The 63,550-nt window shown below is 59.6% G+C and overlaps 1 protein-coding gene across 1 annotated transcript; it reads left to right on the top strand.

Annotated features, from left to right (window-relative positions):
• Nucleotides 1-16,395: 16,395 nt before the first annotated feature.
• UCK2 (uridine-cytidine kinase 2) lies at nucleotides 16,396-41,500 on the top strand. Its single transcript, XM_048497801.1, has 7 exons — nucleotides 16,396-16,555; nucleotides 18,500-18,685; nucleotides 19,517-19,613; nucleotides 25,864-26,006; nucleotides 35,471-35,568; nucleotides 37,296-37,344; nucleotides 39,631-41,500. Exons 1-7 carry the CDS (start codon nucleotides 16,396-16,398, stop codon nucleotides 39,768-39,770), a joined length of 873 nt encoding a protein of 290 aa, XP_048353758.1. The 3' UTR covers nucleotides 39,771-41,500.
• Nucleotides 41,501-63,550: the final 22,050 nt, after the last annotated feature.

The raw sequence follows: 63,550 nt of genomic DNA, 5'->3' as shown, positions 1-63,550 counted from the left end.
GGGGGGGGGGGGTGGGGGGGGGGGGGGGTGGGGGGGGGGGGGGGTGGGGGGGGGGGGGGGTGGGGGGGGGGGGGGGTGGGGGGGGGGGGGGGTGGGGGGGGGGGGGGGTGGGGGGGGGGGGGGGTGGGGGGGGGGGGGGGTGGGGGGGGGGGGGGGTGGGGGGGGGGGGGGGTGGGGGGGGGGGGGGGTGGGGGGGGGGGGGGGTGGGGGGGGGGGGGGGTGGGGGGGGGGGGGGGTGGGGGGGGGGGGGGGTGGGGGGGGGGGGGGGTGGGGGGGGGGGGGGGTGGGGGGGGGGGGGGGTGGGGGGGGGGGGGGGTGGGGGGGGGGGGGGGTGGGGGGGGGGGGGGGTGGGGGGGGGGGGGGGTGGGGGGGGGGGGGGGTGGGGGGGGGGGGGGGTGGGGGGGGGGGGGGGTGGGGGGGGGGGGGGGTGGGGGGGGGGGGGGGTGGGGGGGGGGGGGGGTGGGGGGGGGGGGGGGTGGGGGGGGGGGGGGGTGGGGGGGGGGGGGGGTGGGGGGGGGGGGGGGTGGGGGGGGGGGGGGGTGGGGGGGGGGGGGGGTGGGGGGGGGGGGGGGTGGGGGGGGGGGGGGGTGGGGGGGGGGGGGGGTGGGGGGGGGGGGGGGTGGGGGGGGGGGGGGGTGGGGGGGGGGGGGGGTGGGGGGGGGGGGGGGTGGGGGGGGGGGGGGGTGGGGGGGGGGGGGGGTGGGGGGGGGGGGGGGTGGGGGGGGGGGGGGGTGGGGGGGGGGGGGGGTGGGGGGGGGGGGGGGTGGGGGGGGGGGGGGGTGGGGGGGGGGGGGGGTGGGGGGGGGGGGGGGTGGGGGGGGGGGGGGGTGGGGGGGGGGGGGGGTGGGGGGGGGGGGGGGTGGGGGGGGGGGGGGGTGGGGGGGGGGGGGGGTGGGGGGGGGGGGGGGTGGGGGGGGGGGGGGGTGGGGGGGGGGGGGGGTGGGGGGGGGGGGGGGTGGGGGGGGGGGGGGGTGGGGGGGGGGGGGGGTGGGGGGGGGGGGGGGTGGGGGGGGGGGGGGGTGGGGGGGGGGGGGGGTGGGGGGGGGGGGGGGTGGGGGGGGGGGGGGGTGGGGGGGGGGGGGGGTGGGGGGGGGGGGGGGTGGGGGGGGGGGGGGGTGGGGGGGGGGGGGGGTGGGGGGGGGGGGGGGTGGGGGGGGGGGGGGGTGGGGGGGGGGGGGGGTGGGGGGGGGGGGGGGTGGGGGGGGGGGGGGGTGGGGGGGGGGGGGGGTGGGGGGGGGGGGGGGTGGGGGGGGGGGGGGGTGGGGGGGGGGGGGGGTGGGGGGGGGGGGGGGTGGGGGGGGGGGGGGGTGGGGGGGGGGGGGGGTGGGGGGGGGGGGGGGTGGGGGGGGGGGGGGGTGGGGGGGGGGGGGGGTGGGGGGGGGGGGGGGTGGGGGGGGGGGGGGGTGGGGGGGGGGGGGGGTGGGGGGGGGGGGGGGTGGGGGGGGGGGGGGGTGGGGGGGGGGGGGGGTGGGGGGGGGGGGGGGTGGGGGGGGGGGGGGGTGGGGGGGGGGGGGGGTGGGGGGGGGGGGGGGTGGGGGGGGGGGGGGGTGGGGGGGGGGGGGGGTGGGGGGGGGGGGGGGTGGGGGGGGGGGGGGGTGGGGGGGGGGGGGGGTGGGGGGGGGGGGGGGTGGGGGGGGGGGGGGGTGGGGGGGGGGGGGGGTGGGGGGGGGGGGGGGTGGGGGGGGGGGGGGGTGGGGGGGGGGGGGGGTGGGGGGGGGGGGGGGTGGGGGGGGGGGGGGGTGGGGGGGGGGGGGGGTGGGGGGGGGGGGGGGTGGGGGGGGGGGGGGGTGGGGGGGGGGGGGGGTGGGGGGGGGGGGGGGTGGGGGGGGGGGGGGGTGGGGGGGGGGGGGGGTGGGGGGGGGGGGGGGTGGGGGGGGGGGGGGGTGGGGGGGGGGGGGGGTGGGGGGGGGGGGGGGTGGGGGGGGGGGGGGGTGGGGGGGGGGGGGGGTGGGGGGGGGGGGGGGTGGGGGGGGGGGGGGGTGGGGGGGGGGGGGGGTGGGGGGGGGGGGGGGTGGGGGGGGGGGGGGGTGGGGGGGGGGGGGGGTGGGGGGGGGGGGGGGTGGGGGGGGGGGGGGGTGGGGGGGGGGGGGGGTGGGGGGGGGGGGGGGTGGGGGGGGGGGGGGGTGGGGGGGGGGGGGGGTGGGGGGGGGGGGGGGTGGGGGGGGGGGGGGGTGGGGGGGGGGGGGGGTGGGGGGGGGGGGGGGTGGGGGGGGGGGGGGGTGGGGGGGGGGGGGGGTGGGGGGGGGGGGGGGTGGGGGGGGGGGGGGGTGGGGGGGGGGGGGGGTGGGGGGGGGGGGGGGTGGGGGGGGGGGGGGGTGGGGGGGGGGGGGGGTGGGGGGGGGGGGGGGTGGGGGGGGGGGGGGGTGGGGGGGGGGGGGGGTGGGGGGGGGGGGGGGTGGGGGGGGGGGGGGGTGGGGGGGGGGGGGGGTGGGGGGGGGGGGGGGTGGGGGGGGGGGGGGGTGGGGGGGGGGGGGGGTGGGGGGGGGGGGGGGTGGGGGGGGGGGGGGGTGGGGGGGGGGGGGGGTGGGGGGGGGGGGGGGTGGGGGGGGGGGGGGGTGGGGGGGGGGGGGGGTGGGGGGGGGGGGGGGTGGGGGGGGGGGGGGGTGGGGGGGGGGGGGGGTGGGGGGGGGGGGGGGTGGGGGGGGGGGGGGGTGGGGGGGGGGGGGGGTGGGGGGGGGGGGGGGTGGGGGGGGGGGGGGGTGGGGGGGGGGGGGGGTGGGGGGGGGGGGGGGTGGGGGGGGGGGGGGGTGGGGGGGGGGGGGGGTGGGGGGGGGGGGGGGTGGGGGGGGGGGGGGGTGGGGGGGGGGGGGGGTGGGGGGGGGGGGGGGTGGGGGGGGGGGGGGGTGGGGGGGGGGGGGGGTGGGGGGGGGGGGGGGTGGGGGGGGGGGGGGGTGGGGGGGGGGGGGGGTGGGGGGGGGGGGGGGTGGGGGGGGGGGGGGGTGGGGGGGGGGGGGGGTGGGGGGGGGGGGGGGTGGGGGGGGGGGGGGGTGGGGGGGGGGGGGGGTGGGGGGGGGGGGGGGTGGGGGGGGGGGGGGGTGGGGGGGGGGGGGGGTGGGGGGGGGGGGGGGTGGGGGGGGGGGGGGGTGGGGGGGGGGGGGGGTGGGGGGGGGGGGGGGTGGGGGGGGGGGGGGGTGGGGGGGGGGGGGGGTGGGGGGGGGGGGGGGTGGGGGGGGGGGGGGGTGGGGGGGGGGGGGGGTGGGGGGGGGGGGGGGTGGGGGGGGGGGGGGGTGGGGGGGGGGGGGGGTGGGGGGGGGGGGGGGTGGGGGGGGGGGGGGGTGGGGGGGGGGGGGGGTGGGGGGGGGGGGGGGTGGGGGGGGGGGGGGGTGGGGGGGGGGGGGGGTGGGGGGGGGGGGGGGTGGGGGGGGGGGGGGGTGGGGGGGGGGGGGGGTGGGGGGGGGGGGGGGTGGGGGGGGGGGGGGGTGGGGGGGGGGGGGGGTGGGGGGGGGGGGGGGTGGGGGGGGGGGGGGGTGGGGGGGGGGGGGGGTGGGGGGGGGGGGGGGTGGGGGGGGGGGGGGGTGGGGGGGGGGGGGGGTGGGGGGGGGGGGGGGTGGGGGGGGGGGGGGGTGGGGGGGGGGGGGGGTGGGGGGGGGGGGGGGTGGGGGGGGGGGGGGGTGGGGGGGGGGGGGGGTGGGGGGGGGGGGGGGTGGGGGGGGGGGGGGGTGGGGGGGGGGGGGGGTGGGGGGGGGGGGGGGTGGGGGGGGGGGGGGGTGGGGGGGGGGGGGGGTGGGGGGGGGGGGGGGTGGGGGGGGGGGGGGGTGGGGGGGGGGGGGGGTGGGGGGGGGGGGGGGTGGGGGGGGGGGGGGGTGGGGGGGGGGGGGGGTGGGGGGGGGGGGGGGTGGGGGGGGGGGGGGGTGGGGGGGGGGGGGGGTGGGGGGGGGGGGGGGTGGGGGGGGGGGGGGGTGGGGGGGGGGGGGGGTGGGGGGGGGGGGGGGTGGGGGGGGGGGGGGGTGGGGGGGGGGGGGGGTGGGGGGGGGGGGGGGTGGGGGGGGGGGGGGGTGGGGGGGGGGGGGGGTGGGGGGGGGGGGGGGTGGGGGGGGGGGGGGGTGGGGGGGGGGGGGGGTGGGGGGGGGGGGGGGTGGGGGGGGGGGGGGGTGGGGGGGGGGGGGGGTGGGGGGGGGGGGGGGTGGGGGGGGGGGGGGGTGGGGGGGGGGGGGGGTGGGGGGGGGGGGGGGTGGGGGGGGGGGGGGGTGGGGGGGGGGGGGGGTGGGGGGGGGGGGGGGTGGGGGGGGGGGGGGGTGGGGGGGGGGGGGGGTGGGGGGGGGGGGGGGTGGGGGGGGGGGGGGGTGGGGGGGGGGGGGGGTGGGGGGGGGGGGGGGTGGGGGGGGGGGGGGGTGGGGGGGGGGGGGGGTGGGGGGGGGGGGGGGTGGGGGGGGGGGGGGGTGGGGGGGGGGGGGGGTGGGGGGGGGGGGGGGTGGGGGGGGGGGGGGGTGGGGGGGGGGGGGGGTGGGGGGGGGGGGGGGTGGGGGGGGGGGGGGGTGGGGGGGGGGGGGGGTGGGGGGGGGGGGGGGTGGGGGGGGGGGGGGGTGGGGGGGGGGGGGGGTGGGGGGGGGGGGGGGTGGGGGGGGGGGGGGGTGGGGGGGGGGGGGGGTGGGGGGGGGGGGGGGTGGGGGGGGGGGGGGGTGGGGGGGGGGGGGGGTGGGGGGGGGGGGGGGTGGGGGGGGGGGGGGGTGGGGGGGGGGGGGGGTGGGGGGGGGGGGGGGTGGGGGGGGGGGGGGGTGGGGGGGGGGGGGGGTGGGGGGGGGGGGGGGTGGGGGGGGGGGGGGGTGGGGGGGGGGGGGGGTGGGGGGGGGGGGGGGTGGGGGGGGGGGGGGGTGGGGGGGGGGGGGGGTGGGGGGGGGGGGGGGTGGGGGGGGGGGGGGGTGGGGGGGGGGGGGGGTGGGGGGGGGGGGGGGTGGGGGGGGGGGGGGGTGGGGGGGGGGGGGGGTGGGGGGGGGGGGGGGTGGGGGGGGGGGGGGGTGGGGGGGGGGGGGGGTGGGGGGGGGGGGGGGTGGGGGGGGGGGGGGGTGGGGGGGGGGGGGGGTGGGGGGGGGGGGGGGTGGGGGGGGGGGGGGGTGGGGGGGGGGGGGGGTGGGGGGGGGGGGGGGTGGGGGGGGGGGGGGGTGGGGGGGGGGGGGGGTGGGGGGGGGGGGGGGTGGGGGGGGGGGGGGGTGGGGGGGGGGGGGGGTGGGGGGGGGGGGGGGTGGGGGGGGGGGGGGGTGGGGGGGGGGGGGGGTGGGGGGGGGGGGGGGTGGGGGGGGGGGGGGGTGGGGGGGGGGGGGGGTGGGGGGGGGGGGGGGTGGGGGGGGGGGGGGGTGGGGGGGGGGGGGGGTGGGGGGGGGGGGGGGTGGGGGGGGGGGGGGGTGGGGGGGGGGGGGGGTGGGGGGGGGGGGGGGTGGGGGGGGGGGGGGGTGGGGGGGGGGGGGGGTGGGGGGGGGGGGGGGTGGGGGGGGGGGGGGGTGGGGGGGGGGGGGGGTGGGGGGGGGGGGGGGTGGGGGGGGGGGGGGGTGGGGGGGGGGGGGGGTGGGGGGGGGGGGGGGTGGGGGGGGGGGGGGGTGGGGGGGGGGGGGGGTGGGGGGGGGGGGGGGTGGGGGGGGGGGGGGGTGGGGGGGGGGGGGGGTGGGGGGGGGGGGGGGTGGGGGGGGGGGGGGGTGGGGGGGGGGGGGGGTGGGGGGGGGGGGGGGTGGGGGGGGGGGGGGGTGGGGGGGGGGGGGGGTGGGGGGGGGGGGGGGTGGGGGGGGGGGGGGGTGGGGGGGGGGGGGGGTGGGGGGGGGGGGGGGTGGGGGGGGGGGGGGGTGGGGGGGGGGGGGGGTGGGGGGGGGGGGGGGTGGGGGGGGGGGGGGGTGGGGGGGGGGGGGGGTGGGGGGGGGGGGGGGTGGGGGGGGGGGGGGGTGGGGGGGGGGGGGGGTGGGGGGGGGGGGGGGTGGGGGGGGGGGGGGGTGGGGGGGGGGGGGGGTGGGGGGGGGGGGGGGTGGGGGGGGGGGGGGGTGGGGGGGGGGGGGGGTGGGGGGGGGGGGGGGTGGGGGGGGGGGGGGGTGGGGGGGGGGGGGGGTGGGGGGGGGGGGGGGTGGGGGGGGGGGGGGGTGGGGGGGGGGGGGGGTGGGGGGGGGGGGGGGTGGGGGGGGGGGGGGGTGGGGGGGGGGGGGGGTGGGGGGGGGGGGGGGTGGGGGGGGGGGGGGGTGGGGGGGGGGGGGGGTGGGGGGGGGGGGGGGTGGGGGGGGGGGGGGGTGGGGGGGGGGGGGGGTGGGGGGGGGGGGGGGTGGGGGGGGGGGGGGGTGGGGGGGGGGGGGGGTGGGGGGGGGGGGGGGTGGGGGGGGGGGGGGGTGGGGGGGGGGGGGGGTGGGGGGGGGGGGGGGTGGGGGGGGGGGGGGGTGGGGGGGGGGGGGGGTGGGGGGGGGGGGGGGTGGGGGGGGGGGGGGGTGGGGGGGGGGGGGGGTGGGGGGGGGGGGGGGTGGGGGGGGGGGGGGGTGGGGGGGGGGGGGGGTGGGGGGGGGGGGGGGTGGGGGGGGGGGGGGGTGGGGGGGGGGGGGGGTGGGGGGGGGGGGGGGTGGGGGGGGGGGGGGGTGGGGGGGGGGGGGGGTGGGGGGGGGGGGGGGTGGGGGGGGGGGGGGGTGGGGGGGGGGGGGGGTGGGGGGGGGGGGGGGTGGGGGGGGGGGGGGGTGGGGGGGGGGGGGGGTGGGGGGGGGGGGGGGTGGGGGGGGGGGGGGGTGGGGGGGGGGGGGGGTGGGGGGGGGGGGGGGTGGGGGGGGGGGGGGGTGGGGGGGGGGGGGGGTGGGGGGGGGGGGGGGTGGGGGGGGGGGGGGGTGGGGGGGGGGGGGGGTGGGGGGGGGGGGGGGTGGGGGGGGGGGGGGGTGGGGGGGGGGGGGGGTGGGGGGGGGGGGGGGTGGGGGGGGGGGGGGGTGGGGGGGGGGGGGGGTGGGGGGGGGGGGGGGTGGGGGGGGGGGGGGGTGGGGGGGGGGGGGGGTGGGGGGGGGGGGGGGTGGGGGGGGGGGGGGGTGGGGGGGGGGGGGGGTGGGGGGGGGGGGGGGTGGGGGGGGGGGGGGGTGGGGGGGGGGGGGGGTGGGGGGGGGGGGGGGTGGGGGGGGGGGGGGGTGGGGGGGGGGGGGGGTGGGGGGGGGGGGGGGTGGGGGGGGGGGGGGGTGGGGGGGGGGGGGGGTGGGGGGGGGGGGGGGTGGGGGGGGGGGGGGGTGGGGGGGGGGGGGGGTGGGGGGGGGGGGGGGTGGGGGGGGGGGGGGGTGGGGGGGGGGGGGGGTGGGGGGGGGGGGGGGTGGGGGGGGGGGGGGGTGGGGGGGGGGGGGGGTGGGGGGGGGGGGGGGTGGGGGGGGGGGGGGGTGGGGGGGGGGGGGGGTGGGGGGGGGGGGGGGTGGGGGGGGGGGGGGGTGGGGGGGGGGGGGGGTGGGGGGGGGGGGGGGTGGGGGGGGGGGGGGGTGGGGGGGGGGGGGGGTGGGGGGGGGGGGGGGTGGGGGGGGGGGGGGGTGGGGGGGGGGGGGGGTGGGGGGGGGGGGGGGTGGGGGGGGGGGGGGGTGGGGGGGGGGGGGGGTGGGGGGGGGGGGGGGTGGGGGGGGGGGGGGGTGGGGGGGGGGGGGGGTGGGGGGGGGGGGGGGTGGGGGGGGGGGGGGGTGGGGGGGGGGGGGGGTGGGGGGGGGGGGGGGTGGGGGGGGGGGGGGGTGGGGGGGGGGGGGGGTGGGGGGGGGGGGGGGTGGGGGGGGGGGGGGGTGGGGGGGGGGGGGGGTGGGGGGGGGGGGGGGTGGGGGGGGGGGGGGGTGGGGGGGGGGGGGGGTGGGGGGGGGGGGGGGTGGGGGGGGGGGGGGGTGGGGGGGGGGGGGGGTGGGGGGGGGGGGGGGTGGGGGGGGGGGGGGGTGGGGGGGGGGGGGGGTGGGGGGGGGGGGGGGTGGGGGGGGGGGGGGGTGGGGGGGGGGGGGGGTGGGGGGGGGGGGGGGTGGGGGGGGGGGGGGGTGGGGGGGGGGGGGGGTGGGGGGGGGGGGGGGTGGGGGGGGGGGGGGGTGGGGGGGGGGGGGGGTGGGGGGGGGGGGGGGTGGGGGGGGGGGGGGGTGGGGGGGGGGGGGGGTGGGGGGGGGGGGGGGTGGGGGGGGGGGGGGGTGGGGGGGGGGGGGGGTGGGGGGGGGGGGGGGTGGGGGGGGGGGGGGGTGGGGGGGGGGGGGGGTGGGGGGGGGGGGGGGTGGGGGGGGGGGGGGGTGGGGGGGGGGGGGGGTGGGGGGGGGGGGGGGTGGGGGGGGGGGGGGGTGGGGGGGGGGGGGGGTGGGGGGGGGGGGGGGTGGGGGGGGGGGGGGGTGGGGGGGGGGGGGGGTGGGGGGGGGGGGGGGTGGGGGGGGGGGGGGGTGGGGGGGGGGGGGGGTGGGGGGGGGGGGGGGTGGGGGGGGGGGGGGGTGGGGGGGGGGGGGGGTGGGGGGGGGGGGGGGTGGGGGGGGGGGGGGGTGGGGGGGGGGGGGGGTGGGGGGGGGGGGGGGTGGGGGGGGGGGGGGGTGGGGGGGGGGGGGGGTGGGGGGGGGGGGGGGTGGGGGGGGGGGGGGGTGGGGGGGGGGGGGGGTGGGGGGGGGGGGGGGTGGGGGGGGGGGGGGGTGGGGGGGGGGGGGGGTGGGGGGGGGGGGGGGTGGGGGGGGGGGGGGGTGGGGGGGGGGGGGGGTGGGGGGGGGGGGGGGTGGGGGGGGGGGGGGGTGGGGGGGGGGGGGGGTGGGGGGGGGGGGGGGTGGGGGGGGGGGGGGGTGGGGGGGGGGGGGGGTGGGGGGGGGGGGGGGTGGGGGGGGGGGGGGGTGGGGGGGGGGGGGGGTGGGGGGGGGGGGGGGTGGGGGGGGGGGGGGGTGGGGGGGGGGGGGGGTGGGGGGGGGGGGGGGTGGGGGGGGGGGGGGGTGGGGGGGGGGGGGGGTGGGGGGGGGGGGGGGTGGGGGGGGGGGGGGGTGGGGGGGGGGGGGGGTGGGGGGGGGGGGGGGTGGGGGGGGGGGGGGGTGGGGGGGGGGGGGGGTGGGGGGGGGGGGGGGTGGGGGGGGGGGGGGGTGGGGGGGGGGGGGGGTGGGGGGGGGGGGGGGTGGGGGGGGGGGGGGGTGGGGGGGGGGGGGGGTGGGGGGGGGGGGGGGTGGGGGGGGGGGGGGGTGGGGGGGGGGGGGGGTGGGGGGGGGGGGGGGTGGGGGGGGGGGGGGGTGGGGGGGGGGGGGGGTGGGGGGGGGGGGGGGTGGGGGGGGGGGGGGGTGGGGGGGGGGGGGGGTGGGGGGGGGGGGGGGTGGGGGGGGGGGGGGGTGGGGGGGGGGGGGGGTGGGGGGGGGGGGGGGTGGGGGGGGGGGGGGGTGGGGGGGGGGGGGGGTGGGGGGGGGGGGGGGTGGGGGGGGGGGGGGGTGGGGGGGGGGGGGGGTGGGGGGGGGGGGGGGTGGGGGGGGGGGGGGGTGGGGGGGGGGGGGGGTGGGGGGGGGGGGGGGTGGGGGGGGGGGGGGGTGGGGGGGGGGGGGGGTGGGGGGGGGGGGGGGTGGGGGGGGGGGGGGGTGGGGGGGGGGGGGGGTGGGGGGGGGGGGGGGTGGGGGGGGGGGGGGGTGGGGGGGGGGGGGGGTGGGGGGGGGGGGGGGTGGGGGGGGGGGGGGGTGGGGGGGGGGGGGGGTGGGGGGGGGGGGGGGTGGGGGGGGGGGGGGGTGGGGGGGGGGGGGGGTGGGGGGGGGGGGGGGTGGGGGGGGGGGGGGGTGGGGGGGGGGGGGGGTGGGGGGGGGGGGGGGTGGGGGGGGGGGGGGGTGGGGGGGGGGGGGGGTGGGGGGGGGGGGGGGTGGGGGGGGGGGGGGGTGGGGGGGGGGGGGGGTGGGGGGGGGGGGGGGTGGGGGGGGGGGGGGGTGGGGGGGGGGGGGGGTGGGGGGGGGGGGGGGTGGGGGGGGGGGGGGGTGGGGGGGGGGGGGGGTGGGGGGGGGGGGGGGTGGGGGGGGGGGGGGGTGGGGGGGGGGGGGGGTGGGGGGGGGGGGGGGTGGGGGGGGGGGGGGGTGGGGGGGGGGGGGGGTGGGGGGGGGGGGGGGTGGGGGGGGGGGGGGGTGGGGGGGGGGGGGGGTGGGGGGGGGGGGGGGTGGGGGGGGGGGGGGGTGGGGGGGGGGGGGGGTGGGGGGGGGGGGGGGTGGGGGGGGGGGGGGGTGGGGGGGGGGGGGGGTGGGGGGGGGGGGGGGTGGGGGGGGGGGGGGGTGGGGGGGGGGGGGGGTGGGGGGGGGGGGGGGTGGGGGGGGGGGGGGGTGGGGGGGGGGGGGGGTGGGGGGGGGGGGGGGTGGGGGGGGGGGGGGGTGGGGGGGGGGGGGGGTGGGGGGGGGGGGGGGTGGGGGGGGGGGGGGGTGGGGGGGGGGGGGGGTGGGGGGGGGGGGGGGTGGGGGGGGGGGGGGGTGGGGGGGGGGGGGGGTGGGGGGGGGGGGGGGTGGGGGGGGGGGGGGGTGGGGGGGGGGGGGGGTGGGGGGGGGGGGGGGTGGGGGGGGGGGGGGGTGGGGGGGGGGGGGGGTGGGGGGGGGGGGGGGTGGGGGGGGGGGGGGGTGGGGGGGGGGGGGGGTGGGGGGGGGGGGGGGTGGGGGGGGGGGGGGGTGGGGGGGGGGGGGGGTGGGGGGGGGGGGGGGTGGGGGGGGGGGGGGGTGGGGGGGGGGGGGGGTGGGGGGGGGGGGGGGTGGGGGGGGGGGGGGGTGGGGGGGGGGGGGGGTGGGGGGGGGGGGGGGTGGGGGGGGGGGGGGGTGGGGGGGGGGGGGGGTGGGGGGGGGGGGGGGTGGGGGGGGGGGGGGGTGGGGGGGGGGGGGGGTGGGGGGGGGGGGGGGTGGGGGGGGGGGGGGGTGGGGGGGGGGGGGGGTGGGGGGGGGGGGGGGTGGGGGGGGGGGGGGGTGGGGGGGGGGGGGGGTGGGGGGGGGGGGGGGTGGGGGGGGGGGGGGGTGGGGGGGGGGGGGGGTGGGGGGGGGGGGGGGTGGGGGGGGGGGGGGGTGGGGGGGGGGGGGGGTGGGGGGGGGGGGGGGTGGGGGGGGGGGGGGGTGGGGGGGGGGGGGGGTGGGGGGGGGGGGGGGTGGGGGGGGGGGGGGGTGGGGGGGGGGGGGGGTGGGGGGGGGGGGGGGTGGGGGGGGGGGGGGGTGGGGGGGGGGGGGGGTGGGGGGGGGGGGGGGTGGGGGGGGGGGGGGGTGGGGGGGGGGGGGGGTGGGGGGGGGGGGGGGTGGGGGGGGGGGGGGGTGGGGGGGGGGGGGGGTGGGGGGGGGGGGGGGTGGGGGGGGGGGGGGGTGGGGGGGGGGGGGGGTGGGGGGGGGGGGGGGTGGGGGGGGGGGGGGGTGGGGGGGGGGGGGGGTGGGGGGGGGGGGGGGTGGGGGGGGGGGGGGGTGGGGGGGGGGGGGGGTGGGGGGGGGGGGGGGTGGGGGGGGGGGGGGGTGGGGGGGGGGGGGGGTGGGGGGGGGGGGGGGTGGGGGGGGGGGGGGGTGGGGGGGGGGGGGGGTGGGGGGGGGGGGGGGTGGGGGGGGGGGGGGGTGGGGGGGGGGGGGGGTGGGGGGGGGGGGGGGTGGGGGGGGGGGGGGGTGGGGGGGGGGGGGGGTGGGGGGGGGGGGGGGTGGGGGGGGGGGGGGGTGGGGGGGGGGGGGGGTGGGGGGGGGGGGGGGTGGGGGGGGGGGGGGGTGGGGGGGGGGGGGGGTGGGGGGGGGGGGGGGTGGGGGGGGGGGGGGGTGGGGGGGGGGGGGGGTGGGGGGGGGGGGGGGTGGGGGGGGGGGGGGGTGGGGGGGGGGGGGGGTGGGGGGGGGGGGGGGTGGGGGGGGGGGGGGGTGGGGGGGGGGGGGGGTGGGGGGGGGGGGGGGTGGGGGGGGGGGGGGGTGGGGGGGGGGGGGGGTGGGGGGGGGGGGGGGTGGGGGGGGGGGGGGGTGGGGGGGGGGGGGGGTGGGGGGGGGGGGGGGTGGGGGGGGGGGGGGGTGGGGGGGGGGGGGGGTGGGGGGGGGGGGGGGTGGGGGGGGGGGGGGGTGGGGGGGGGGGGGGGTGGGGGGGGGGGGGGGTGGGGGGGGGGGGGGGTGGGGGGGGGGGGGGGTGGGGGGGGGGGGGGGTGGGGGGGGGGGGGGGTGGGGGGGGGGGGGGGTGGGGGGGGGGGGGGGTGGGGGGGGGGGGGGGTGGGGGGGGGGGGGGGTGGGGGGGGGGGGGGGTGGGGGGGGGGGGGGGTGGGGGGGGGGGGGGGTGGGGGGGGGGGGGGGTGGGGGGGGGGGGGGGTGGGGGGGGGGGGGGGTGGGGGGGGGGGGGGGTGGGGGGGGGGGGGGGTGGGGGGGGGGGGGGGTGGGGGGGGGGGGGGGTGGGGGGGGGGGGGGGTGGGGGGGGGGGGGGGTGGGGGGGGGGGGGGGTGGGGGGGGGGGGGGGTGGGGGGGGGGGGGGGTGGGGGGGGGGGGGGGTGGGGGGGGGGGGGGGTGGGGGGGGGGGGGGGTGGGGGGGGGGGGGGGTGGGGGGGGGGGGGGGTGGGGGGGGGGGGGGGTGGGGGGGGGGGGGGGTGGGGGGGGGGGGGGGTGGGGGGGGGGGGGGGTGGGGGGGGGGGGGGGTGGGGGGGGGGGGGGGTGGGGGGGGGGGGGGGTGGGGGGGGGGGGGGGTGGGGGGGGGGGGGGGTGGGGGGGGGGGGGGGTGGGGGGGGGGGGGGGTGGGGGGGGGGGGGGGTGGGGGGGGGGGGGGGTGGGGGGGGGGGGGGGTGGGGGGGGGGGGGGGTGGGGGGGGGGGGGGGTGGGGGGGGGGGGGGGTGGGGGGGGGGGGGGGTGGGGGGGGGGGGGGGTGGGGGGGGGGGGGGGTGGGGGGGGGGGGGGGTGGGGGGGGGGGGGGGTGGGGGGGGGGGGGGGTGGGGGGGGGGGGGGGTGGGGGGGGGGGGGGGTGGGGGGGGGGGGGGGTGGGGGGGGGGGGGGGTGGGGGGGGGGGGGGGTGGGGGGGGGGGGGGGTGGGGGGGGGGGGGGGTGGGGGGGGGGGGGGGTGGGGGGGGGGGGGGGTGGGGGGGGGGGGGGGTGGGGGGGGGGGGGGGTGGGGGGGGGGGGGGGTGGGGGGGGGGGGGGGTGGGGGGGGGGGGGGGTGGGGGGGGGGGGGGGTGGGGGGGGGGGGGGGTGGGGGGGGGGGGGGGTGGGGGGGGGGGGGGGTGGGGGGGGGGGGGGGTGGGGGGGGGGGGGGGTGGGGGGGGGGGGGGGTGGGGGGGGGGGGGGGTGGGGGGGGGGGGGGGTGGGGGGGGGGGGGGGTGGGGGGGGGGGGGGGTGGGGGGGGGGGGGGGTGGGGGGGGGGGGGGGTGGGGGGGGGGGGGGGTGGGGGGGGGGGGGGGTGGGGGGGGGGGGGGGTGGGGGGGGGGGGGGGTGGGGGGGGGGGGGGGTGGGGGGGGGGGGGGGTGGGGGGGGGGGGGGGTGGGGGGGGGGGGGGGTGGGGGGGGGGGGGGGTGGGGGGGGGGGGGGGTGGGGGGGGGGGGGGGTGGGGGGGGGGGGGGGTGGGGGGGGGGGGGGGTGGGGGGGGGGGGGGGTGGGGGGGGGGGGGGGTGGGGGGGGGGGGGGGTGGGGGGGGGGGGGGGTGGGGGGGGGGGGGGGTGGGGGGGGGGGGGGGTGGGGGGGGGGGGGGGTGGGGGGGGGGGGGGGTGGGGGGGGGGGGGGGTGGGGGGGGGGGGGGGTGGGGGGGGGGGGGGGTGGGGGGGGGGGGGGGTGGGGGGGGGGGGGGGTGGGGGGGGGGGGGGGTGGGGGGGGGGGGGGGTGGGGGGGGGGGGGGGTGGGGGGGGGGGGGGGTGGGGGGGGGGGGGGGTGGGGGGGGGGGGGGGTGGGGGGGGGGGGGGGTGGGGGGGGGGGGGGGTGGGGGGGGGGGGGGGTGGGGGGGGGGGGGGGTGGGGGGGGGGGGGGGTGGGGGGGGGGGGGGGTGGGGGGGGGGGGGGGTGGGGGGGGGGGGGGGTGGGGGGGGGGGGGGGTGGGGGGGGGGGGGGGTGGGGGGGGGGGGGGGTGGGGGGGGGGGGGGGTGGGGGGGGGGGGGGGTGGGGGGGGGGGGGGGTGGGGGGGGGGGGGGGTGGGGGGGGGGGGGGGTGGGGGGGGGGGGGGGTGGGGGGGGGGGGGGGTGGGGGGGGGGGGGGGTGGGGGGGGGGGGGGGTGGGGGGGGGGGGGGGTGGGGGGGGGGGGGGGTGGGGGGGGGGGGGGGTGGGGGGGGGGGGGGGTGGGGGGGGGGGGGGGTGGGGGGGGGGGGGGGTGGGGGGGGGGGGGGGTGGGGGGGGGGGGGGGTGGGGGGGGGGGGGGGTGGGGGGGGGGGGGGGTGGGGGGGGGGGGGGGTGGGGGGGGGGGGGGGTGGGGGGGGGGGGGGGTGGGGGGGGGGGGGGGTGGGGGGGGGGGGGGGTGGGGGGGGGGGGGGGTGGGGGGGGGGGGGGGTGGGGGGGGGGGGGGGTGGGGGGGGGGGGGGGTGGGGGGGGGGGGGGGTGGGGGGGGGGGGGGGTGGGGGGGGGGGGGGGTGGGGGGGGGGGGGGGTGGGGGGGGGGGGGGGTGGGGGGGGGGGGGGGTGGGGGGGGGGGGGGGTGGGGGGGGGGGGGGGTGGGGGGGGGGGGGGGTGGGGGGGGGGGGGGGTGGGGGGGGGGGGGGGTGGGGGGGGGGGGGGGTGGGGGGGGGGGGGGGTGGGGGGGGGGGGGGGTGGGGGGGGGGGGGGGTGGGGGGGGGGGGGGGTGGGGGGGGGGGGGGGTGGGGGGGGGGGGGGGTGGGGGGGGGGGGGGGTGGGGGGGGGGGGGGGTGGGGGGGGGGGGGGGTGGGGGGGGGGGGGGGTGGGGGGGGGGGGGGGTGGGGGGGGGGGGGGGTGGGGGGGGGGGGGGGTGGGGGGGGGGGGGGGTGGGGGGGGGGGGGGGTGGGGGGGGGGGGGGGTGGGGGGGGGGGGGGGTGGGGGGGGGGGGGGGTGGGGGGGGGGGGGGGTGGGGGGGGGGGGGGGTGGGGGGGGGGGGGGGTGGGGGGGGGGGGGGGTGGGGGGGGGGGGGGGTGGGGGGGGGGGGGGGTGGGGGGGGGGGGGGGTGGGGGGGGGGGGGGGTGGGGGGGGGGGGGGGTGGGGGGGGGGGGGGGTGGGGGGGGGGGGGGGTGGGGGGGGGGGGGGGTGGGGGGGGGGGGGGGTGGGGGGGGGGGGGGGTGGGGGGGGGGGGGGGTGGGGGGGGGGGGGGGTGGGGGGGGGGGGGGGTGGGGGGGGGGGGGGGTGGGGGGGGGGGGGGGTGGGGGGGGGGGGGGGTGGGGGGGGGGGGGGGTGGGGGGGGGGGGGGGTGGGGGGGGGGGGGGGTGGGGGGGGGGGGGGGTGGGGGGGGGGGGGGGTGGGGGGGGGGGGGGGGGGGGGGGGGGGGGGGTGGGGGGGGGGGGGGTCAGGGTGGGGGGGGGGGGAAGGGTGGGGGGGGGGGGGGGTGGGGGGGGGGGGGGGGGGGGGGGGGGGTGGGTGGGGGGGGGGGGGGAAGGGTGGGGGGGGGGGGGGTGGGGGGGGGGGGGGGTGGGGGGGGGGGGGGGTGGGGGGGGGGGGGTTTCACTACCAGCCAGCCGGTGTGCTGCGCAATTTCCTGGGTTAATAAATAATTCTGCATACAGTATGTTTGTATCATAGACAACAATTCAACGAGGAATCCAATACACTAAGTTAAAATGAATTATACACAAACTTTCTGGAGACCTATTGTGATATCCGTATGTTAATTGAAACCAATTTGAATGACTTGTCATGTTTATTACAATGACTTGAGCCTCAGACATTAAATCAATGTAATTTAGATGATTTGATACATCGAGGGACACATTTCAGTACCGTCTTTGAGATATTACTTCTGCTAGATATGCAGCGACCTTAAAGGTTATCTCAGAAGATGCATCACTAAGTGAATACTTCACTACATAAGCTGAGGTAGTTTGCCATTGCCTGCCTCTGCATCCCGACCCTGGTCTTCCACCCAAATACTAGCCTAAGGCTCCTTTCGCACATGCAGAATAACGCACTTTCTATCCACTTTCAATGCACTTTACAGCTGGATTTTACTGTGCGAAATAGCAAATTCCACTTTCAAACAATTGTGAAAGTGAATTGAAAGTGCATTATTCTGCATGTGCGGAAGAGGTCATAGTCAGGGCTGAGAGTATGTGACTGGCCCCGGATCACCCAACAAGCTTCCGTGATGCAAGTAGGCATTCAATCCGGGTCCTAGTGACCCAGTGGTGGCGAACCTATGGCACTCCAGATGTTCATGAACTACAATTCCCATCAGCCCCTGTCAGCATGGCCAATTGGCCATGTTGCCAGGGGCTGATGGGAATTGTAGTCCATGAACATCTGGAGTGCCATGGGTTCGCCACCACGGTCCTAGTCTGACACCTTAACCACTGCACTATTCAACCAGTGCTGCGTGAGCTGCGTTGGCTCCAGAAGAAGTACTAAATCAGGTTCAGAGTTTTGGCACTTACCTTTAAAGCCCTCAGTGGTCCGGGGCATCATATCTGTGGGACCGCCTCTCCCGACATGTCCCCCAAAGGGCACTACATTCAGCAAACGATAATCTGTGGGGCATCCCTGGCCCACACAATGTCCGGCTTGTCGACCATGGCCAGGGCATTTTTCGCCCTTGCGCCAATGTGGTGGAATACTGTCGGGCTGGATCTGATACAGTTCGTCAGGACCTGTAAGACAAAGCTGTTCCACCAGGTGTATATCTGATGGTTCTACTACACTGTGGCCCCCACTGTCCCTACTTTCTCCCCTTCTCTTTTACACTTCTGATGGCTATCAAGGATAAGCATTTTAATGTCTTAGGGTTAACGTTTTAGTCACCATCTGTTGTCTTTTTGTTTATTTAAGTGTACAGTTTTATTGTACTGTCAACTGTGGGAAGCCACCCTGAGCCCGTAAGGGGAAGGGCGGCATATACATTAAATAAATAAAATACACCACCCCACCCCTCTTAAAATCACTTAAATGCAACTTAAGTTTATTTGATTTGGGCCCACGCTAGTGGCTTTTCCAGATTTGGCTGGCAGTGACTGACACGTCCCTGTGGAAATTTCAACCAAAATATGTATCTTGCTTGAACTATATGTGGCCACGATGAGTCCCATTTTGTGTAAGCTACTCTTGTGCTCCCCCCACACCACTCGCCCAAGACCAGAACAACCGGAGAGCACTTGTTGCCCGACATGATACTTAGCATGGGAGGAACTAACTAAGGCCCCTTCCGCACATGCAGAATAATGCACTTTCAATCCACTTGCACAATTGTTTGCAAGTGGATTTTGCTGTTCCACACAGCTTCAAAGTGGATTGAAAGTGCATTATTGTGCATGTGCGGAAGGGGCCTCACTCTTGACCTTTCTGCTTTTTGTCAGGGACAAACAATTGAAAGTTGAGCAAGGCTGGAGAAATGCCCACAAAAAGCCAGGAAAGGACACCAGACAGACAGACAGCTGTTGTGTCCAGAAGCTGAGCTTTTTTGGGACTACTTTCCATAGCAGGAATGTTAATACTGATAGGTGGCCAGGCTGATAAGAAGCAAAAGAATAACAAGAGGAGACAAGCAGAAACATTTTGTTTTGGGATGTGTGAGAGGCTCGTGGGGTCACACAGTTTTGACTTGTCTGAGGGGTGTGAGACGTTTCCAACATGCAGGTTTGAAAGGCCGAGAGGTAGCTGGGCCAGTGGATAAGAATGTGTGTGTTCTGTTGTGCCATCTTCCAGAAACACCAGACCAACTCTTTCCAAAGACTGAAAGCAGCGGAAGGGGATTGGAGGCAATTGAGCCGAGATTAGCTGCTCTAGATCAGAGATGGCCAACTAACCGCCTGTCAGCGAGGTGCTTTTATGTAGCTCCCCATGAAGTCCTGCTAGGAATCTTTTTAAATGTCCATGAGTACAGAAAAAGGCAAATGTTTCTAGCCAAGAAACTGAGGCTCCTTCCACACATGCAGAGTAAAGTACTTTCAATCCACTTTCACAATTACTTACAAGTGGATTTTGCTATTCCGCACAGCTGCGAAGTGCATTGAAAGTGCATGAGAGACACTGTAATTAGGTTATCTGTGTTCTGATGTGCACTAAGAAGTTAATAGATAAGGGCAAGAACACGTGTAGGTGTGGTTGGGTTGGTTGCTAGACTAGCATGGGGCTGGAAGAAGGCTTCTGAAACACAAAGTTGTGAAGCTCTGCAAAATGACGTTGCTGCAACTCCGCTGATCAGGGGCACAAAAACCCTGACCCTTTTCCGCCTCGTTAAGCCTCTTTCACAGTTCAGATTCCTTCCTTCCTTCCTTCCTTCCTTCCTTCCTTCCTTCCTTCCTTCCTTCCTTCCTTCCTTCCTTCCTTCCTTCCTTCCTTCCTTCCTTCCTCCTTCCTTCCTCCCTCCCTCCTCCCTCCCTCCCTCCCTCCCTCCCTCCCTCCCTCCCTCCTCTTTCTTTCTTTCTTTCTTTCTTTCTTTCTTTCTTTCTTTCCTTCCTTCCTTCCTCCCTCCCTCCCTCCCTCCCTCCCTCCCTCCCTCCCTCTCTTTCTTTCTTTCTTTCTTTCTTTCTTTCTTTCTTTCTTTCTTTCTTTCTTTCTTTCTTTCTTTCTTTCTTGTGCCAGTGTGACTGCTCATAAGCCTTCCTTTCTTTGCATCTCCTGCAGTCGTCCGTCTGCGCCAAAATCGTGGAGCTGCTTGGGCAGAACAAAGTGGACCATCGCCAGAAACAGGTCGTGATTCTGAGCCAGGACAGCTTCTACCGGGTCCTCACCACAGAGCAGAAAGCCAAAGCCCTCAAGGGCCAGTTCAACTTCGATCATCCAGGTGACGTGCCGCCACAGGTGGGGAAGGAGGGGAGAAGCAGAAGACGACAGAGACCCAATCCTTTAGCTTCCACCAAAGGGGACCCTGCCATAGCTCGGCTCCCTGACAACTTTCCCTAATCGAGATGGAAAGTGTGGTGGTGGTTGGTGGTGACCCTAGCATGAAACAGCCAGCATGGTGTGGTGGTTAAGAGCAGATGGATTCTAATCTGGAGAACTGGGTTTGATTCCTCACTCCTCCACCTGAGTGGCAGAGGCTTATCTGGTGAGCCAGATGTGTTTCCGCACTCCTGCATTCCTGCTGGGTGACCTTGGGCTAGTCACAGTTCTGTGGAACTCTCTCAGCCCCATCTACCTCACCAGGTGTCTGTTGTGGGGAGAGGAAAGGAGCTTGTAAGCCACCTTGAGTCTCCTTAGAGGAGAGAAAGGTGGGATATAAATCCAAACTCCTCCTCCTACTCCTCCTCCTCCTCCTCCTCCTCTTCTTCTTCTTCTTCTGCTGCTGCTGCTGCTGCTGCTGTTGTTGTTGTAATGGTAGAACATTCATTCTAAACTGAGTTAACTATCCAAATTGATTTATCAGTTCCATTGAGGACAACAGAAAGGGAGACATGCAGATCTGATCCCGGGAGAACAGTCCCAGGGTAAGCTTTGTTGAAACAGACTGGGTCTGTTGAAGAATTCAGTGTTACAGGATCCTTTGGGTCATCTCAAGAATTGTGCCAAGACGCATCAGAGACAGGCCTGTCACTTCCTCCAGGATATGTTCCTAGGGAAGCCTGCCCCGCGTTCTGAGAGCCATTTTAACCCTTTTGCTTCTTCTCCCTTGTAGATGCCTTTGACAACGAGTTGATCGTCCAGACACTCAGCCAGATCATGGAGGGGAAAACGGTCCAGATACCTGTCTATGACTTTGTCTCCCACTCCCGGTAAATCTGCCTCCCCTCTCCTCTGTGCTTGGACTGTTGTGTTCTCTCTGTCTGCTCCTCCTTAGTGGAAGCTGTGGATAGGGCTCCACATTCCTGCAAATGATGCATTTTAGCCCAAATGTGTTTAGAAACAGGCTGCGCTCAAAAAAAATTAGAAGAGAAGAGCCGGGAACCATACTGCCAAGTCTGAAATAAAACCCCAAAGCGGAACTGGTTGGTATATTGTTGAAAGCTTTCATGGCTGGAATCAACTAGCTGTTGTGAGTTTTCCAGGCGGCGTGGCCGTAGTCTGCTGGCTTTAGCTCCTAATGTTTCTCCTGCAGCTGTGGCTGGCATCTTCAGAGGCATGTCACAATAAGACATGACATGCCTCTAAAGGTGCCAGCCATAGATGCGGGTGAAACAGTAGGAGCGAAAACTACCGGACCCTGGCCACGTTGTCTGGAAGTAGGTTTTGGAATTGGTTGGCTTCCATGGAATTGGTTGGCTTCCATTGGTTGGCGGCCAGGAATTGGTTGGCTTCCATAAAAGTGTAAATATTTTAGCTCTCTTATACTGGTGATTCCTTGCTTTTGTTGTAGGGGGCAGTAGAGAAAAGATCAAGAGCTCATAAGAACATAAGAACTAGCCTGCTGGATCAGACCAGAGTCCATCTAGTCCAGCACTCTGCTACTCGCAGTGGACCACCAGGTGCCTTTAGGAGCTCACGTGCAGGATGTGAAAGCAATGGCCTTCTGCTTCTGCTGCTGCTGCTCCCGAGCACCTGGTCTGCTAAGGCATTTGCAATCTGAGATCAAGGAGGATCAAGATTGGTAGCCATAGATCGACTTCATAAATCTGTCCAAGCCCTTTTTAAAGCTATCCAGGTTAGTGGCCATCACCACCTCCTGTGGCAGTATATTCCAAACACCAATCACACGTTGTGTGAAGAAGTGTTTCCTTTTATTAGTCCTAATTCTTCCCCCCAGCATTTTCAATGGATGCCCCCCTGGTTCTAGTATTGTGAGAAAGAGAGAAAAATTTCTCTCTGTCAACATTTTCTACCCCATGCATAATTTTATAGACTTCCAATCATTATCCCCTCAGCCCGTCTCCTCTCCAAACTAAAGAGTCCCAAACGCGCCAGCCTCTCCTCATAAGGAAGGTGCTCCAATCCTTCAATCATCCTCGTTGCCCTTCTCTGCACTTTTTCTATCTCTTCGATATCCGTTTTGAGATGTGGTGACCAGAACTGGACACAATTACTCCAAAGTGCGGATTCGCACCAATGGCTTTATAGAAGGGCATGACAATCCTTGCAGTTTTTTTATCAACTCCTTTCCTAATTATCCCCAGCACAGAGTTTGCCTTTTTCACAGCTGCCATGCATTGAGTTGACATTCCCATTTTATTCTGAGGACCATTGCTATCCCTTCCACTCCATAATTTCAGTGGTTCTTAAAGAATGTCCTTCCCTTGCGTAACTGTCCCTCATTCCTGTGGTCTCCTGTCTCCCATCAGTCCTTCTACATCCGTTTCTCCTTTTCCAGCATTGTTCAGCCTGATTTACGCATGTTTGAATATAAAACTTTCAGAATCTTCAGCAATGCCCATCCCTTCGCATCCTACTGTCCTAAGCACAGTCTGATTGTAAGCTTCTTGGGAGCACAGACTTTTTAACATGAAAGCTATAGAACAGGGGTCCCCAAACTTTTTAAACAGGGGGCCAGTTCACTGTCCCTCAGACTGTTGGAGGGCCGGACTAAAAAAAACTATGAACAAATTCCTATGCACAAATGATTGTAAAATGTTTGATTTCACCTTTCAGCCTTTCTGTCATGGTCTATTTTTAGAACAGTGACCAAAGTATGTCAAGTACAGGGTGGGCTCCAAATATTGTTGGGGAGGCTGTGGAATACCTTCCCCTGTAAAAAAAAAAGCAGAACTTTCCCAATGGAAGCATTCCCATCTAACCCAGGATCAGGTATCTTCCTGGGTTCTAACTTTCCTCCTAGCAGCCATTGGCGATTATCTACTCAACCCTGGCTGGATGCCAATGGGAGTGAGGCGGAACAGAAAGCCTGAGAGCAGCACATGGAGTAGCCGAGAGGGAAGGGCGGAGCAGGAGTTGCCACGATGTAAGGTTTCCAACTCTGGGTCAGAAAATGCATGTGGAGATTTAGGATTGCCATCATAGCTAACTTTGCAATCAACAGCCGTTGGGGCCGGTTCCTCCTCTCCCTCGAGCCCCCACTGCACATGAATGGAGCCATTGCCGCCATGCCTGGTGGGCCGGATAAATGCCTTCAGGGGGCCACATTTGGCCCCCGGGCCGTAGTTTGGGGACCCCTGCTATAGAACAATAAGGGGTGGCGCTGAGAGACAGACAGTGCGAACAGCCCACACTCAGAATAAAATGGTCCTCAGAATAAAATGGGAATGTCAACTCAATGCATTACTTCAGGTGAGCATTAGAAAGTAAATACTGTTGTCCCAGAGTGTGGGCTGTTTTTTAATACACAGTCCTAGATGCACTACCCCACATGACGTTGTGGGAAAGGGTTGTGGCTCAGTGGGAGAATCTCCGTTTTGCATGCAAGAGGTCCCAGGTTCAATCCTGAGCATTTCTAGTTGAAAGGACCTGACAGTAAAAGAAGCAGCAGCGTTTGGATTTATATCCCCCCTTTCTCTCCTGTAAGGAGACTCAAAAGGGCTTACAATCTCCCCCGCCCACCCACACACAACAAATACCTTGTGAGGTGGGTGGACCTGAGAGAGCTCCGAAGAACTGTGACTAGCCCAAGGTCACTCAGCTGGCATGTGTTGGAGTGCACAGGCTAATCTGGTTTACCAGATAAGTCTCCACAGCTCAACTGGCAGAGCGGGGAATCAAACCTTTCCATCCTTCCTTCAAGTAGCTCAGGGCAGCGTAAGTCACTCTCCACGCCTCCGTTTTGTCTGCACAATAACCCTGTGAGATAGGTGAGGCTGAGAGTGAGTGACTGGCTCAGGTCACCCAGTAAACTCCAAGGCAGAGGGGAGGATTCGAACTTGGCTTTCCCCAGTCCTAGTCACTGTGGGGAGAAAAGCAGGGTATAAATGAAGCAACTATAGTTGGTATCTGAAAAAAATATGCTAATAGGGTTGTATATTCCTCTGCCACAGAACTCAACAAGCAGCAGTGGCTAAGAGCAGGTGCACCTAGTGGCTAAGAGCAGTGGCTAAGAGCAGGTGTTCTCTGATCTGGAGGAACCGGGTTTGATTCCCAGCTCTGTCGCTTGAGTTGTGGAGGCTTATCTGGGGAATTCAGATTAGCCTGTACACTCCCACACACGCCAGCTGGGTGACCTTGGGCTAGTCACAGCTTCTCGGAGCTCTCTCGGCCCCACCCACCTCACAGGGTGTTTGTTGTTTGGAGGGAAGGGCAAGGAGATTGTAAGCCCCTTTGAATCTCCTACAGGAGAGAAAAGGGGGATATATATATCCAAACTCCTCCTCCTCTTCCTCTTCTTCCTCTTCTTCTTCTTCTTCTTCTTCATTGAAGAATACTCCACATGGGTTCTAATGCCTACCTAGCGTTGTTCTTCCCCATCTGTTTGAAAGTTTGTCTGTTTTCTGACAGAGTCCCTCAGAGAGAGAACTTTGAACTCTGCTGTCACCAGAATGTGGTGTGCCCCGCTCTTCCTTTTCTCTGTCTCTTTATCTGTATTTGGTATGCTGCCACCAGGAATTAAATTCCAAATACCCTTTTATTTCCCCTTTTATTCTATTTCTTTCTTGGTAGTGTGTACGAGAGGTAAGGCAAACGGATGGCTTTCATGGTACTAGGGAAAAATCAGATGGGGGTTCCAATATTTCAGTGAACCAAAATAAGATTTTATTTATAACTGGCAGGATCAACTTAGAAACAGTCTCAAAACAATTGGTTATATAATACCTTGGATCAAAACACGAATCATTTCAAAACCTCCTCTACATAAATCTGTTTCACATTCACAGCACATGTGCTAGCGCTGTAAGTAAAGGATGCCTTATCTCTGCTAAGTATTGAAGCGGAGATAATTGTTACATCAGATTAATTTTTGAGGATATGATCAAAGACTTTGCAGTTTTAAAAATGCAGGGGAAAACTTTTTGTAGTATGTCTAAAGTTACAACAGTCAAACATTATTTTGCATCTTTGATTTATGTAAGTTAAAATGCTCTGTATTTTCAAGGCAAGAAAGCATTGTTTCAAACTGTAATGATCTTGCCCTTGGATTGGGGGGTGCAATCCGGCAATCGTTTGTGGATTCTTTTCCCATCCAGCACTCCAGCCTGCTAAGTGTCATAAGCTTTTATTTCAAGTGAAAATAACAAATAATCTTAGTACAGTTCTCTTAGGCCCCTTCCGCACACGCAAAATAATGCGTTTTCAAACCACTTTCACAACTGTTTGCTAGTGGATTTTGCTATTCCGCACAGCTTCAAAGAGCACTGAAAGCAGTTTGAAAGTGCATTATTCTGCATGTGTGGAATGAGCCTATGGAAAATAAGTTCCTTTTAAATTTCATTGTCCTCTCTCCCAGGAGCCCCTGGGAGAGAGATGCTTCCTAGTCAAACCCCTCAGGTGGAATCCCAATCTTTTGTTTTTGCCTTCCTAGGAAAACCCTGCCATGAGGTAAATCTAAACTTTTGAATTCTGCTGGTCAAATCTGAATGGCATTTCCTAGGCTCAAAGCCCTTTTATCATCTTTGTGTGACTTCCTTGCTTCAGCAATAGAATCTCTGCATCACACCACTGGCGTAATGCCCATTGGGCAAGGTGGGCAGCTGCCCAGGGCATCACCTTGTGGGGGGCATCAAAATGCTGGGTTCGTTTTTGGGTATTTTTAGTGGTTTTCCATTTGTGGCCTGCAGGGGGTGCAGTTTTTAGGCTGGCGGCACCAAATTTTCAGCGTATCATCAAGGGACTGTCCTTATGCGACCCCCCAAGTTTGGTGCAGTTTGGTTCAGGGAGTCCAAAGTTATGGACTCCCAAAGGGGGTGCCCCTATCCCCCATTGTTTCCAATGGGAGCTAATAGGAGATGGGGGCTACAGTTTGAGGGTCCATAACTTTGGCCCCCCTGAACCAAACTGCACCAAACCTGGGGGGAATCATTAGGGCAGGCTCCTGATGAGACCCTGAAAGTTTTGAGACTGGGCCTTCAGAAGTGTGCCCCCCCCCCAGCCTGCAACCCCCATTGACAGCAATGCAGAAAACTCAATGCAGAACAAAGATTATTGGGCAAATTTCAGGATGTTCTTGCAGGGAGGGCATTCTTGGACATATCAACACCAAAATTTCAGGGTATCATCTGGAGACTGTCATGATGACACCCCCAAGGTTTAAGTGCAACCCCAGTTCAGGGGTCCCAGAGATTTATGGACCACAAAATAGTAACCCCCATCTCCTTAGCAAAGAATGTGGGATGGGAATTTTTTTTTTTTTAGGGTCCATAGCTTTGGACAGTTTCAACTAAACTGCACACCAAGCTTTGGGGCTACCATAGAGACAGTTTGCAGGTGGCTCTGAAATTTTGCTGAATACCCATTCCAAAAATTTGCCCAAGAATCTTTGTTCTGCATTGAGATTTATGTATTGCTGTCCATGAGGGTTGCCAGGCTGGAAGCCGAGAACGACATTTCTGAAGAGCACAGTCTCAAAGAAAGCTTTTCAGAAGTCTCATCAGGAGAACTACCCTGATGATACCCCCCAGGTTTAGTGCAGTTTGGTTCAGGGGAGCCAAAGTGATGGACGCTCAAGAATGTAGCGCCCAGCTCCTATTAGCTCCCAGTGGAAACAATGGGGGATAGGGCACCCCCTTTGGGAGTCCATAACTTTGGACTCCCTGAACCAAACCTCACCAAACTTGGGGGGTAGCATAAGGACAGTCTCCCGATGATATGCTGAAATTTTGGTGCTGATATGTCTAAAAATGCACCCCCTGCAGGCACCAATGTCCTGGTGCAAAAAAACATTTGGTCGTGGTGGAGTGGCCACCCGGGGGGGGGGGGGGCATCCAACTCAGGTTTTGCCCAGGGCTACAGTTTGCCCAGGGATGCCTCGTTACGCCCCTGCATCACACAAACAAATAATGATAACTATTAATTTTATATATACACATTACTGTTTACTATTGTTTTTATTTTGAATTACACATATAGTATATGCCGCTTAGGGCCTCTAAAGGTCTTAATCCGGGCCAGGCCTACCCTCTACCTTGACTTTTTTCTTGCGTATGCTAACAGGAAGGAAGAGACTGTGACGGTCTACCCTGCAGACGTGGTGCTTTTTGAAGGCATCTTGGCCTTCTACAACCAGGAGCTTCGGGACCTGTTCCAGATGAAGCTGTTTGTGGACACAGATGCAGACACCCGACTCTCTCGCAGGGGTAAGTTGAGGGATGTTGTAGTCGTGCCGCGAGGTCAGCGTAAGAACGAGACGAGACGCGGTGATTTCATCTGGTGGAGAGCGCCAGCAACGGGAGCGCGGGTGTCCGTGTTCCAAGCGACTCTCCCGTATGCTGGTTCCTGGCACCTTTTATTATGATTCTAGCGGGGGCGTGTAGAAGGGCGGAACGGGGGGAATTCCGGGAGAGCGGGAGAGCGGGGGACTGAGAGATCATCATGTGATGCATGATCTCACCTGGCTGCTACGTGCGGAGAGGAGCATGCGGCGTCTGGGCCTAATCCTCACCTGAGGAGCAAAGGCCGACGTCCCTTTGTCCGAGACACCCGGTGTGGTTGTGAAACCAGAGTAGTTCATGACCTGTGACTCATCGAAGAGGGGATGAGAGGTGGGGAAGCCGATGCTGACCAGAAGGCACAGGAGCGTCGGTAATGCCGGCGCTCTGCCTACGGTGCTGCTGGGTCAGCTTGGCATCCCTACATCTCCTCCCTTTTTTACATTTAGAAGGGAGGCGAGAAATGTTAGAGGGCGATTTAGGGGGACGCTCGTCTCCTCCGCCCGTTTAGCCAAGCTGGCCGAGCTGCTAGTGCAACATTAGAACTTGGTTGCCATGTAAGGGAAAGTCAAAGGGTTTCTTACACATGTTACAGGCAATATTAGATATACATTGAATGAAACAAGATCCGTGTAGGAGGCACACAATCAAGCCAATGCAGAGCTGTACAATAACACTCAACCATCCCCCCGGTGCAACCAGCTCCAGAGGGCTGACCACCAGTGGGAGTAGAGCGTCATGCTTCATACAACATCTTGCAGTTCACGCACTTTCATATGAATCAAATGGGAATTATCAGAAAGATTAAAACAACACATATTATGTACATTCTCCACAACCTTGGTGATGCAATAACAACAAATAATCAATATGGCGGCCGCGATTATCTAAGGTAAACTTGGCGAAGTTCCTGCTGCTTTCGGAGGCCAAGAGCATCCAAGAGCAATGGAGGTAGAAGTTGATGGACTTCGCATGAGGCACAGGCCAGCCGGCCAATGGTCTTAGCGTTGTAAGAAGCGAGTCCGGGGACTCCCACTAGGGAAGTCGCGAGGGAGGCGAACTCAGCTTCGGAGAGGGCAACCCGCATCGCTCCGGCAAGAGAATTCGAGGGGCAGAGTGGAGCTGACGGCGGCGCCCGGGCTCCTGGGGTGGAGCCTGAAGGCAGGGCCGATGGTGAAGCGACTAAGGCAACAGAGAGTCCCGGCAGAGAGCCGAGCAGGGATGTGGTTGAAAGTTCTCTCCCCGCGAGTCCAGAACCAACCCGCCGGGGAGCAAGATGTTCCATTACACGCGGGGAATGTCCTCTGTGCGCGATACGAAGTTCCAGTTGGCCGAACCGGTGAATGGGCCCGGAGTCGGTTCCTCGTCTGCGTCGGCGCTGGAGATCGCGAGAGCGCCCAGGTGTTTGGGACAATGATTGGCGACAGTCTTGGTGACAAGGGAGAGCGCGCCGGCCGGGAGGGTTTGGACGACGGGTCCCCAGTCAGCGCTCATAGAGTGCCGATGGATGAAGGCATTCATAAAAGGGGCTTAAGCCAGACTCCGCTAGGAAGTCTCCAGGGGCTTTGCAAGCGGGGAGCAGGCAGGGGCGTAGCAGGCTCCCGACTCCTAGGTACTGGCCCAGGCAGAAGAGACGAAACATTGGCAGCGGCAGCAAATTGCTCCCAGATGTTGGTCTGGTCAAATCTGCGTCAGGGGGTGGCAGGCTATACCGGCAGGAGGCAGCAGAGCAGGAAAAACAAAGGATGGTGGCGATCGAGTTAGCAGTGATGATTGCAAAGAGGGCGGCACAGAGGTTCTCGGGCGTCTCTGGGTGGCCTTGCTGGCTTAAGCGACTCTTGAAACTGGCTGGCCCGGTTGCTTTGACATTCCCCCAGGTCATCCGGCTCTTTGGACCCGTCTGGGCGTCGATGGCGGCGTTCCCGTCGAGGCATGGGCGGGATCCTCAAGAGAGATTACCGTTCCATCTCCGGAATGATCGATTTCCTCCTGAAAGCCATTCCATGGGCTACAACCTGTCATGGCCGAGTCAGGATCCACCGGAGATCTGTAGGAAGAAGGACTGAAACACACCCCCTTCCCCAGGTTATAGGAGGGGGCCGGCTCCTGCAGACTTGGAGAAAACGCGATAGGGAGAGGTCAAAATCAAGTTTGTTAAATCAGGTTTGTTGGGTTTAGTGTTTGATATAGGACCGCCAGGCTTATTTTGCAGCCTGCGTAGGGGTTGCACACAATACGGTTTGCTGGGGGGCGTCCACTCCTCTTTCTTTAAATTTGACAGGAAGGGCAGAGGGTAGGCGATCCTGATGGAAACTGGCTTCAGAGCGTCATCAGGGGTGCGTCAAAGCGAGGGTCCGATCCTCGAGGAAGGAGGGGGCAAAGCGGACCCTGGGGGAATTGTGGGTATGCATGCTTAATTTGCAACACAAAAGAGGGCTTGGATGCGCTTTTGGGTAATGGAGGCATCCCGGGAGACAAAGTAATCAGGCGATTAGGGGTAAATTTCACACACAAAAGGGGAGGGGTTTTTTCTTTGCGGGGAAAATGTACTTACCATGACCTTGGTGGTTAGCAGCTGAGAAGGCTGGAATGGTGTTGAATTTGTATCCGAATTATCTTGGGGGGTTGCCGCCCGCCGAAGCAGCTCCTTACCGGGAAGCTTCGGCCATTAGTATGGCCCTTGGGCGTGGTATTGATAAAGTTGCCAGGCGGCTTGGCGGCTAGCCCTGGGTTTGTGTGTGAGATTTAGTCGCGGCAGCATCCCTTTGACTAGAGGCCTGCCCTGGCCGCCGAAACCACTCCTTAAGGGGCGGTTTCGGCTGGCGCCAGCGGTATTGGCTACAAGCCAAACAGGTTTGTCCCAGGGGCATAGTGGCGGCAGCCTCCTTTTTTAAACTGGGGCCTGTCACAGCAGTGCTGCGGTACCAGGACGGGCTCAGGTGCAATCCAGGGAGGGCCAGTCAGCCGAGGTGGCCCTCCCGCCTCTGCTGATTGAAAGATAGAGGGAAAAGAAAGAGAGAGAAAAAGGGAGGTAGTTTCCCTCACGGAAGTTCGAGAATGGAAGTTGAGGAGGCACAATTAGGACCTATGATCTGTGTGATGGGTTTATCCATCCCAGACTAAGTGCGTTTTGACCTGGCTCATGAGGTCCCTTCCCCAGAGATTGACATGGATGTCTAAAAGGATGGGGGGGACTGTGAGCTGCCGCTCGAGGCCTGGGCTGTTGAGCGTCAGCGGTCGGAGGCTCCTTCTCGCGGTTTGTCTTCCCCCCACCCCCCAGATGTGCGGACAGGTCTCGGTTGGCCCACTGGGTGAAATTTTCGGCTGCTCTGATGGCGGTCACATCAAGCGCCCGGTGTCCCACCAGGCCGCAGACGAGACACCCCTCCACGGTGAGCTCCAGATGCGGCGGGAGCTTCCGATGGGTGTTTCCACCCGCTCTTGATGGTAGCATTGGCTGCGCCCTGATGGCTGCTAGGGGCACCGTGGCCTTGGCCATGTCCCTGAAGCAGCAGGCAGCGCGTGGGGCAGGAAGAGGATCAGCTGCGCGCAGCTGGCGGTCCAGCTAGACAGCTCCTGCTGAGGATGTTTGCCCAGACCCCAGAGATGGATGAGTCCCTGAGTGCGTGGAGTCAATGACTCCGGGGATGATGAACAATCCCTGCTCATGGCGGAGGCCTTTAGCAGCACCAGGCCAATAGTCCCGGTAGGGATGGGGTGCGCCATATTGGGTTGGGGCGACGGAGGACCTCGTGGGGGAACTTAAAGGAGATTGGCTGGAGTGCACATGGCCGAGATGCCACGAGAGGGGAGTGGTTTGGGTGTGGGTCTTGGTGTTTGGGCCTGCTCTAGTGCTCTTCCCCTTGGTCCTGGGCTGGGGAGATGCCCGAGTCTTGAGAGTTCCCGGCCGGGCAGTCGCTTCTCCAGTGGAAACCTTTCTGGCACAGGGGGCATCGGGTTCTTAGGCGGCCTCGGGGGCCTTCGCCTCTTGGGGGAGGACCCTCCTCCACTCGGGGTTGTAGGCCCCCCCGCCGGCCTGCCTACACTCCCTCCGGAAGTGTCCTGACCTGCCGCACTTAATTCAGCTTAATCACCTGTGGGGCTGTCCCCTGGTAGGTGGAGAGTGCTGTGACCGAGGAGGCCTAGCTTGGTGGGCAAGAGGATCCGATGTCCTGGCAAGCCTTAAGCATGTCAACCAGTTCCGGATCTTTGCCTAAACCCCATGGTTGCTCTACGGCACTCAGTGGAAGGCGTTTCTCTTTAGCTGGCGCATGAGGAGCTTCGTTTGGAGCCCTCCCTAAGCTATCTACCTACCTGCCTCTTAAGGGGCCTCCTGGAGCCTGTTCACAAAGTCGTACGTAGAGACTCTTAGGGTTTTTGTCCGGATGGTGGAGAAACTTTGGGTAGGTTGGCCAACGTGGGGACTTTGATAAGCGCCTTGTAGAGCATTCCGAGGCGACCGTAAGGGCAGCCTCTGGCAGGAACAATCTGATCGTTGGGGTTAGCGAGCAGCGCCGAAACCATAAAGCTCTTGTGGCCCGGTGCCAAAGGCGCCGCCCGAGGCGGCTCCCCTAGCGATACACTGCTGGCGGGCATCACTTTCCCCAGATCACAAATTGTGCAGGGCTCAAAAGCATCACGAAAGGTGGTCTTCCAGTCATCCGGAACCATTAGGTGATTCCTTGCGACTGCTTCTGGCAATGCCTCTCACGCAGGGGCTGGTGACTCCTACGTCCCGCGTAAACTTTGCTGAGTTCGGTGAGGATATTATAGCTTAAAGAGGCGATTGCTTTCGACAACCCGTCGAACAATACCATCCTCCCCCTCGGTATCCGTGAAGTGAAGCGGGGCATAAAGGCGAGAATATCGATTATCGTCTTCCGTCAGGGTTTCCTTTTTTCGCAGGTCGTGGATTTAATACGTTCTGCGAGAGGTTTGAAAACCAGCGCCGATGCGATGGCGCCCGGCGGAGGTGCTATGGCTTCAGAAAATGAAGCCAGAGCAAGGGGTGAAGGCGGCCGAGCAGCGGGAGAATTTGAAGAGGAGCGAAGGAGCACTGGGGGCAGAAGGAGGACAGAAGCGTCCAATTTAGAGGATAGAGAAAATTCCGGGGGGGTGAAATTGAAGTTGAAAGATCGAAAGGAGGGCGGCCTACAGCAAAGGAGCCATAGGTCATGCAGGCTGATGGCGACGCCAATATCTCCCCGCAATCAAATAGCAGCGTTACCCGGTAGCGAGGCTCTGTCGCGAAGAGTGCGCCCGATGTTTTCCCGATCCTTAAGATTCAATGTCCCCCCCCCCCTCGGGTACCATGGACATTGAGCTTCCAATCTCCTCGACCAATTTGCGCCAGCTCCCCTCTCTGCTTGGGGGGGACCCTGCGGCGTTTAAGCTAACGGCACAGCACCGTTAGCGATGCTTGTCATAAGCCCTGCTTTTGCGGCTCCCATACTCGCCGGTGTTCTAAAATCCGGACGAGAGAGTGTCCTAGGACTCGAGTCCCTGGATCGCGCCCGATCCAGCGGACAGTGATACCGAAATGGTGAGGTCCCTGGATCTGCGCCCGATCCAGCGGACTTCGGTACCGCTGACCCTTTCCCAAGCGGCGGTGGCGAGCAGGGTGGAGGTTCGAGGATTCCCGGGTTTCGGCGCCAGCTTGTAGTGGAGTGCGGCGAGGTCAGCGTAAGAAGCGAGGCGAGACGCGGTGATTTCATCTGGTGGAGAGCGTAACGAAGTGTAGGTGTCCGTGTTCCAAGCGACTCTCCATTATGCTGGTTCCTGGCACGCTTTATTATGGTCCCCTAAGCGAAGGCGTGTAGAAGGGCGGAGCGGGGGGAATTCCGGAGAGAGCCCGGGAGAGCGAGGGACTGAGAGATCATCATGTGATGCATGATCTCACCTGGCTGCTACGTGCGGAGAGGAGCATCGGCGTCTGGGCCTAATCCTCACCTGGGGGCAAGGCCATTGTCCCTTTGTCCGGGACACCCGGTGGTTGTGAGCCAGGTAGTTCATGACCTGTGACTCATCGGGGGATGAGGGGTGGGGGAGCGGTACGACCAGAAGGCCGCAGGAGCGCCGGTGTGCCGGCGCTCTACTTATGGTGCTGCTGGGTCAGCAGTGCATCCCTACAGGATGTGACCTTCTGGCTGCACGTTTCTGCCGGGGGCATATTTCTTTTCCCCTTCATCCAAGGAGCTCTTAGTACAGGGGTCTGCAACCTTTAAGACCCAAAGAGCCATTTAGACCAGTTTTCCACGGAAAAGAAAACACTTGGAGCCGCAAATACTTTTTGACATTTAAAATGAATATAACACTGTATATATTGTTTTTTTACCTTTACACTTTGTATAAACAATTATAAACAATTATAGCTTATGAAACTCTGTGTAGAGTTTGGCTACTGGAGAGGCCAGGTCTACCTTCACAAGGGCCAGAGCTACCCTCCTGGAGGCCAGGGCCACCTTCCTGAAGGGCAGGTCTACCCTCTCTGTCCTGGAAGCATCGTTCTACCTCTTCTCTGATGGACTGTTGGAAAAGGGAGACCAGATCATCCCTAGACAGTCCCTGAATGATCTCAGAGTTACTGGGGGCTGAATTGGGGGAAACCACCTCCCCATCCACTCCGTTTCCCTGTTTCAAGGGGCTCTCTTGCCTGAGGCTGGAAACATTGAGTTCCATCAGAGCTTCTGAGGGGGATGGATCACTGCTGTAGCTGGAACCTTTCCCCCTCTTTGCCAGCTGGGCTTTTGAAGCGGCGGTGTGCCATTCCCCCCTCCTTGAACAGGCAGTGAAGTTTACCCTCCAAAGCAGCCATTCGCTGCAAGGAAACTGAGTCTCAGAGTGTCTGGGCTTGGAGCAGTAAGACATGCCCCAGCCCGGACTGACAGGTCCCTCCTCGCTACGGGACAACCCCAAAGGAACTTTGATAGCCGCAGAAGGGGACAGCCCGGGACGAGACGCTGAGATCCTGACACCTCTGGAGGAGGGAGTCGACAGCCCGGCCGCCCAGACCGCCCCACTGATTAGAGCGGGGGCGAGACCGATCAGCTGGGGAGGATCAAGAGGAGCACGCCAGCTGGGTCGGGGGGCAGGGAGTGAGGGCGGGGGAAAGTTATAAAGGGAAGGAGGTGCACGGGAGAGAGAGGCGGTGTGAGAGGGAAAGGAGAGTGGAACGTGAACGAAGAGACTGAGAAGGGAAAGGAGAAAAGGCAGAGGGAGAGGGGTTGGGAGTGGAGACAACGATTCTGGCCTGTGCAGCAGAAGAAAGCGCCTAGAGACCCTGACTGGGGAAGGGCTGGGACAACCCCGCAGGAAGGAGAAGAGACCCAACCCCAGCGAACGCAAGGACACAGGGACAGACAAGCTCTCCAGGGAGCGTTCAAAGAGCCCCCAGGTCTCCCTGTCCTCAGAAGGCTGCAGGAAGTCTGTTTGGGGAGGGAAAGTGCTAGGATCCACGGCAAGGCAGCCAACTGGGGAGCGCTAGAGACCGGGGTTGAGGGAAGCCCCCTGGGCGGCCACGGAAGAGGCGACCAGACCCCTGGGAAAGAGAGCGTGGAGATGCCCCCCCCCTCCCCTCAGAATCGTTGTCAGCGGTGTCTGCCTCTCCAGACTTTCTACTTCAACTGGGGCCAAAGCCCCACCGGGAGGAGGGGAAGTACACCCAGACCGCCACACAGTGTGTGTGCAAGGGACTCGCCTTGCCTTCCTGTTCAGCTCCGGGCGGCTGCAAAGACACGCCCATGCTGCTCTCTGACCCCCGGGGGTCGAAGGACAGCGTGGGCGTGTCTTTGCAGCCACTCGGAGCTGAACAGGAAGGCAAGGCGAGTCCCTTGCACACACCCTGGGCTTCCCGCTTGCCTCAGCTTGCTCTCACTCCCTCTCTTGCTGGGCCGTGCGACCAGCTTGCTCTCAGCCTCTCACTCCCTCTCTTGCAGGACTGTCTTGCAGGACTGCGTGGGAAGCCACGGAGAGCCGCAGGAGAGGCGTGAAAGAGCCATTTGCGGCTCGAGAGCCGCGGGTTCCCGACCCCTGTCTTAGTACTATACGTGGTTCTCATTTTCCCATTTCATCCTCATAATGACCCTATGATATACGCTAGGCTGTGAGAACTGTGACCGGCCCGAAGTGATCCAGCGGGCTTCATGTTGGAGTGAGGATTTGAACCTGGGTCTCCCAGGGCTATGCAGACTGCAGTAGGCTTGAAGTTCAGTGAGTAGAATTCCTGGTCGTTTTAGCCTGTGCTATACTCTGTTCCACATAAAGATGATAGTAGATTGTATATTCCTCCGCCATAGAACAAAGCACCTTCTTTGTTGTAGACTGCTCTGCCTGGGTCCTAGTGCCTATCTTAAGAAGTGGCACATGTGAGCTCTCACAGTAAGCAATAAATACACAGAATAATCTGAGATTGCAAATGCCTTAACAGACCAGGTGATCGGGAGCAACAGCCGCAGAAGGCCATTGCTTTCACATCCTGCATGTGAACTCCCAAAGGCACCTGGTGGGCCACTGCAAGTAGCAGAGAGCTGGACTAGATGGACTGTGGTCTGATCCAGCTGGCTTGTTCTTATGTTCTTAAATACACAAGGAGCCCCCTGTGTGATTGTACTACTGAAGTAACCTTGTGCGTGGTTTGCTCTTGGATTATGGACAACAGTTCACCTCTATCGCTCCCTTTTCTGCAAAACATCTAAGAAAGCCTTTGGTGGTAGAAAGTGCCATGAAGTCACAGCTGACTCGTAGGTGACTGAGAACCCCATAGGATGTTCAAGGCAAGAAACATTTGGAGGTGGTTTGCCATTGCTTACCTCCTCAAGTCACAATCCTTTCCTCTCCCCACAACAGTCACCTTGTGAGGTAGGTGGAGCTGGGAGAGTTCTGAGAGAACTGTGGCTTAGCCCAGGGTTACCCAGCAGGCTTCATGTGGAGGAGCAGGAAAACAAATCCAGTGTGTTGGGTGTTGCAGTTTGAGTGTGTGGGCCTAGGTTCGAATCCTCACTGTCATGAAACTCATTGAATGATTCTGAGCTCATCACAATCTCTCAGCCTAATCCTACTTCACAAGATTATTGTGAGGATCAAAGCAGGGAGGGGAGAACATCAGCCTGAGCTCTGTGGAGAAAGGTCTGGATAAAAGATGAGTAGGTAGCGTATGACTGTTTTCCAATAATGCATAAACCAGGGGTGTCCAACTCTGGCCTTTCAGATGTTGATGGACTACAATCCCCATCAGCCCCTGCTAGCATGGTCAGTTGGCCAGGGGTTGATGGGAATGGTAGTCCATCAACATCTGAAGTGCTAGAGTTGGACACCCCTGACATAAACACCCAAAATGCGGTGTGATACAGCCATGGTTGTGGCTTACCTGCTAATGGTTCTTTTCCACCCTGCAGTTCTCCGCGACATCAACGAGCGAGGCAGGCCCCTTGAGCAGATCTTAACTCAGTATATTTCCTTTGTCAAGCCGGCCTTTGAAGAATTCTGCTTGCCTGTGAGTAAAGGGAAGGTGTTTGGCGCACCCCCATCAGCCCCGGCTTGCAAGTTTGTGGGCTGCGCAGGTCGGCAGGCGCAGAAAGGGGAGGGACATTTGGTCTGTATTCTTTGGTTCTAGCTAGGGAGGATGTGTAGTTACAGGGTGGGTAAAAGCTGGGGTGGAGGGAACAGCTGTTTGAGAAGATGCTGCAGCTTTTGTGCTGTGCTGGATTGGCAAGGAATGAAGAAAAGACTGCCTCGGGATATACCATTTCAGCATTAACTGAGTGACAGATCCTTGATTATCTTGCAGAGGCATACTGGGTCCAAATGGCGCCCAGGGACCAAAAACCCTCTGGGCGCCCCCCTTAGCGGAGCCCCGCTTACTCACGAGTAACCACCACAACTTACTCGCAAGTAAGCATCATAGTGCTTACTTGCACTGCCCCTTCTCCCCAGCAGCCACCCTGGACTTACCTAGGCTGGCTCTAGGTTGCCGCTCTGGCAGCCAGCCTTTATGACTTTTTTAAAGGGGCAATTCCCCAAAGATTGATTAAAGGGGAAAGCAATCTTTAAGCAATCTTTGGAGAATTGGCCTTTTTAATAAAGTCATAGAGGCTGGCTGCCAGAAGTTGAGCCTCAGAGCCTGCTGGGGGAGGGTGAATGAGGGGAATGAGGGGGGATGGCTGGCCGGCCGGCCGGCGGGCAGGCAGGCAGGGGGTGGGGGGTGGGCAGGAGCCTGCTGGGCATGCGACCGGCATCGGGTGGCCCCACATTGCCATAGGCGGTACGCTTCTGTTGTCTTGAGTGCAATTTAAAAAAATCCAAATACCAGCAGTATCCCTGACGTGGCAGAGGAGGACAGAACAACGACAACAACAGCACCCTGGACATCACAGTGATAGAGAACAAAAAACTGACCATTGTCAACATAGCGGTACCTGGTGACAGCAGGGTCAATGAAAAAGAACATGAGAAAGTCACTAATCGTGATTTGAAGATTGAGATCCAGTGACTGTGGCACAAACCATCTGAGGTCGTCCCAGTGATAATCGGCTCTCTGGGCACCATTCCGAAAACACCAGGGCTGCACTTGAAACACTTTCAAATCGACGAAATCGACATCTGTCAGATTCATAAGGCAGCCTTGCTGGGATCCACAGGAATACTATGCCGATACATTACAACATCCTAGGCCTCTGGGCAGGGCTCAGATTGTAATGAAAAGCCAACAACCAGCTAAAGAACTAGCAGCTATGATAGTAAACAAAATTAAATGATGATGATGCAATTTTAACCATCTACAAATTGATAAAATTTTCATCTATCAGTTACAAAAGGCCACATTGCTTGGACCCCCACATATACCATGCTGGGCTGTTGACGACGGTTGGATTTGTTCTGTATCCCTTGGAACCAGGGCCAAAACTGAGTAGAAATGGTCTTCCTTTGGGAATCTCAGGATGGGTATTTCTACAGAGTTCTTATAGTGTTCCTGTCATTAATTACAAGTGGCTGTTGAGGGCAGAGGAAAGGGAAGTGCTTCAAACTCTTCTTTCTGGCAGTCAGGAACAGCCACCAGTCCAGCCGGGGGGGGGGGGGGGGGGTGTCAAAAGAAAAGGGCATTTCCAATTGTTATTTCACTAATAGTACTCTTATGCAGAAAAATTCTTAGTCAGTTGAGAAGGTTAAACTCATGACCTCCCATTCAGTGCTCTCTAACGCAGACCTCTGTTGTTCTTGCAGACCAAGAAGTATGCCGATGTCATTATCCCCCGGGGGGTGGACAATCTTGGTGAGTATCAGGGAAGATGTGTGGCGAATTAACTGACGTCACAGGTGTCAAACTCGCGCCCCTCCAGATGTTATGGACTACAGTTCCTGTCATCCCCTGCCAGCATGATGCTGGCAGGGGTTGACGGGAACTGTAGTCCATAACATCTGGAGGGCTGCGAGTTTGACACCTGTGACCTAGATGAATTTGCTGCCTAACCTGGATGGCCCAGGCGAGACAGATCGCGTCAGACCTTGGAAGCTAAGCAGGATCACTAACTTGGCAGTCAGTGGACTAAAAGATTAGGGTATAAATATTTTTAAATAAGCCAGCGATTATAATAATTAACCACCATCACCATACAAAAAAACCACCCCCAGAAAGGTTGTCTTCAAGTGCTTTTTGTTCTGGAATTGGGTCGGTGGCATCTTACAGCTCAAGAGCCAAATGATGTCAAAATACAGAGCAAGAAATTAATGGAGCCCGAATAACAAAAGCCAGTTTGCAGAGTTGAAAACATTCTACTTAACATTGCTAATCACTTGAAATGTTGCCTAATAATTCCTCAACATTTCCACAGCCCAACACTGGTGCTTTAATTCTTCTATTAAGAAGTGGCATACAGAATGTCTGGCAATAAGTCATAAATACACACAGGAGCACCCTGCATTATTGTTTTAGTGTGCTGGCATTAATTTGCCATGCTTTGCCATTGGGCTACTGGCCATGGTTCACCGTTATCATTTCTGCAAAACACCTAGAAAATCCTTTTGACCTATAAAATTATTTCCCTACGAGTCCCTTCATGTACTGGATAGTCTAACGTCCCATCTGTCAAAATCAAAAGTGTACCCACATTTCTGTGGTGTGGTGGTTAACAGCAGGTGGATTCTAATCTGGAGAACCAGGTTTGATTCCCCACTTCTCCACCTGAGTGGCAGAGGCTTATCTGGTGAACCAGGTTTGTTTCCGCACTCCTGCATTTCTGCTGGGTGACCTTGGGCTAGTCACAGTTCTCTCAGAACTGTCTCAGCTCCACCTACCTCACAAGGTGTCTGTTTTAGGGAGAGGAAGGAAAAGGAGCTCATAAGCCACCTTGAATCTCCTTACAGGAGAGAAAGGTGGGATATAAATCAAAACTTCTTGTTCTTCTCTTCCTCTAATATATCTTATCTTTAAAAATTTCATTTCTTATTCCTGGTTTACTACTAAACCATAGGTTGCAGACCTCTGGTACGGAATGATTTTCTTAAAGTCTCAGAGACTTGAACAGATGACTCAGCAGGATTAATTGGGGAGGGGGGAAACTTGGGAAATGGATACAACTAAACAGGACTTGACCCAGGAGATCCATGACAAGGCAATACCTTTTTTAAAAAGGGCTAAAAGTTGGTTGTAATATGTGTGTGTGTGTGTGTGTGTGTGTGACTGCTATCAAGTTGCTTCCAACGGATGGTGACCCTATGAATTAATGCCTCTGAAACATCCTATTGTTAAAAGTCTTGCTTAAGTCTTGCAAACTGAGAGCCATGTGGCTTCTTCAACTGAATCACTCCATGTCATGTAGGGTTTTCCTCTTGTCTTGCTGCCTTCGACTTTTCCTAGCATTGTTGTCTTTTCCAGTGACACTTGTCTTCCCTTAATGTGTGATGGCCTCAATTTAGTCATTTTAGCTACTAGGGAGAGGACAGGCTTGACTTGATCTAGAACCCAATGATTTGTTATTTTGGTGGGCCATCGTATCCGGAAAACTCCCCTTCCACATCACATTGCAAACCAATCAATTTTCTTCTTGTCAGCTTTCTTCACTGTGCAACATTCTAAAGTGGGGTAGAGAGTTTCAAAGTAGGAATGTTGAGGGAAGGGGATGTAATGTTGAGGGAAGGGGATGTAATGTTGAGGGAAGGGGATGTAATGTTGAGGGGAGGGGATGTAATGTTGAGGGAAGGGGATGTAATGTTAAGGGGAAGGGGATATAATGTTGAGGGAAGGGATGTAATGTTGAGGATCAGACTGGAACTGTAATGTTAAGGAATGTTAATCTCTTAGACTTCCACATGTTTTTGCCAATGCAAATCATTCCTTTCCCCGGAACTTGTTTGCTGGGTCCAAGGATCTTCTGTAGCTTTGTCCTTAGATATCAAGATGCGGAGAATGACTGAGCTATCTGTTGTATGTCGGAGATGATGTGCTTGAAGGGGAACATATGTGCCATTCAAGGTATTTAGGAGGCACTCTGTGCCTGGGGCAGCATTTGGATGTTGTGCACACCATCCTAATCCCCCCTCCCCGTTTTCCCCCCCACAGTGGCCATTAACCTGATCGTACAGCACATCCAAGACATTCTGAACGGAGGTCTGGGCAAACGCCAACTCAATGGGCATGTGAACGGTTACACCCCTCCCCGCCAGCGACAGCTTTCAGAGTCCAGCAGCCGGCCGCACTGATGTCAGGCCCGCCAGGAGGCGGCGTGAAACTCTCCTCCTTGGGAACTGTATCTTTTTGGCTCCAGCCGTGCACTGAAGACCCCCCATGCAGGGCTCTATGACTTCAGTCAGCGGGGTCTGTACTGAGGGCCAGAGCTTTCGACGGCTCTGCCGCAAGCACCCTGAAGAAGGATTCAGTCCCTTTGGAAGGAACACAGATGATTTCTAGGTTTTTTGCATTAATGGCACAGCAACGCCACACTCCAGGGCGAAGCCGTGCTGTTGTCAAGGGTTCTTGGGGGACAGAGGCAAAGGACAAGGGAGGGAGACAACTGAACGGAGGCCGGGAGTCTAAAAAACTGGATCATTCGCTTCAAATGAACATAGCAGGTGGGGTGGGATGGGGTTGGGGTGGGTAGCAGAGCAGCCTTTTGCTTCCAATTGTCAGAAATGTGGGTCCACGTTTGGTTTTGACAGTTCTGGAGAAGGGTGGTTTGGTGGGGAAGCGGGGTGGGGAGAGCATCGGGATCAACCCATTGAAATCTCAGCTTTGGGGCTAGAAAGAGCCCTGCTTTCTCTCCCTCCCCTACTCCTCCCCGCAACATTCTTGCTTGAATCCATGCAGCGGCTTTCCCTAATGTTCTTGCCAACAGTGTTGCAGAGTCGCTTCTGGCTCTTAAGCTTCCAACCAGAATTGCTGTGTGCACACGTTGCACACCCTGGGCCTCCCGAACGGCCCCTGAGCAACCGACAGGGGCCAGTATTCAGGGGATGCTGTCGGATTGCGGATGCTGCGTGGCCATTCTGGTGGGGCAGGGCACAGATATGTGCCGTTTCTAACTTGGCAGAGTAATTGGGATTTGTGTCATCTGGGGTTATAAGAGGGAAAGGGGGACCAAGAGAGGAGGAAGAAGGTCTTCTTCCCAGCCTTCCTGGTCTTGCTGTTTGTTGAACTCACACAGCTGCCCGATGCTGCTCGCCTCTTGTTCTTTGGCCGGTGTTTCTGTTTAAAGCCGAGCCTTGAAATTAGCCCCTCTGAACCTTGCCCAGATCTTGGTCTAGCTTGTTCTGATTTCTGTGATCAGAGCTGACAGGACGGCGAAACATCCGTCGCTCCGTGATTTGCTCTTCAGTTTTGTGCTGCGCCTGGTTTAGCTTAAACTATTACAGTGGGATGAAATAGAAAGCAGTCCCTGTTCGCAACGTTTCTAAACTTGCTTGCTTCGTCCCCATGATCAGATGCTTTCTCACCGGCAGCTGACTCTAAATACGCGCTGTGGCAACTCTCACTTCCCAGTTGGAGCCAGTCACAGGAACTGGGGACAGCTAATTTGGGGATTGATTGAGGGCTGGTGGCTTAAAGGGAGCCAAAAGGGGTGGGGCTTAAAGGGAGCCAAAACCCTTGAAATCGTGACATGCTCTGTTTGTCTAGAAGGCAGATCGCAGGCACAGGTGGTGCAGATTTAGATTGGGGCTGGAGGGAGGAAGGGAGAGAGAGTTGAAGCCCCCCGCCCCGATACTTAGCCTGAATTGGGTCCATATGTGCCTATAATTTGCCTATGAAAGACAAGGGGAGGTCCAAGCAAAGGTAAACCATGAAACCTGTTCTACCACGACAGGCCTGGATGGAACCCCACATGGGGACGAGGGAGGGCTTGGTCACTCCCTGGGCTTTGCGTTCTTTACGTGTTGATTGTTTTTGCGATGCGATGTATTTCCCTGCGCCGTCAATAAAGATGGAATGAATGATCTTTTGCTGGGCGGCCCTGTGAGTGCATCGGAGCACATGGCGAGTTGAATCCTCAGCTTTGCCCCACCCTGTTCAAGCTTTTGCCTCATCTAAGAGCTGTAGGCAGTCATGGCTCGTCTCGGGAAGGTTCAGAGCTGACTTGAAAGCCAAGATGGGAATGCCTCTTCCTGCCAAAGAGGTGGGGGAGAGGACATTGGAATGGCCCAGGGATGCCTTCAGGAGGGTCCGCCGGGCAAATTTTGGATTTGATGTCACCTTGGCACATTAATTCCCCCCTCCCCAAAGGTGAATGATAGTCTGTCTCAGAAAAAGACGTTAGTAGGGTTGTGCATTCCTCTGCCACAGAACTCAACATGCAGCAGTGCCGTAGTGGTTAAGAGCAAGTGCATTCTAATCTGGGGTTTGATTCCCCGCTCTGCCACTTGAGCTGTGGAGGCTTGTCTGGGGAATTCAGAGTAGCCTGTGCACTCCCACACATGCCAGCTAGGTGACCTTGGGCTAGTCACAGCTTTTCGGAGCTCTCTCAGCCCCATCCGCCTCACAGGGTGTTTATTGTGAGGGGGGAAGGGCAAGGAGATTGTAAGCCCCTTTGAGTCTCCTACAGGAGAGAAAGGGGGGATATAAATCCAAACTCTTCTTGTTCTTTGTTGTAGAATGCTCCTAGCCTTGCTCGCCTGCCCCCATCCTTTGAAAGGTAAAGCTACATTTTGGCATTCAGTTTGATTGTACAACATTGGCATCTAACTCAGTTACACACCTTTATCCTGACTGGTTTTGACAAAGGCACTGTGTAAAAATGAACAATGATATTCATTCGGGACTATATTCTTATGTGGGAGTGAACATTTTTTTTCCATTGCTGCACCGTGACTTAACATTCTAACATATCTTTCTGAGACAGAGTATAACATTGGAAAGATAAGGGGCCAGGGCTCAGGAGCCATGGCTTAGTGGCAGAGCATCTGCCTGGCGTGCCGTAGGTTCCAGGTTCAAACCCTGGCATCTCCAGTTAAAAGGATCAGGTAGGGTGTGGTGTGAAAGATCTGTATCTGGGACCCAGAGAGCTGCTGCCAGTTAGAGTAGGCAATACCCTATTTATTTATAATTTGATTTCTAGACCACCCTTTTCTATACAGTCTCAGGGCAACTTCCAACAATAAAAAAGGTAAAGTTTCCCCTTCAGTCGTGTCCGACCCTGGGGTACCACTACAAGCAGTGATTTCATAGGCAAGCCGTTTTTGTGGGGTAGTTTGCCATTGCTTCCCCCAGCTAATCTTTAACCCCCTAGCTGTGTGCTAGGTACTCATTTACCGACCAAGGAATGGATGGATGGCTGAGTTGACCATGAGCCAGCTGCCAGGATATCTGATCCACAGGGGGCTCGAACTCCTGACCGTGTGAGTGGCAGTGCAAGCACTTAACCACTACGCCACGCGGCTCCTCAGCTTCCAACAATACAAATCAGTAAATATTTAAAACCATCAAAAACTGCTGGTGCCCTGATCACAACTTATTAAAGGGATGGGATTATCATCAGGGAAGGTGAATAGAATGATCAACAATAAAGGAAAAAAGGAAGGCTGCAAACAAACAACAAAAGAAGGGAAAGGGAGGGAAGCCAGCCAGTTGGACACCGTTGCTGCCTGTCAATATAAGGAAGGGCCAGGTGAGTTCACGTGATGGCGCAGAAGCTAAGCTCGATGCTTTTCGCGCTGCAGAAATTTTAAGGAAGAAAATGACAACCAGCTTCTCTCTGCTGCCAATGGAGTCTCCTGCACTAGCACAAACCCCTGTGGATAGAAAAGGGAGGCGTGGGGTAGTTTGACTTCATCCTCCCTTTCACTACCCTTCCCAGTGGTGGGGGTGGCTTTTTGGCCACCCAGAAACTGCTTTGTGGAAGGGGTTCACAGAGGACTATTGTGAGGCGGAGACAATCCACTTTGGGCTGTAATTGATACACCTTAGCTGAGATGCAGGAATTTATTCATTCTGGTGTTGCCTCTGGTGAATATTCTCAGATGGCATTTAATCGTTCATTTATATTCCACTGTCCTCCCCAGTGGGGCCCCAGAGTGGCTTACAACATTACCCCCTTCTCTGTTTTACCCTTACAACAACCATGCAAGGTAGATTAGGCTAAGAATATGTGACAGGCCCAGGGTCACCAGCAAGCATCTGCAGGGATTTGAAGCTGGGTTTTTGAGATCATACTGTGATACTCTAACCACTATACCATGCTGGCTGAAGGAATAGTACAGCATCAGAACAGCTGTGGGCAACAGTGAAATCTGAGAGTTAGAATAGAATAGAATTGCACTGTGAATCACTAAACTATTTGGCTGCGCAAATCTCAACATAGCTAATGGTAACATAACTATCTAAATGCAACAGCCGTCATCTGGCCAAAAATAACCAGGGATAGAAGAAGTAATCTTTCACGAGGGGCTACAATAAAAAGGATGGCACTTTGATCCCTTTGCCTGTTCCAGACAATCCCAATATTGAGTTCTGAATGATTTTTGCATAAATTGCGAAAAAAATATTTTAACTCTGTAATATACTCAGGTTCCAGCTAAAATGCTGCAACAAACTATTGCATGGAGGTGCATTGCCAGGCTTAAAATAAGTTTCATCACAGCTTGCACAAATATAAAATGGCAGCAGAACTGACCCTGGTTGGCTGCGGACTCTGGTATGATCGTACCACATGGCCTGCTCTGTGAGAAGATCTCTAAAAAGCAAAACCAGAAAGAAAATTGTTCCCTACGTAGCCTGACAATCGGAGCACCTTTGCGAGATGGCATATTGTCCAGGGATGTCTCTACAAGCTTAGCCTGCAAAATTGGAATATTGCAGCGTAAATTATTACAAGATCAATGTGCACACCTGGTAGGGGCTGATGTCAAGTGTTTTCCGTGTCTTCGTCCACAGTAATGGCTAATTGCATTTGATAAACCAACACCATTAGGAAAGGGGAGTTCTCTGCCACATCTAGAATACCAGCGTGGGTACAGGGAAAAAATGAGGACGGGGTTGAGAAAGTTGTTGCAGGTAATAGATTTTGAAAGAAAGTACACTGTCAGCATGGATAAAGAAACACTACTAACAGTTTCAGAGGGGGGTTATTTTCATCAGCAGTAGAACAGTTAGGCTCCTTCCGCACATGCAGAATAATGCATTTTCAATCCACTTTCACAATTGTTTGCAAGTGGGCTTTGCTATTCCGCACAGTAAAATTCAGCTGCAAAGTGGATTGAAAGTGCATTATTCTGCATGTGTGGAAGGGGCCATAGATTTGGGTCCAGTAGCCCCTTAGAGATCAAGAAGATTTTCAAGGTCTAAGCTTTAAAGAGTCAAAGCTCTCAAAAAAAGTATCCAACAAAGGCAGTGTTGACTCTCAAAAGGTAATACCCTGAAAATCTTGTTGGTCTCCAATTTGCTTCTGGACTCAAATCACGACTATATACTATTTTATTAAACACAAGAAGTGTAAGTACAAAAAATGGGGCAGATTTCAAAATGTGGAACTCACAGAGAAGACTGTTAGGCAATCGGGTTACATTTCTTCGGTAAGTCCATTACAGAAGAATTTAGCCACAATGTCCATTAGAAGAATTTAGCCACAGTGTCCATTACAGAAGAATTTAGCCACGACCTTACTCAGGAAATTGACCCTGGAAAGGATGCCTTGACTCAGGTATGAGTTTGTTTGCTGAACTTCATCGCTCCGGTTTTGAACATTGCCTCAGAGTGTGGATCAAAAAATAAAATAAGTGACACAGGGTCAGGCTTGCAGAAGCCTGCTAAATATTTTTTAAAGGAGGGTTACTCCCTAAATGCAGAAGGGATGTGTGAGAGTCCTTTGGGGCTCTTTGCAACTTAAAACAAAAATGCCAAAAGAGCTCTTGCAAGATTACAGCTGGCATTCCGGGGAAGTTTAGCAACAGCACGCAACTATCCCCCTTTTAAAAAATATCGGAGAAGAGGAGAGGTGATTGGGGGCAGGAAGAGGAAGATGATTGGATGGAGAGGAAGCCTGTATAGGTGAGTATTCCATCATCTTTACTTCAAGGTTGGTCCTTAAACATCTTTTGGCACGTATTGTCGGAGGCTTTCACGGCCAGATTCAACTGGTTGTGGTGGGTTTTCCGGGCTGTGTGGCCGTGGTCTGGTGGATCTTGTTCAATCCACTTTCACAATTGTTTGCAAATGGTTTGCAAGTGGGAACAAGATCCACCAAACCACGGCCACACAGCCCGGAAAACCCACCACAACCATCCTTTGGCATGACTGACATTGTTCTTTCTGCCTTTCCAGTATCCACTCTCTTGAGCACATCTTGCTGTTCTGCCCGAAGCATAGCAGCCTTTAGGCCCGATTTCTCTGCCTTAACCTCGGCTGGGTTCTCAGATCTTAATACCAACCCAAAGATGATTCTTCTACTCAACAATCCAGAGGCTGAAATAACGGCAATTGTAGCCCAATTTTTGCTGTGCACTTTGAATGAGGTTCCCTTGGCTTCTATTCACACTATTCTCACTGTTCTCTATTGGATTTGCCCTTTCCTTTTGTCCCCATGCTAATAAAGATCCCTGAATCTATAGGTATGATGAGTAGGGTTGCCAGCTGTGGGTCACAAAACACCTGGAGATTTTGGGGGTGGAGCCTGGGAAGGGCGGGGCTTGGGGAGCAATCTCCGCAGGGCATATGGCCAGAGATGCCACCATCCAAAGCAGCCATTTTCTCCAGGGCAGGGGTCTGCAACCTGCGGCTCTCCAGATGTTCATGGACTACAATTGGCCATGGTGGCAGGGGCTGATGGGAATTGTAGTCCATGAACATCCGGAGAGCCGCAGGTTACAAACCCTTGCTCCAGGGGAACTGATCTTGGGGCCATCTGGAGATCAGTTGTAATTGAAGGAGATCTCCATATGTCACCTGGAGGTTGGCAACCTCAATGATGCGGGTTAAGAAAGCAGAGCAGAGAAGAATTGGGGCTTAAAGGAGAAAAGGGGAGGAGTTTTCTTCTCACCGGTTCTCCTTTTGCATCAGCTTTCTGGACAAGGTTTCGTTGGAATAATATGAAGAAATTCATTACAAGTTAAAAGCTGATCTGTGGAAATACCAATTTGGAATTCATTCAGACCATTTGTTTACTGGCACTTTCTCCTATGTGTTTGTCTGAAAGCCACGTAGACAGCGGTATCTCCTCTGGGCAGTGAGCTTTTTTTTACTGCTATTAATAGAAAGTTGGCTCACCTCATGTTCCCCACCTTCTCACAAGAGCCATTTGCTACCACCTACATTATTCTTTCTGGCAGAACTTCATTAAAAACAAGAAAAGCTCCCACTGCCTTGGACAAAAACCCCTAGCCCCTTCCTCTTAGTCAGACAAATGAAAGGAGAATTCATCAGCGCGCAGCTTGTCCATTCTCCTTGCTCATTTCAACCACAGGGTGTTAGGGAACGGAGTGGAACCAAGAGGGGGCAGAAAGGTTTGGTAAAAGGTCAAGATGGAGAGAAACATTTCCAGCTTGACTCAGCAAATCTGTAGGGGCTTCTTTCCCCCTCTTGAGTATTTAGGGTTGCCATCTCGTGGGTGGGAAGTTCCTGGAGAACTGGAGGCAGAGCATGTGGAAGGGGAGGGACTTCAGCAGCATTTAATGCCCTAGAGCACACCATTTAATGCCATAGAACACACCATTTAATGCCCTAGGGCACACCATCCAAAGCAGTCATTTTCTCCAGGGCCACCGACCTCTGTTGTCTGGAGATCAGTTGTAATTCTGGGAGATCTCCAGATGTCTCCTGGAAGTTGGTCACCTTATCGGAGACCGCAGCCCTCCTTTTCCTATTGTCAAGGATCAGGAGAAGATGGGACCACACACCTTTTCTTCCGGGATTATGCTCAGTTGATTGGAGTAACAAACTCTCATTTCACAACCCGTGCAGCAGACCACTTATCGTTGTCAACCTCCAGGTGGCGGCTGGAGATCTCTCACTGTTACAACTGATCTCCAGGCAACAGAGTTCAGTTCGCCTGAAGAAAATGCCCACTTTGAAATGTGGACTCTATGGCCTTACACCCACTGACGTTCCTCCTCTCCCCCAAGCCTGCTCTCTTCAACCTCCACCCCCTCCCCCAAAATTTCCAATCCATAGTTGGTGGTAGCCCTACCCATGGGAACTTCAGGAACTATCTCCCCCAAGATGGACTTTCTTCTCCCCCCTTGTCCATCATAGTGTCTCTGAGCTCTGGACAGCGTCCCATGCAGACAAGGCAAAGAAATTTTTCAGAAGCTTCGTGCAGCCAAAGAGAAAGGGAATTCAAGATTAGGCTTTCTAAAGCCAGCATGGTGTAGTCACTGTTAAGATGGGGTGGATTTTAATCTGGAGAACCGGGTTTGATTCCCCACTCCTTCACCTGAGTGGCAGAGGCTTATCTGGTGAACCAGATGTGTTTCCGCACTCCTACATTCCTGCTGGGTGACCTTGGACTAGTCACAGTTCTGTGTCTACTCTCTCAGCCCCACCTACCTCACAAGGTGTTTGTTGTGGGGAGAGGAAGGGAAAGGAGCTTGTATGCCACCTTGAGTCTCCTTACAGGAGAGAAAGGTGGGGTATAAATCCAAACTCTTCTTCTAAACTGAGTAATGTTTCAAGGCCTTTCCATTCCTGCCAGGCCAGTAAGAAGGGGGCAAGGGAGGTTTTTTGCACTTTCTGAATGCCTGGGCTGCATTCCCTGAAACAGTCAACAGGGGGCATCTGCATGTTACTTTCTCCAAATCTCCTATAAAACCAGCTTGCCAGTATTGCTATCTTATAACCGCATTTATTTAAAAGAAGACTCTGAGGCTGCAGTCCTGAAGAAGCTTTTTTGGAAGTAACACTGAATAACATGGTACCCTGAGTAGACTTGCTTAGGATTGGTCCCTGAATGTAATATTCCCCTCTCCTTCCATGTTAGACATACAAACAAATTTTTGCTGTATATACCTTTACCTTGTACACAAACAAAAGATGACACCCACTTCTACTTGGCGGCATATCTGATGAAAACGGAGTCTTCCTTTTAGGGACTGGGAACAGCCTTTGCATGTCCCTTAGTAAGCAAAGATGCATCCAAGTGAACGTTTGGTGAGAAAGACAGCTTAAGGAAGATTCTAAAGATCTGCAGAGATTCAAGAAGAAGAAGAGTTTGGATTCATATCCCCCCTTTCTCTCCAGCTGGAGACTCAAAGGGGCTTACAATCTCCTTGCCCTTGCCCCCTCACAATAAACACCCTGTGAGGTGGGTGGGGCTGAGAGAGCTCCGTAGAGCTTTGACTAGCCCAAGGTCACCCAGCTGGCATGTGTGGAATGCACAGGCTAATCTGAGTTCCCCAGATAAGCCTCTACAGCTAAAGCGGGGGATCAAGCCTGGTTCCTGGTGGTTGAAGAAAAGAAGACATGGACCCTGAACCAGAAAGCAGGAAATAAAATCTACCCCTGGAAGGAGCTGTCCAATGTACTAACGTAAGGACAGTCTGCATGGATGGGGGGAGCTGTCCAAAGTGCTGAAACAGGCCCAGACAAGGCACCAAACCTGGGCAATGATCAGAAATGCTGAAATTTTGGAAATGTGCAGCCAGAGAGCCTTTGCAATGTGCATTCGGTCCAGAGAGGCATCTGGTATTGCCTGCATTCATACAATGTAACCCCAGATCGGCAGACTATATTTTCAGCAAGCCAGAGAAAACACACTTCAAGCGCTGTCTCACACCATGCCCTGTGCGCTTGTGCGTGACTAGGTTTGGATCAGGGATGAAATTTATTCTAGCTTAAAAATAGCTGCCACTGAGACTGAATTTACAGCAGAAAAACGATTCAGCGTTCTGTGATTTCCTGGCAGCAAAAGCCAAGAGAATAATTATAGTGAGAGAAACAGAGAGTGCATTTAGCAACAGCGACTGTCACTCCCACGAAATCCCCAGCAATTCTGTTGCTACCCACCAATCACCATGTCATTCTTGGTGACACTCTTGCTGGTCAGGCCTATCTGGATGAAACGGTTCCCTGAAGGAGACCAGGCAACCCATTCCTCATCTCCACATCCCACTCACAAACACACAGCACAATTGGCTGTCTGGGGGGAATCACAACACTTCAGCTGGTACACCAAATGCTGTGGCTTGTGAGGCTCCATTTGTGCTGAGGGGAGATTCAGTTGCCCACTGATCCAAGCAAAGCAGTAACTCTTTGCCAGAGAGGCATAGGGAGGAACTGGCCAATTCCACTGGGATGAGGTATAGATGCACACATACATGCACCCCTGCACTCTGTAGAATGGTCCAAAATCCTTCTGTGGCACAATTTTGTTAGAATATTTGGCATCCCTTGTGATTCTTCCTATAAGTACTTGCAGGGGTAAGATAGCTGCATCATTTGGCTGTTTCTGTTAATGCGGGGCAGGTGAGCTGTTGATTGGGGATCACCTTCATTGTCTACATATAATTGTGTAGCTTGTGGTAGCGGAAGTCCATATGAAATTAGGGAAAGGGTGGCCTTCTCCCCTAGTTCTCTTCTCTCCTCCCTTCCCTATATGTATTTATTTTCTTTCTTCACTGCTAGTCTGTACACTCTTTTATCCTTTGTCCTGTAGAATGGCTGAGGTGGGGGTGCCCCACCCCCATTCTTTGCTAAGGAGATGGGGGCTACCCTTTTGAGGGTCCATAACCTTGGACCCCCTGAACCAAACTGCACCAAACTTGGGGGGTCCCATCAGGACAGTCTCCAGATGATATCCTGAAATTTTGGTGCTGATACATCCAAAGATTCACCCCCTGAAGGAACATCCCAGAAATTTTCCCAAGAATCTTTGTTCTGCATTGAGTTTTCTGCATTGCTGTCAATGGGGGTTGCAGGCTGGGGGGGGGCACATTTCTGAAGGCACAGTCTCAAAACTTTTATGGTATCATCAGGAGCCTGCCCTAACGATACCCCCCAGGTTTGGTGTAGTTTGGTTCAGGAGGGCCAAAGTTATGGACCCTCAAAACGGTAGCCCCTATCTCCTATTAGCTCCCATTGAAAACAATGGGGGATAGGGGCACCACATTTGGGAGTCCATAACTTTGGACTCCCTGAACCAAACCTCACCAAATTTGGGGGGTAGCATAAGGACAGTCTCCTGATGATATTTTGGTGCTGCTAGCCTAAAAACCGCGCCCCCTGCAGGCCAAAAATGGAAAACCACTAAAAAAACCCAAAAATGAACCCTGCATTTTGATGCCCCCCACAAGGTGGTGCCCTGGGCAGCTGCCCACCTTGCCCAATAGGCATTAAGCCCCTGGTTTTAATGAACAAAAGACAGCTGGTCTTTTTGACAGATAACTATTCTCAGTTGACGTGCTGCACAATCCACATTTCCGCTCGCAACTTTGCTTGACAGGATTATATATTCCAAATATACCTGTTGCCCTTCCAATATTGCCTGCTCCAACTGGCAGCATCTTTCTGGAGTCTCAGGGAGAGGGTCTTCCTCAGTGCCTCCTAACAGGTTTTTTTTACCTGGAGATCGAACTGAGATCTTCTGCATGCAAAATGGGTGTTCTGTCACTGAGCCGCAGTGGTGGTGACATGGTCAATGAAAATATAGACCTTAAAGTTATTTCCTTTGGGACAAACTAAGACCAAAGCCAGTTCTTGGTTTTTAGGGGCCCCAGGTGGAGAGTTTCCAAGACCTACCGGTCAGCAGACCTCCACATGTGCCCTTCCTCCACCAACATTTCTTTGACCTGCTGTGAACTCTCCCATGGCAGTCAGGAGAAAATGAGGCAGTAAGGACTGCACTGGTGGACAATGAGAACAAAAGAGAGCTATGTGTTCCGAGACGGGAGTGAAGAAGAAGAAGGAGGAGGAGGAGGAGGAGGAGGAGGAGGAGGAGGAGGAGCTTGCAAGGAGACTCGAGGTGGCTTACAAGCCCCTTTCCCTTCCTCTCCCCATAACAGACACCTTGTGAGGTAAGTGGGACAGAGAGAGTTCTGAAGAACTGTGACTAGCCCAAAGTCACCCAGCAGGCATCTTGTGGAGGAGTGAGCAATCAAACCTGGTTCTCCAGACTTGAGTCTGCTGCTCAGACGGAGGAGTAGGGAATCAAACCTGGTTTTCCAGATTAAAGTCCACCTGCTCTTAACTACACCAAGCTGGCTCTCTGTAGAAATCTGTGCAGAAGATCCCCTGTCCAAGCAAACCGTGAAATGTGTAGGGATCTAGAGGAACATAAGAAATGTTTGACCTTACCCCTTATTCTCCCACAGTCCATCCTCACCTCTGCCTGCAGCCCCATTCTCAGTGGCACTGATCAGTGAATGTAGCTGGGAGCAAGGTTGAGTGCTGGTCAAAGAGTGCCCAGAACCTCTGGGCCATGGCAGCTGCCCCATCTCAAAGTGTGCTGACAATGGCCCTGACTGACAGGATCTCTTCTGGGCTCTTCCAGAAGCCACCCACAACCAGCACTTTGGAACACTCTGGTCTGTTTACACCCACCTTCAAAAACATTCAAGAAACTGGACGTGCTAATCTGCAGTTCCGGGATGAGAGTATTTCCAGCCAGGGTTGAGGGAGAACAGCTTCCCCTCCCTTTTATGAGGCACTAAAAGAATCTGTGTTTCCCACTGTTGCTTACAGGGAAAAGAGCATTACAGGTAGAGCTGCTCATCTATGGTCGCCTCTCTGGTGCACACCAACTCATGCCAGCTGGGTGACCTTGGGCTAGTCACAATTCTTCAGAGCTCCTTCAGCCCCACCCACCTCACAGGGTGATTGTTGTGGGGTGGGGGAGGGAAAAGAGATTGTAAGCCCCTTTAAGTCTCCTTACAGGAGAGAAAGGGGGGATATACATCCAAACGCCTCCTCCCCCTCCTCCTTCTGGAAAGGACTCAGACTTATCCTGCCAGAGCCTTGATATATATGAGCTTTTTGAAAAAAGGATCCTGTGTAACTTGATTGCCGGTGACTCATTGTAAGCTGCCATGATTGCGGACGTAAGGCAGGGAGATGCACTTTAAAATAAGTAAATAACTGGCTCAGGGGGACTACAACTGCATTTGTACAAAACAAGTTCCCCGTTGTGCCAAATTAATGCAGTGCTTTATCCTGTATCGCCGAAGACAAGGTGGAAAGCTCCAGAGCGTTATTAGGGCACAGGGTAGCTGCTTTGTTGTCACAGTAATGAGAAAGGGAAGATGTTGTGCTTTATGAACCAGGCACGCAAGAGGAAAACAGGTCGCTGGAAGCTTATCCAAAGAAGTGAGCTTTTCTTTGGTCTGTAATTATCAACCCACAGAGGCGAGAGTTCAAGCTTCTTTCTTCACGTAGCACGTACGGTTGACTTAGCCTCACTTGAGGATGCTCAGGGAGCTAGGACAAACCCATTAAAAAGGACTGAATATTAAGACACAAGAAGAAGAAGAAGAAGAAGAAGAAGAAGAAGAAGAAGAAGAAGAAGAAGAAGAAGAAGAAGAAGAAGAAGAAGAAGAAGAAGAAGAAGAAGAAGAAGAAGAAGAAGAAGAAGAAGAAGAAGAAGAAGAGTAGTAGTAGTAGTAGTAGTTTGGATTTATATCCCACCTTTCTCTCCTGTAAGGAGACTCAAGGTGGCTTACAAGCTGCTTTCCATTCCTCTTCCCACAAGAAACACCTTGTGAGGTAGGTGGGGCTGAGAGAGTTCCAAAGAACTGTGACTAGCCCAAGGTCACCCAGCAGGAATGTAGGAGTGCGGAAACACATCTGGTTTACCAGATAAGCCTCCACCACTCAGGTGAAGGAGTGGGGAATCACTCGGATGTCCAGATTAGAATCCACCTGCTCTTAACCACTACACCATGCTGGCTCTGGATAAGCACTGGATGGGAACCTAGAATTGTTCAGGCAAAACATTGGACACCTGTTATCGTTGTGGGATGATAGCTATTGGCAAAGTCATGGGGTATGAAGTAGTGGCTAGTGTTGGATTAGGATCTGGAAGACCTAGGGTCAAATCTCTGGCCAGTCACACACACCGCCTAATCTACATCACAGGTTGATTGTGACAGAGCCAGTATGATGTAGTGGTTAAAAGCAGTGCATCTAATCTGGAGAACTGGGTTTGATTCCCCACTCCTCCGCAAGAAGCCTGCTAGGTGTCCTTGGGCTAGTCACTGTTCTTCAGAACTCTCTCAGCCCCACCTACCTCACAAGGTGTCTGTTGTGGGGAGAGGAAGGGAAGGGAGTTTGTAAGCCTCTTGGAGTCTCCTTACATGAGAGAAAGGCAGTGTACAAATCCAAACTCTTCTTCTCTTCTTCTGAGGACCAAGGTGAAGAAAGGAGAATGATGCTTTGGGTCTCCATTGCGGGAGAAAGATAGCCCAGAAATATACACATACAAGCAGGCTGTGGCCAGGACAGGGGTGACGTTAAGGGTTGAACATCAAGATTGGCTCCCCCTTCTTGTTCCTTGGACAAGGGTCTGAGTTCTAAACAGGCTGAGTCTCCCAGGTTCTCTTTCTGATCTCAGGGTCATTTTGGTTCATGAACATCAGTCAAGGGATCCAGTTTTGCAGGATCTCATTGCTCAAGTTTCAATCCTTGGAAAAAGGCACAATGGGGAAAGATACGCTTGTTGAGGAAGCAGAGAAGCATCGAGGTGTGTGTGTATGTGTGTGTCAAGGTACAACCAGCGTGGTGGAATGGTTTTAAGGTTGGACTGGGACAAGGAAGAGATCCAGTTTAGATCCCCACTCAGCCACGGATCTTCCAGTGGGACCTTGGGCTCACTCTTCTCCCATAATCCTACCGACCTCACAGGATTGTTGTGAACATCATACAGAGGGAGAGGCGTGTGCACAGCTCTGGACTCCTTAGAACACAGGTGTCAAACTCGCGGCCCTCCAGATGTTATGGACTACAGTTCCCATCATCCCCTGCCAGCATGATGCTGGCAGGGGATGATGGGAACTGTAGTCCATAACATCTGGAGGGCCACGAGTTTGACACCTATGCCCTAGAAGAAGTGTAGAAGAAATATATAAATTCATATGATCTGTTAAGAAATATATAAATTCATATGATCTGTTAACAACCCATTGACATGGTGGCAATCTCAGTGTTACCTAAGAAAACAGGAGCTATCCTCCTCCACTATTCTCACCCTAAATACCTTGTGAGGCAGTCTAAACTGAGAGTGACCTAAGGTCGCTCACCAAGCTTCCATGGCACAGTGGACATTGGTGCTTGGGTCTCCCAGATTATGATGATGAAGAAGAGAAGGAGGAGTTTGGATTAATATCCCCCCTTTCTCTCCTGTAAGGAGACTCAAAGGGGCTCACAATCTCCTTTCCCTTCTCCACCCCCCCACAACAAACACCCTGTGAGGTGGGTGGGGCTGAGAGAGCTCTGAAGAACTGTGACTAGCCCCAGATCACCCAGCTGGCATGTGTTGGAGTGCACATGCTCATCTGGTTCATTGGATAAGCCTCCACGGCTCAAGTGGCAGAGCAGGGAATCAAACCCGGTTCTCCAGATTAGAGTGCACCTGCTCTTAATCTCTACACCATGCTGGCTCTCACTAAAGCACTATAACCATTACATCATGCTGACCTTTTATGCAAAGCAAGATTTGAGTTGTGCTTCCAAGACACTATGTGAACAGGGGCAACCTCTCCATGTATGGAGCCCATGCGTGTCATTTCTGGGAAGGCGGGTGAATTCCATCTCCGTGTGCTCTCTGGAAGTGACACATGCAAAGCCTTAAGAGAGGAGAGGAAGTGGAGAAAGAGGACCATTTAACACGCCGGACAGTTGCTCAGCAGGAGGCAATCGAGGACAGCTTCCGTGCATGGCAGTTGGCATACTTTGAGCCCAGCTAATTTTCCCAGCAGACTCTGTCTGAGCCGGATTACCGACTTTTCCTTGCGTTTTCAGCCACTATCTGGGCTGCAGGGCCTCTGACGTTCATTAGTCGCCCCAGCTAAGAGACAAAAAAACCCTAGTGGTTTCATGCAAACATGCCAGCTGATATGTCATCTTTAGCAGAAAAGTCGCTCTGGTTCAGCAGGCTGAAAAGCTCATCCCTCATGACATTAACAATCTTTATCCCAACCGTATGAAATTGGGCAGGAAGAATCTACCCGGCAAGTGGTGCAATGTGGTTACATTTCCAAAAATAATCTGATTGGTCCGATTTGATCCTTTGGAGGGGATCCTGCCCTTTGCTTTCACTTACACAGTTGGTTCCGGTGACAAGCATCAGCCTGTGTGCCCCTTTACTCCTCTGTGATTTTCTTTTCTTTTGGAATACTTTCGTTTTTGATGTATTTTTACTGAGTATAGCTCATTTAATGGGCTTTTAAGTGTGAGAGGGTTTTTCTTTCCTTCCTTTTTTAAATATATTGGTGTTGTGTTTACGATGATAAGGACTCTGTAAAAAGCTACTCTGAGTTGCTGTTGATGCCGCTGATCATGCTAGCAGTCTAGCTCACCAGCCAAGCCCATGGAAGGCAATTATATTTTTTTAAATTGAAGGAAACAGCCACTCCAAACATTTTTAGTCTTTGTGATTATTGCAATGGGAAGCTGTAAAAGGAGGAGAACGAATGACAATGAAGATAACAACAAGCAAAGAAATGGAGCTGATTGTTCACCAGCTGATAGACAAATATTTGACTTGCACAGACCCATCTTCCATGATCCTCTGCCATGGGACACAGAGGCGTAGCTGGGCCATACTGCGCCCGGTGCGCGCACTGTGTCCCCCCCCCCCCCCACACACACACCTTAGTTCAGCCTGGAAAAGTGGCCTGTTCCCTTCAGGCTGAAAACGGCCTGGTGGGAACTACACTTCTCAGGAGACCTTGGGGCTCGCAAGGGAAGTGGCTCCTGAAAAGTGTAGTTCCCACTGGGCTGTTTTCAGCCTGAAGGGAACAGGCCGCTTCTCCATCCTGTACTGTTTAACTAAAGTAAGTGTGTGGGGGGGGGCACCATGGGTGGGCGGGAAGGGGGCGCTGTGGGGGGGTGATTTTCTGCCCCCAGATGTGCGCCTGGTGCAACGTACCCCCACCCCCTGGTAGCTCTGCCTCTGATGGGACACGTTCTTCCTGAGCTGGGTGCTTCTATTCCCAGAGGAAGGTGGCTTTCACAGAGCACAAATAATCTAGCTGCGATGGAACAAGATGCATAGTAGCAAAATACCACCGTAAAGGATGAAGAGGGGGGAAAGGTAGAAGCAAGGGGTAAAAACCTAGACTAGTTTCAATGTTCAGATGTCCAACCTGCTGATGGCGGTGGTGGAGGAAAGTGCCCTCAAGTCACAGCTGACTTACAGCAACCTGGTAAGGTTTTCTAGGCAAGAGGTGGGCCGGCTTGCCATTACCTGCCTCTGCACAGCAACCCTGAATTTCCTTGGTGGTCTCCCATCCAAATACTAACCAGGACCAACTCTGCTTAGCTTCTGAGATCTGATGAGATCAGGGTAGCCCAGGTCAGAGCATTTCCATGTTAGTAACCAATGTTTTAACCATTAAAAATAGCATTTAAAGCATCACTTTTTTCCTTTACTGGTTTAGATGCAATCAAAAAAAGCCAAGAATGTTCTAGGGGCCTTGGGCTCATGTGTTCAGCGAAAATCTCTAGACTACTCTTGAAAAATCTCTAGAGTACCGGTCCCTTGTTTTAGTGTTCTTTGCAAGCCAAGGAACTACAAGTTACTCAGCATAAACCACCCAGAGGAGACTGGGGAGAGAAACAGCTGGCAGCCACAGGGATGTGGAAGGGTGGATACACCTGACCTATTCTTTCTCCACTGATAATGTAATTCAGCTCATCTTCTTTCCTGTTGAAATTGTCCAAGTGCTTGTGGATTTCATTGGCTTCTCTGTGGCGTCTGACTTGGCGGCTGTCAAAGTGGTCCAGCATTTCTGTGCTTTCAAATAACATTCTGTGTCCAGCTTGGTTTATAACATGATCTGCCAATGCTGGTTTTTCTGGCTGAATTAGTCTGCAATCCCTTTCATGTCCTTTGAGTCGGGTCTGGATGCTGCGTTTCGTGGTCCCTGTGTAGATTTCTCCACAGCCGCAAGGAATGCAGTAAACTCCTGCAGAAGTTAGAGGATCCCTCTTATCCTTTGCTGAATGTAGCATTTGTTTAATTTTCTTGGTGGGTCTAAATATTGTTTGGAGATTATGTTTCTTCGTTAGTTTCCCTATTTGATCAGTGATACCAGAAGAAACTATGAACATGAACAAAATTTGACTACCAGTATTTAAAAACACTTGAATCAAGACAGTGAACAATGAACACCACTCAGGATGTCTCTCTGCAGGAAGCAATAAAATGGATTGTAAATGAGTACCTGCACGAGCACCTTCAACACCTTTAACAAATGCAGATTGGTTCTTTCTCCCACCCTGGGCATTTCACAGGTATATATACTCCACTTGCTTTACTACTACTAGATCAGTGGTGGCAAACCTATGGCACGGGTGCCAGAGGTGGCACTCAGAGCCCTCTCTGTGGGCACTCGCGCACAGAGTTCATCATGTGGGAGGGGGTGGAAAATCACCCCCCCCACACACACACATCTAGGCTGGCCTGGGCAGGATCCTTTACCTGGGAGTAAGCTCAGTTACGGCAATGGGGCTTGCTTCTGTGTAAACCCTCCTAGGATCGTGATTCACCCATTTGAAGCGTTGCATGGTTGCTTCACCAAGCTTACTCCTGAGTAACGCGTGCCTCGGAGCCAACCATTTTTTCTAAACTAAAACCTCGGTATTTGGGTTAAATTGCTGTGCTGGCACTTTGCAATAAATAAGTGGGTTTTGGGTTGCAATTTGGGCACTCGGTCTCGAAAAGGTTCGTCATCACTGTACTAGATCCTCAGAGGATGCCAGCCCCATATGCAGGTGAAACGTCAGGAGAAAGTACTACTGGAACATGGCCATACAATTAGGAAAATGCACAACATCCAATGAATAATAGTTGTCTGGGGACAACAGTGCAGAAAGCAATGATTCCTTTGTGACATTACTTGTGATCTTCCCCCCAACATTTTGTTGGCCAGAATGCCGACTAGATGGACCACAAAATGTTCTAAGCATATGGACAGGGAAGGAAAATTTCTCTACTCCACCCCCCACCCCCTCTGCTTCTGCAAAACCCAGGGACAATTGAGCCTTTGGGCATCTGTTGCAATAAAAGGGGATAAATAATCTCTAAACTAGACAAGGCTGTAGGAGGTCCATAATTGGATCTTTTGTGGATTATCCCACCATTAAAATAAGTTGGGGTGAGGAAACTGGATTGGGGCTGAGTCCTGGGGGGGGGGGGGGAGAGGTTTAACTCTTCCATAACACCATTTGTCTGAGACCTTGCTGGAAGGATCAGTGGTATCGTTTGTTTAGAGGCAGTGTGGTGTAGGTGTTAAAAGCGGCACACTCTAATCTGGAGAGCTGGGAACTGGGTTTGATTCCCGGTTCCGCCACATTAAGTCTGCAGGGTGACTCTCAGGCAATGACAAACCACTTCCAAACTTCTCTTGACCCCAGTCAGCTGTAACTTGATGGCACGGAAACACATAATGATAAATACACATCATATGTTTCCCCACAAATAGCAAATAGCCTCTGATGAGATCTATCTGAAGTGGACACAAAGCAGGGAAGAAAGAGTTAAGCAGCCCCTCCTCAGTTTCCCAGGACCTGCTCCACACACCCCATTCTACCTGTGAAATTCCATGCTTACATTACAAATCTTGATTTTATGGATATTTTCCCCAGACTTCACTGAAAACAAATACAGAAAAACACAAGATGCTTTAAACTTTGGAGCTCCTTGCCCACCTCAGCTCCAAAATAAATTCATCACAATCACTTGGATAGAAAAAAAAAACCTGGGTGTACATTATATGGCTGCATTTTGCAAGTTACCGTATATACTCGTGTATAAGTCGACCCGTGTATAAGCCAAGGCACCTAATTTTACTACCAAAACCTGGGAAATCTTATTGACTCGTGTATAAGTCGAGGGTGGGAAGCCGGGAGGCAGAGGGAGCTCCTTATTTGGGCAGTGACTCCCCCTGATGTCACTGCCCAAATAAGGAGCTCCCTCTGCCTCCAGGCTGAGTTTGAGGAAGCCCAGCCAGCTGGCAGAGGGAGCTCCTTATTTGGGCAGTGACATCGGGGTTCCCCCTTCACCCTCCAAGGAGGGCAGCAACAAGCGGCTTGTGCAGCCGCAGGGAGGTCCTCCCGGGCCACGCCTCCAGCCTTGGCGGAGGCCTGAAGAGCCGGCTGGTAAGCGGTGACTCGTGCATAAGCCAAGGGGGCATTTTGCAGCCTTAAAACAGGGCTGAAAAACTCGGCTTATACACGAGTATATATGGTAGTAGTTCTCAACGAGGTTGATAAGTCAGCTTCACAGAAAATAAAGGGCTATACATTGGACCGTCTTTGTGGATGAACATCCCAAGAGAAGGAAAAGATCTCAAAGTTTGTAGGAAAGATCCCTGACTACTGCTTTACTCAGATTCCAACTAAATTTTAGCTTGTGTGTGGTTCCCCTCATAACAGGACCAAGTCTGCTTGACACTTTGTGTTCTAACACTATTCCAGTTCTCACAATCGATTTGGTGTTCAACCCCAGACATAAGATGTGTTTACTTAACTCTGGGGATTTATTTCGTTTTGCTGTACAGAAGATCATTTAAAGACTCCCAACATAATAATGGTGAACTTTTTGCTGGTTGAGTTGACTGGCGAGTTGGATTTATGTATATTAAATGGTTCCGTTCCAGATGATCATCCTGTGGAATATACATACTGGTCAGGTAACAGAAAGAGTACAATGAATTATATTGTTGTAACCAACATTTTGGTCTATTAGACTATGTCCAACTCCCCCTGCTCGATCACTTGCCTCGAGAAACCTAGGGGAGTGCTGTGAGGCCACTGCGATTTGATGACACTTTATTCACACAAAATGCACTGATTTTTTTTAAAAAAGTCACCATCTAGCAGAGCTCAATGATAATTGAAAACAATCGTGCTGAATTTGGCCAGGACGTGACAGCATTTCCTGTACCGCAGATGGCCCGGGGCATGTTGCTTTCAAAGCCAATAAGCACAGGATGCCACCTCTGGACCAGAAAGCACACTGCTTATTGGTGGGCAGTTTCCAATATATATGCTTCAGGGATGGGTTTTGCAGCCGAAACCAAACCCCTAGACAGGGGACCAGACTCCTCCTCAAAGTCATGCTGACCTAGCATCGTTCCCAACCCCCCTCTGGGTTTTCTCACATAAACACCCTCTGCTTGCAGTGAAAGTGACCTGTCCCATACAGACTGTTCCTTCAGCACAGCTTTCGATCTCTGGCTGTTAATTACTGGTCGCAGACCATTCCCTAAAGGCAGCGTGGGGTGGTGTAGAGAGGCAGCATTTGTACTACTCCGGCTGGTGATGCTGCTTTTAAAGGCCAGTGCTTGAAAAATAAAATAAAAAGAATGTTAAAAGCTGCACCAGATTACTACTTCCTTACCACGGTGAAGCCCTGTCATTCTACAAAACAGATCATGAGCTTTAAATAATGAATAAAAGCTGAATTTTGCCAACACCCGCATATCTTCTTTTTAAAGAAAAAAAACTAAAGAGTAAAATAGGGGTGCGGCTCCTGCTGTTTATGTCTAGATTAGATGTCATACCATCTTGGAATTAGGGAGACTGAACACAGAAGGGAGGCAGTCCTCAAACGGAAAAGCTTCAAAGGGAGATTATAATGTGAGATTGCTAAATTTGAGTTCATTCACTAGTTCAGAACACAGAGATAACATAGGGTTGTTATCTCACTTCAGATAACTTTCTGCCCCGCAAGTATTTCCCCTCTGCTCTAATCAAGCTGATTTCAGTGCATGTTGTACCTACGAATCCTGAGTTCCTTTTCTGCAACACTGCATCCACCTTCTGAATGGGCTACAAAGACTCAAGAGATCTCCATTTCAACTTATATCTGATGAAGGGAGATTTGGTTCTTGAAACTTTATGCCCCCAATATTGTGTTGACCTCTAAGGTGCCATTGACGTGAACCTGGCTGTTCTTGCTGCAGGTCAACACACCTAAAACTGAACACATAAGGAAGGGATCACAGGTGGACTTTACTGACAAAGCTCATAAATGGTTATTCTGAGACACAGGAGAGTTTTCCTAAGGTCAATGATGAGAGTTTCTCTAGTCCCTGCCACACTCACTGATGGGGTCTTGTGTACTAAGCATTTGAGTGGCAACAAGACCTATTCCTATATCAAATCTGGCCTGTCAGAACCTCAGAATCCCAGCCCACCCCCTCATAAACAAAGGAAACAGCCTTCCATTTTGTAATACAGTGTGTATTTAATAATTTCTTAAATCCCAGAGAAGTGGAATGCAACATCAATTGAGTTTTTGTCAAATGGAGAGAAAGAGAGAGCGAGAGAGAGCAACTCTTCCCACCCCCACTAAAGTCAGGGTTTTTTTTTTGTAAGGCACTCTGCAAAACCAGTTTTTCCTTCCAAATCTTTTCAAAATGGCAGAATGCCCAAGTTCTCCACACAATTACTCCCCGCATGCTTTGTCATTATCTCTGGAAAGGCAGAATATCATCTACATCAGGAGTCAAAAAAGAAAATCAAAAAGAACATCAACAGAAAAGAGGAGACAAACGAAAGGTGTGAGATAGATCGGAGAACGGCAGAGAGAAGGAAGAGAGGCGACTCCTGTCATGAGGAAATTCTGGCTCCTCTCAAGGATGCTACCCGGCTCCTGTTCAGAGCTCCTAATTGTGGTGAGCAAGAAACAAAATGGAAGTGGAATAGAAGTTACATCAGGCCCCCTCCCCCACACTCTTGTTCAGACTGTTGGAAAGCACCTCAGAAACGGAGCAGTGTGTGCCACAGAAAATGGCTGCCGTGGAAGGGAACTGACCAGGAAACACTGGAAAGTTCCGCAAAATTATGAGGTTTCTCATCAAGCGGCCAACTAAAATGGAGACAGTGGTTTCCTGGATGAGTGACAGGCTCTTCTAAAGCACCTCCTGCTTTGGGAAAGAAGAAAGGGACGGCCAAAAGCCCACTGATGGATACCTTGGCACTACACATATAAGAAAGCCATCTCTGAGGGATCTCCACAGACACCAACACACTCCCTGTGAAGGGGCCGTTCACGCTCCTAAGACCACCTGCATGGCAAGTGGAGGAAAGTCAACAAAAGCAAATACCTTAAATAAATAATTTTTTAAAAACCAGAATAAATAAATGTCATTTGCAGTCAAAACTTGTTCCTGTGACACTCCAGAGTGCAATCAGCACTTGATTCCCCGACGCAGGACATAATACAAGCACAACATTTGGCATCGACAGACACGGAATAGTTCTCTGAGGGCGATTCCTTGAGGCGATAAGCAGCTGGTGAGGACAGAGTTTTTCCTGCCAGTTGCGTGAAAGGTACTTCTGCTGAGATGCCGCTGCGTGAGTCCTTGGCCGGGAAAAGCCAAAGAAAGCTCTGCTTCCACATCTGAGGATATAAGAGGCCTGCTCACTGTGTATGGATCTGAAGGCCAAAGTCCATGGGAGTCTGCTCGTTGGTTCCCGTTAGGACGTCACCGCAGGAGTGTTTCTCCTTCCTGCTGCATGGGGAATATGGGCATTCCGTATTGGAGGTTAGAACTCAACGGACAGAGGCAAGGATGAGAAAACGGGATATGCACCAAAAACGCTGGGCGAATTCTAAGCCCCATTTTGAAGCGATGGTGGAGAGAAAGAAAACAGATGGATTCCCATTTCTGTGACCAGGTCCCCTGTTCTTCCCTGAGAGAAAAGATGCTCCAGGGGGCAAGGGGGAATGGTTCCCAACAGGGTACAGTCCAATTGATAAATCGCACATATTTGGTCCCGAGTGATAAGGCCTCAGAAAGTCAAATTCCTGCCTGAAGGCAACGGCCTACCACACACAGCCCCACACAGGTCAACACACTGAACCTAACCCACAGCAGGGCTGCCAATTGATAGCGGGAGGGGG

This window comes from Sphaerodactylus townsendi, linkage group LG05 (assembly GCF_021028975.2).
Source record: "Sphaerodactylus townsendi isolate TG3544 linkage group LG05, MPM_Stown_v2.3, whole genome shotgun sequence".
NCBI lineage: Eukaryota > Metazoa > Chordata > Lepidosauria > Squamata > Sphaerodactylidae > Sphaerodactylus > Sphaerodactylus townsendi.
Note: the sequence above shows the minus strand (reverse complement) of the source record. Positions and strands in the feature narration are given on the sequence as shown.

Coding starts and splice junctions, on each gene's coding strand:
- UCK2 (XM_048497801.1), top strand. CDS start 16,396: ATGTCCCCCAAAGGGCACTACATTCAGCAAACGATAATCTGTGGGGCA. Junction 26,007..35,470: donor CACCCGACTCTCTCGCAGGG/GTAAGTTGAGGG, acceptor TCCACCCTGCAG/TTCTCCGCGACATCAACGAG. Junction 37,345..39,630: donor CCGGGGGGTGGACAATCTTG/GTGAGTATCAGG, acceptor TCCCCCCCACAG/TGGCCATTAACCTGATCGTA.